This window comes from Tachypleus tridentatus, unplaced genomic scaffold, assembly GCF_004210375.1.
Source record: "Tachypleus tridentatus isolate NWPU-2018 unplaced genomic scaffold, ASM421037v1 Hic_cluster_2, whole genome shotgun sequence".
NCBI lineage: Eukaryota > Metazoa > Arthropoda > Merostomata > Xiphosura > Limulidae > Tachypleus > Tachypleus tridentatus.
Genome location: NW_027467782.1, coordinates 65712268 through 65780707, shown reverse-complemented (window position 1 = coordinate 65780707; position 68440 = coordinate 65712268). Strand labels below are relative to the sequence as shown.

At 33.7% G+C, this 68440-nt stretch overlaps 2 protein-coding genes across 2 annotated transcripts; both read left to right on the top strand.

The window, feature by feature from the left end:
* Positions 1 to 29864: 29864 nt before the first annotated feature.
* On the top strand, positions 29865 to 50324 carry LOC143242366 (cadherin-86C-like). Its single transcript, XM_076485722.1, has 8 exons — positions 29865 to 29877; positions 34006 to 34084; positions 39365 to 39486; positions 39717 to 39911; positions 41049 to 41207; positions 41598 to 41648; positions 46919 to 46992; positions 50240 to 50324. Exons 3-8 carry the CDS (start codon positions 39367 to 39369, stop codon positions 50322 to 50324), a joined length of 684 nt encoding a protein of 227 aa, XP_076341837.1. The 5' UTR covers positions 29865 to 29877; positions 34006 to 34084; positions 39365 to 39366.
* Positions 50325 to 50362: 38 nt separating this feature from the next.
* On the top strand, positions 50363 to 64581 carry LOC143242365 (uncharacterized). The gene is made up of 9 exons (XM_076485721.1): positions 50363 to 50488; positions 52664 to 52903; positions 53498 to 53577; positions 54756 to 54827; positions 55990 to 56064; positions 58579 to 58621; positions 60485 to 60612; positions 60887 to 60985; positions 61647 to 64581. The coding sequence occupies exons 1-9, from the start codon at positions 50390 to 50392 to the stop codon at positions 64579 to 64581; spliced, it is 3771 nt and encodes a 1256-aa protein (XP_076341836.1). The 5' UTR covers positions 50363 to 50389.
* The last annotated feature ends 3859 nt before the right edge of the window (positions 64582 to 68440 follow it).

The window sequence follows — 68440 nt, the reverse complement described above, 5'->3', positions numbered from 1 at the left end:
CAGTATCATGTACAGTGTACAGATATTAGAACTGATGTGTTGAGCAAAGTGTACACTATACAGATACTAGGACTGGTTTGTTCAGTAACGTGTACAGTCTACAGATACAAGAACTGATGTGTTCAGTAACGTGTACATTATACGGAGACACACTTCAAACTGGTGTGTTCAGTCGCCATGTACAGTCTATAGATATTAGAACTGATGTGTTCAGTAGCGTGTACAGTATACAGATAATAGAACTGGTGTGTTCAGTAACGTGTACAGTATACAGATACTACAACTGATGAGTTTAGTAACGTGTACAGATCTACAACACTAGAATTAATGAGTTTAGTAACGTGTACAGTTTACAGACACTAGAACCAATGAATTTAGTAACGGTTACAGTTTTACAGACATTCAGAACTAAATGAGTTTAGTAACGTGTACAGTTTACAGACACTAGAACTGATGAGTTTAGTAACGTGTACAGTTTACAGACACTTAGAACTAATGAGTTTAGTAACGTGTACAGTTTACAGACACCAGAACTAATGAGTTTAGTAACGTGTACAGTCTACAGACACTAGAGAACTGGTGTGTTCAGTAACGTGTACAGCATTACAGATACTAGAACTGGTGTGTTCAGTAACGTGTACAGTATACAGATACTAGAACTGGTGTGTTCAGTAACATGTACAGTCTACAGATACTAGAACTGATGTGTTCAGTAACGTGTACAGTATACAGATACTAGAACTGGATGTGTTCAGTAACATGTACAGTATACAGATAGTAGAACTGGATGTGTTCAGTAACGTGTACAGTATACAGATACTAGAAGTGATGTGTTCAGTAACGTGTACAGTCTACAGATACCAGAACTGGTGTGTTCAGTAACGTGTACAGTCTACAGACACTAGAACTGGTGTGTTCAGTAACGTGCTACAGAATACAGATACTAGAACTGATGTGTTCAGTAAACGTGTACAGTATACAGATACTAGAACTGGTGTGTTTCCAGTAACGTCTGTACAGTATACAGATATTAGAACTGGTGTGTTCAGTAACGTGTACAGTCTACAGATAGAACCGGTGTGTCAGTAACGTGTACAGAATACAGATGCTAGAACTGATTATTTCAGTATCATGTACAGTATACAGATGTTAGAACTGATTATTTCAGTATCATATAAGAGTATACAGATATTAGAACTGGTGTGTTCAGTAACGTGTACAGTATCTACAGATAGTAGAACCGATGTGTTCAGTAACGTGTACAGTCTACAGATACTAGAACTGGTGTGTTTCAGTAACGTACAGCATACAGATACTTAGAACTGATGTGTTCAGTAACGTGTACAGCATACAGATACTAGAACTGATGTGTTCAGTAACGTGTACAGTGTATACAGATATTAGAACTGGTGTGTTCAGTAACGTGTACAGTCTACAGATACCAGAACTGGTGTGTTCAGTAACGTGTACAGCATACAGATATTAGAACTGATTATTTCAGTATCGTGTACAGTATACAGATAGCTAGAACCTGTATGTGTTCAGTAACGTGTACAGTGCATACAGATACTAGAACTGATGTGTTGTAAGTAACGTGTACAGTATACAGACACTAGAATTGGTGTGTTCAGTATCATGTACCCAGTATACAGATATTAGAACTGATGTGTTCATTAACGTGTAAAGTATACAGATACTAGAACTGGTGTGTTCAGTTACATGTACAGTCTACAGATACTATCACTAGTGCGTTTAGTAATGTTTACCGTCTGTAGATGCTAGACTTGTGAATGTAGTAATGTTTACCGTCTGTAGATACCAGAACTGATGTGTTCAGTATCATGTACCATCTACAGATACTAGCATTGGTGAGTTCAGTATCATGTACCATCTACAGACACTAACATTTTTGAGTTCAGTATCATGTACCATCTACAGATACTAGCACTGGTGAGTTCAGTATCATGTACCATCTACAGACACTAGCATTTTGAGTTCAATAACATGTACCATCTACAGATACTACCAATGGTGAGTTCAGTAAAGTGTACAATATACAGATACTAGCATTCTTGGGTTCAGTAAAGTGTACAGTCTGCAGATACTAGCATTGATGAGTTCAGTAACGTGTACAGTCTACAGATACCAGCATTGATGAGTTCAGTAACGTGTACAGTCTACAGATACTAGTACTTGTGTGTTCACTAACGTGTACAGTATACAGATATTAGAACTGATTATTTGAGTATCATGTATAGTATACAGATATTAGAAATGATGTGTTCAGTAACATGTACAGTTTACTGATACTAGAACTGGTTTGTGTTCAGTAACGTGTACAGTATACAGATATTAGAACTGATGTGTTCAGTAACATGTAGTAGTATACAGATACTAGAACTGGTGTGTTCAGTAACGTGTACAGTATACAGATACTCGAACTCATGTGTTCAGTAACGTGTACATTATACAGATACTTAAACTGGTGTGTTCGAGTACCATGTACAGTCTATAGATATTAGAACTGATGTGTTCAGTAACGTGTACAGTATACAGATACTAGAGCTGGTGTGTTCAGTATCATGTACAGCATACAGATACTACAACTGATAAGTTTAGTAACGTGTACAGTATACAGATACTAGAACTCGTGTGTTCAGTAACGTGTTGTACAGTATATAGATATTATAACTGGTGTTGAATTTCAGTAACGTGTACAGTCTACAGATACTAGTACTTGTGTGTTCACTAACGTACAGTATACAGATATTAGAACTGATTATTTGAGTATCATGTATAGTATACAGATATTAGAAATGTGTGTTCAGTAACATGTACAGTTTACTGATACTAGAACTGGTGTGTTCAGTAACGTGTACAGTATACAGATATTAGAACTGATGTGTTCAGTAACGTGTACAGTATACAGATACTAGAACTGGTGTGTTCAGTAACGTGTACAGTATACAGATACCAGAACTCATGTGTTCAGTAACGTGTACATTATACAGACATTTAAACTGGTGTGTTCAGTACCATGTACAGTCTATAGATATTAGAACTGATGTGTTCAGTAACGTGTACAGTATACAGATACTAGAGCTGGTGTGTTCAGTATCATGTACAGCATACAGATACTACAACTGATAAGTTTAGTAACGTGTACAGTATACAGATACTAGAACTCATGTGTTCAGTAACGTGTACAGTATACAGATATTATAACTGGTGTGTTCAGTAACGTGTACAGTCTACAGATACTAGAACTGGTGTGTTCAGTAACGTGTACAGTATACAGATACTAAAACTGGTGTGTTCAGTAACGTGTACAGTATACAGATATTAGAACTGATTATTTCAGTTTCATGTACAGTGTACAGATATTAGAACTGATGTGTTGAGTAACGTGTACACTATACAGATACTAGGACTGGTTTGTTCAGTAACATGTACAGTCTATAGATATTAGAACTGATGTGTTCAGTAACGTGTACAGTATACAGATACTAGAACTGGTGTGTTCAGTAACGTCTACAGTATACAGATACTAGAGCTGGTGTGTTCAGTATCATGTACAGTATACAGATACTACAACTGATGAGTTTAGTAACGTGTACAGTCTACAGACACTAGAATTAATGAGTTTAGTAACGTGTACAGTTTACAGACACTAGAACTAATGAATTTAGTAACGGTTACAGTTTACAGACACTAGAACTAATGAGTTTAGTAACGTGTACAGTTTGCAGACACTAGAACTGATGAGTTTGGTAACGTGTACAGTTTACAGACACTAGAACTAATGAGTTTAGTAACGTGTACAGTTTACAGACACTAGAACTAATGAGTTTAGTAACGTGTACAGTCTACAGACACTAGAACTGGTGTGTGTCAGTAACGTGTAGTTTACAGACACTAGAAGAGATGAGAGTGTAGTAACGTGTACAGTTTACAGACACTAGAACTAATGAGTTTAGTAACGTGTACAGTTTACAGGCACTAGAACTAATGAGTTTAGTAACGTGTACAGTTTACAGACACTAGAACTAACGAGTTTAGTAACGGTTACAGTTTATAGACACTAGAACTGATGAATTTAGTAATTTTTGCCGTCTGAAGATACTATGAGTAATGAGTATAGTAAGTGTATACAGTCTACTGATACTATAAATAGTGCGTTTAGTAATGCTAACCGTCTGTAGATACTAGGACTGGTGAATTTAGTAACGTTTACCGTCTGTAGATACCAGAACTGATATGTTCAGTAACATGTACAATATACAGATACTAGCATTGGTAAGTTCAGTAAAGTGTACAGTGTACAGATACCAGCATTGGTGAGTTCAGCAACGTGTACAGTATACAGATACCAGCATTGGTGAGTTCAGTATCATGTACCATCTACAGACACTAACATTTTTGAGTTCAGTAACGTGTACAGTATACAGATGTTAGAACTGATTATTTCAGTATCATGTAGAGTATACAGATATTAGAACTGGTGTGTTCAGTAACGTGTACAGTCTACAGATAGTAGAACTGATGTTTAGCAATTCAGTAACGTGTACAGTCTACAGATACTAGAACTGGTGTGTTCAGTAACGTGTACAGTATACAGATACTAGAACTGATGTGTTCAGTAACGTGTACAGTATACAGATACTAGAACTGGTGTGTTCAGTAACGTGTACAGTATACAGATATTAGAACTGGTGTTGTTCAGTAACGTGTACAGTCTACAGATACTAGAACTGGTGTGTTCAGTAACGTGTACAGCATACAGATATTAGAACTGATTATTTCAGTATCATGTACAGTATACAGATATTAGAACTGATGTGTTCAGTAACGTGTACAGTATACAGATACTAGAACTGATGTGTTAAGTAACGTGTACAGTATACAGACACTAGAATTGGTGTGTTCAGTATCATGTACAGTATACAGATATTAGAACTGATGTGTTCATTAACGTGTAAAGTATACAGATACTAGAACTGGTGTGTTCAGTTACGTGTACAGTCTACAGATACTATCACTAGTGCGTTTAGTAATGTTTACCGTCTGTAGATACTAGGACTTGTGAATGTAGTAATGTTTACCGTCTGTAGATACCAGAACTGATGTGTTCAGTATCATGTACCATCTACAGATACTAGCATTGGTGAGTTCAGTATCATGTACCATCTACAGACACTAACATTTTTGAGTTCAGTATCATGTACCATCTACAGATACTACCAATGGTGAGTTCAGTAAAGTGTACAATATACAGATACTAGCATTCTTTGGTTCAGTAAAGTGTACAGTCTGCAGATACCAGCATTGATGAGTTCAGTAACGTGTACAGTCTGCAGATACCAGCATTGATGAGTTCAGTAACGTGTACAGTCTACAGATACTAGTACTGGTGTGTTCACTAACGTGTACAGTATACAGATATTAGAACTGATTATTTGAGTATCATGTATAGTATACAGATATTAGAAATGATGTGTTCAGTAACATGTACAGTTTACTGATACTAGAACTGGTGTGTTCAGTAACGTGTACAGTATACAGATATTAGAACTGATGTGTTCAGTAACGTGTATAGTATACAGATACTAGAACTGGTGTGTTCAGTAACGTGTACAGTATACAGATACCAGAACTCATGTGTTCAGTAACGTGTACATTATACAGACACTTAAACTGGTGTGTTCAGTACCATGTACAGTCTATAGATATTAGAACTAATGTGTTCAGTAACGTGTACAGTATACAGATACTAGAGCTGATGTGTTCAGTATCATGTACAGCATACAGATACTACAACTGATAAGTTTAGTAACGTGTACAGTATACAGATACTAGAACTCATGTGTTCAGTAACGTGTACAGTCTACAGATATTATAACTGGTGTGTTCAGTAACGTGTACAGTCTACAGATACTAGAACTGGTGTGTTCAGTAACGTGTACAGTATACAGATACTAAAACTGGTGTGTTCAGTAACGTGTACAGTATACAGATATTAGAACTGATTATTTCAGTATCATGTACAGTGTACAGATATTAGAACTGATGTGTTGAGTAAAGTGTACACTATACAGATACTAGGACTGGTTTGTTCAGTACCATGTACAGTCTATAGATATTAGAACTGATGTGTTCAGTAACGTGTACAGTATACAGATACTAGAACTGGTGTGTTCAGTAACGTCTACAGTATACAGATACTAGAGCTGGTGTGTTCAGTATCATGTACAGTATACAGATACTACAACTGATGAGTTTAGTAACGTGTACAGTCTACAGACACTAGAATTAATGAGTTTAGTAACGTGTACAGTTTACAGACACTAGAACTAATGAATTTAGTAACGGTTACAGTTTACAGACACTAGAACTAATGAGTTTAGTAACGTGTACAGTTTACAGACACAGAACTGATGAGTTTGGTAACGTGTACAGTTTACAGACACTAGAACTAATGAGTGTAGTAACGTGTACAGTTTACAGACACTAGAACTAATGAGTTTAGTAACGTGTACAGTCTACAGACACTAGAACTGGTGTACAGTAACGTGTACAGTTTACAGACACTAGAAGAGATGAGTGTAGTAACGTGTACAGTTTACAGACACTAGAACTAATGAGTTTAGTAACGTACAGTTTACAGGCACTAGAACTAATGAGTTTAGTAACGTGTACAGTTTACAGACACTAGAACTAACGAGTTTAGTAACGGTTACAGTTTATAGACACTAGAACTGATGAATTTAGTAATTTTGCCGTCTGAAGATACTATGAGTAATGAGTATAGTAAGTGTATACAGTCTACTGATACTATAAATAGTGCGTTTAGTAATGCTAACCGTCTGTAGATACTAGGACTGGTGAATTTAGTAACGTTTACCGTCTGTAGATACCAGAACTGATATGTTCAGTAACATGTACAATATACAGATACTAGCATTGGTAAGTTCAGTAAAGTGTACAGTGTACAGATACCAGCATTGGTGAGTTCAGCAACGTGTACAGTATACAGATACCAGCATTGGTGAGTTCAGTATCATGTACCATCTACAGACACTAACATTTTTGAGTTCAGTAACGTGTACAGTATACAGATGTTAGAACTGATTATTTCAGTATCATGTAGAGTATACAGATATTAGAACTGGTGTGTTCAGTAACGTGTACAGTCTACAGATAGTAGAACTGATGTGTTCAGTAACGTGTACAGTCTACAGATACTAGAACTGGTGTGTTCAGTAACGTGTACAGTATACAGATACTAGAACTGATGTGTTCAGTAACGTGTACAGTATACAGATACCAGAACTGGTGTGTTCAGTAACGTGTACAGTATACAGATATTAGAACTGGTGTGTTCAGTAACGTGTACAGTCTACAGATACTAGAACTGGTGTGTTCAGTAACGTGTACAGCATACAGATATTAGAACTGATTATTTCAGTATCATGTACAGTATACAGATATTAGAACTGATGTGTTCAGTAACGTGTACAGTATACAGATACTAGAACTGATGTGTTAAGTAACGTGTACAGTATACAGACACTAGAATTGGTGTGTTCAGTATCATGTACAGTATACAGATATTAGAACTGATGTGTTCATTAACGTGTAAAGTATACAGATACTAGAACTGGTGTGTTCAGTTACGTGTACAGTCTACAGATACTATCACTAGTGCGTTTAGTAATGTTTACCGTCTGTAGATACTAGGACTTGTGAATGTAGTAATGTTTACCGTCTGTAGATACCAGAACTGATGTGTTCAGTATCATGTACCATCTACAGATACTAGCATTGGTGAGTTCAGTATCATGTACCATCTACAGACACTAACATTTTTGAGTTCAGTATCATGTACCATCTACAGATACTACCAATGGTGAGTTCAGTAAAGTGTTCAATATATAGATACTAGCATTCTTTGGTTCAGTAAAGTGTACAGTCTGCAGATACCAGCATTGATGAGTTCAGTAACGTGTACAGTCTGCAGATACCAGCATTGATGAGTTCAGTAACGTGTACAGTCTGCAGATACCAGCATTGATGAGTTCAGTAACGTGTACAGTCTACAGATACTAGTACTGGTGTGTTCACTAACGTGTACAGTATACAGATATTAGAACTGATTATTTGAGTATCATGTATAGTATACAGATATTAGAAATGATGTGTTCAGTAACATGTACAGTTTACTGATACTAGAACTGGTGTGTTCAGTAACGTGTACAGTATACAGATATTAGAACTGATGTGTTCAGTAACGTGTATAGTATACAGATACTAGAACTGGTGTGTTCAGTAACGTGTACAGTATACAGATACTAGAACTCATGTGTTCAGTAACGTGTACATTATACAGACACTTAAACTGGTGTGTTCAGTACCATGTACAGTCTATAGATATTAGAACTGATATGTTCAGTAACGTGTACAGTATACAGATACTAGAGCTGGTGTGTTCAGTATCATGTACAGTATACAGATACTACAACTGATAAGTTTAGTAACGTGTACAGTATACAGATACTAGAACTCATGTGTTCAGTAACGTGTACAGTATACAGATACTAAAACTGGTGTGTTCAGTAACGTGTACAGTATACAGATATTAGAACTGATTATTTCAGTATCATGTACAGTATACAGATATTAGAACTGATGTGTTGAGTAAAGTGTACACTATACAGATACTAGGACTGGTTTGTTCAGTACCATGTACAGTCTATAGATATTAGAACTGATGTGTTCAGTAACGTGTACAGTATACAGATACTAAAACTGATGAGTTTAGTAACGTGTACAGTCTACAGACACTAGAATTAATGAGTTTAGTAACGTGTACAGTTTACAGACACTAGAACTAATGAATTTAGTAACGGTTACAGTTTACAGACACTAGAACTAATGAGTTTAGTAACGTGTACAGTTTGCAGACACTAGAACTGATGAGTTTGGTAACGTGTACAGTTTACAGACACTAGAACTAATGAGTTTAGTAACGTGTACAGTTTACAGACACTAGAACTAATGAGTTTAGTAACGTGTACAGTCTACAGACACTAGAACTGGTGTGTACAGTAACGTGTATAGTTTACAGACACTAGAAGAGATGAGTGTAGTAACGTGTACAGTTTACAGACACTTGAACTAATGAGTTTAGTAACGTGTACAGTTTACAGGCACTAGAACTAATGAGTTTAGTAACGTGTACAGTTTACAGACACTAGAACTAACGAGTTTAGTAACGGTTACAGTTTATAGACACTAGAACTGATGAATTTAGTAATTTTGCCGTCTGAAGATACTATGAGTAATGAGTATAGTAAGTGTATACAGTCTACTGATACTATAAATAGTGCGTTTACTAATGCTAACTGTCTGTAGATACTAGGACTGGTGAATTTAGTAACGTTTACCGTCTGTTGATACCAGAACTGATATGTTCAGTAAAATGTACAATATACAGATACTAGCATTGGTAAGTTCAGTAAAGTGTACAGTGTACAGATACCAGCATTGGTGAGTTCAGCAACGTGTACAGTATACAGATACCAGCATTGGTGAGTTCAGTATCATGTACCATCTACAGACACTAACATTTTTGAGTTCAGTAACGTGTACAGTATACAGATATTAGAACTGATTATTTCAGTATCATGTACAGTATACAGATATTAGAACTGATGTGTTCAGTAACATGTACAGTCTACAGATAGTAGAACTGGTGTGTTCAGTAACGTGTACAGTATACAGATACTAGAAGTGATGTGTTCAGTAACGTGTACAGTCTGCAGATACTAGAACTGGTGTGTTCAGTAACGTGTACAGTCTACAGACACTAGAACTGGTGTGTTCAGTAACGTGTACAGAATACAGATACTAGAACTGATGTGTTCAGTAAGGTGTACAGTATACAGATACTAGAACTGGTGTGTTCAGTAACGTGTACAGTATACAGATATTAGAACTGGTGTGTTCAGTAACGTGTACAGTCTACAGATACTAGAACTGGTGTGTTCAGTAACGTGTACAGTATACAGATGTTAGAACTGATTATTTCAGTATCATGTACAGTATACAGATGTTAGAACTGATTATTTCAGTATCATGTAGAGTATACAGATATTAGAACTGGTGTGTTCAGTAACGTGTACAGTCTACAGATAGTAGAACTGATGTGTTCAGTAACGTGTACAGTCTACAGATACTAGAACTGGTGTGTTCAGTAACGTGTACAGTATACAGATACTAGAACTGATGTGTTCAGTAACGTGTACAGTATACAGATACTAGAACTGGTGTGTTCAGTAACGTGTACAGTATACAGATATTAGAACTGGTGTGTTCAGTAACGTGTACAGTCTACAGATACTAGAACTGGTGTGTTCAGTAACGTGTACAGCATATAGATATTAGAACTGATGTGTTAAGTAACGTGTACAGTATACAGACACTAGAATTGGTGTGTTCAGTATCATGTACAGTATACAGATATTAGAACTGATGTGTTCATTAACGTGTAAAGTATACAGATACTAGAACTGGTGTGTTCAGTTACGTGTACAGTCTACAGATACTATCACTAGTGCGTTTAGTAATGTTTACCGTCTGTAGATACTAGGACTTGTGAATGTAGTAATGTTTACCGTCTGTAGATACCAGAACTGATGTGTTCAGTATCATGTACCATCTACAGATACTAGCATTGGTGAGTTCAGTATCATGTACCATCTACAGACACTAACATTTTTGAGTTCAGTATCATGTACCATCTACAGATACTACCAATGGTGAGTTCAGTAAAGTGTACAATATACAGATACTAGCATTCTTTGGTTCAGTAAAGTGTACAGTCTGCAGATACCAGCATTGATGAGTTCAGTAACGTGTACAGTCTGCAGATACCAGCATTGATGAGTTCAGTAACGTGTACAGTCTACAGATACTAGTACTGGTGTGTTCACTAACGTGTACAGTATACAGATATTAGAACTGATTATTTGAGTATCATGTATAGTATACAGATATTAGAAATGATGTGTTCAGTAACATGTACAGTTTACTGATACTAGAACTGGTGTGTTCAGTAACGTGTACAGTATACAGATATTAGAACTGATGTGTTCAGTAACGTGTATAGTATACAGATACTAGAACTGGTGTGTTCAGTAACGTGTACAGTATACAGATACTAGAACTCATGTGTTCAGTAACGTGTACATTATACAGACACTTAAACTGGTGTGTTCAGTACCATGTACAGTCTATAGATATTAGAACTGATATGTTCAGTAACGTGTACAGTATACAGATACTAGAGCTGGTGTGTTCAGTATCATGTACAGTATACAGATACTACAACTGATAAGTTTAGTAACGTGTACAGTATACAGATACTAGAACTCATGTGTTCAGTAACGTGTACAGTATACAGATATTATAACTGGCGTGTTCAGTAACGTGTACAGTCTACAGATACTAGAACTGGTGTGTTTAGTAACGTGTACAGTATACAGATACTAAAACTGGTGTGTTCAGTAACGTGTACAGTATACAGATATTAGAACTGATTATTTCAGTATCATGTACAGTGTACAGATATTAGAACTGATGTGTTGAGTAAAGTGTACACTATACAGATACTAGGACTGGTTTGTTCAGTACCATGTACAGTCTATAGATATTAGAACTGATGTGTTCAGTAACGTGTACAGTATACAGATACTAGAACTGGTGTGTTCAGTAACGTGTACAGTATACAGATACTAGAGCTGGTGTGTTCAGTATCATATACAGTATACAGATACTACAACTGATGAGTTTAGTAACGTGTACAGTCTACAGACACTAGAATTAATGAGTTTAGTAACGTGTACAGTTTACAGACACTAGAACTAATGAATTTAGTAACGGTTACAGTTTACAGACACTAGAACTAATGAGTTTAGTAACGTGTACAGTTTGCAGACACTAGAACTGATGAGTTTGGTAACGTGTACAGTTTACAGACACTAGAACTAATGAGTTTAGTAACGTGTACGGTTTACAGACACTAGAACTAATGAGTTTAGTAACGTGTACAGTCTACAGACACTAGAACTGGTGTGTACAGCAACGTGTATAGTTTACAGACACTAGAAGAGATGAGTGTAGTAACGTGTACAGTTTACAGACACTAGAACTAATGAGTTTAGTAACGTGTACAGTTTACAGGCACTAGAACTAATGAGTTTAGTAACGTGTACAGTTTACAGACACTAGAACTAACGAGTTTAGTAACGGTTACAGTTTATAGACACTAGAACTGATGAATTTAGTAATTTTGCCGTCTGAAGATACTATGAGTAATGAGTATAGTAAGTGTATACAGTCTACTGATACTATAAATAGTGCGTTTAGTAATGCTAACCGTCTGTAGATACTAGGACTGGTGAATTTAGTAACGTTTACCGTCTGTAGATACCAGAACTGATATGTTCAGTAACATGTACAATATACAGATACTAGCATTGGTAAGTTCAGTAAAGTGTACAGTGTACAGATACCAGCATTGGTGAGTTCAGCAACGTGTACAGTATACAGATACCAGCATTGGTGAGTTCAGTATCATGTACCATCTACAGACACTAACATTTTGAGTTCAGTAACCTGTACAGTATACAGATATTAGAACTGATTATTTCAGTATCATGTACAGTATACAGATATTAGAACTGATGTGTTCAGTAACATGTACAGTCTACAGATAGTAGAACTGGTGTGTTCAGTAACGTGTACAGTATACAGATACTAGAAGTGATGTGTTCAGTAACGTGTACAGTCTGCAGATATTAGAACTGGTGTGTTCAGTAACGTGTACAGTCTACAGACACTAGAACTGGTGTGTTCAGTAACGTGTACAGAATACAGATACTAGAACTGATGTGTTCAGTAAGGTGTACAGTATACAGATACTAGAACTGGTGTGTTCAGTAACGTGTACAGTATACAGATATTAGAACTGGTGTGTTCAGTAACGTGTACCGTCTACAGATACTAGAACTGGTGTGTTAAGTAACGTGTACAGTGTACAGATGTTAGAACTGATTATTTCAGTATCATGCACAGTATACAGATGTTAGAACTGATTATTTCAGTATCATGTAGAGTATACAGATATTAGAACTGGTGTGTTCAGTAACGTGTACAGTCTACAGATACTAGAACTGGTGTGTTCAGTAACGTGTACAGTATACAGATACTAGAACTGATGTGTTCAGTAACGTGTAAAGTATACAGATACTAAAACTGGTGTGTTCAGTAACATTTACAGTCTACAGATACTAGAACTGGTGTGTTCAGTAACGTGTACAGTCTACAGATACTAGAACTGGTGTGTTCAGTAACGTGTACAGTATACAGATACTAGAACTGATGTGTTCAGTAACGTAAAGTATACAGATACTAAAACTGGTGTGTTCAGTAACATGTACAGTCTACAGATACTAGAACTGGTGTGTTCAGTAACGTGTACAGTCTACAGATACTAGAACTGGTGTGTTCAGTAACGTGTACAGTATACAGATACTAGAACTGATGTGTTCAGTAACGTGTACAGTATACAGATACTAGAACTGGTGTGTTCAGTAACGTGTACAGTATACAGATATTCGAACTGGTGTGTTCAGTAACGTGTACAGTCTACAGATACTAGAACTGGTGTGTTCAGTATCATGTAGAGTATACAGATATTAGAACTGATGTGTTCATTAACGTATAAAGTATACAGATACTAGAACTGGTGTGTTCAGTTACATGTACAGTCTACAGATACTATCACTAGTGCGTTTAGTAATGTTTACCGTCTGTAGATACTAGACTTGTGAATGTAGTAATGTTTACCGTCTGTAGATACCAGAACTGATGTGTTCAGTATCATGTACCATCTACAGATACTAGCATTGGTGAGTTCAGTATCATGTACCATCTACAGACACTAACATTTTTGAGTTCAGTATCATGTACCATCTACAGATACTGGCACTGGTGAGTTCAGTATCATGTACCATCTACAGACACTAGCATTTTTGAGTTCAATAACATGTACCATCTACAGATACTACCAATGGTGAGTTCAGTAAAGTGTACAATATACAGATACTAGCATTCTTGGGTTCAGTAAAGTGTACAGTCTGCAGATACCAGCATTGATGAGTTCAGTAACGTGTACAGTCTGCAGATACCAGCATTGATGAGTTCAGTAACGTGTACAGTCTACAGATACTAGTACTGGTGTGTTCACTAACGTGTACACTATACAGATATTAGAACTGATTATTTGAGTATCATGTATAGTATACAGATATTAGAAATGATGTGTTCAGTAACATGTACAGTTTACTGATACTAGAACTGGTGTGTTCAGTAACGTGTACAGTATACAGATATTAGAACTGATGTGTTCAGTAACGTGTATAGTATACAGATACTAGAACTGGTGTGTTCAGTAACGTGTACAGTATACAGATACTAGAACTCATGTGTTCAGTAACGTGTACATTATACAGACACTTAAACTGGTGTGTTCAGTACCATGTACAGTCTATAGATATTAGAACTGATGTGTTCAGTAACGTGTACAGTCTACAGATAGTAGAACTGATGTGTTCAGTAACGTGTACAGTCTACTGATACTAGAACTGGTGTGTTCAGTAACGTGTACAGTATACAGATACTAGAACTGATGTGTTCAGTAACGTGTACAGTATACAGATACTAGAACTGGTGTGTTCAGTAACGTGTACAGTATACAGATATTAGAACTGGTGTTTTCAGTAACGTGTACAGTCTACAGATACTAGAACTGGTGTGTTCAGTAACGTGTACAGCATACAGATATTAGAACTGATTATTTCAGTATCATGTACAGTATACAGATATTAGAACTGATGTGTTCAGTAACGTGTACAGTATACAGATACTAGAACTGATGTGTTAAGTAACGTGTACAGTATACAGACACTAGAATTGGTGTGTTCAGTATCATGTACAGTATACAGATATTAGAACTGATGTGTTCATTAACGTGTAAAGTATACAGATACTAGAACTGGTGTGTTCAGTTACGTGTACAGTCTACAGATACTATCACTAGTGCGTTTAGTAATGTTTACCGTCTGTAGATACTAGGACTTGTGAATGTAGTAATGTTTACCGTCTGTAGATACCAGAACTGATGTGTTCAGTATCATGTACCATCTACAGATACTAGCATTGGTGAGTTCAGTATCATGTACCATCTACAGACACTAACATTTTTGAGTTCAGTATCATGTACCATCTACAGATACTACCAATGGTGAGTTCAGTAAAGTGTACAATATACAGATACTAGCATTCTTTGGTTCAGTAAAGTGTACAGTCTGCAGATACCAGCATTGATGAGTTCAGTAACGTGTATAGTCTGCAGATACCAGCATTGATGAGTTCAGTAACGTGTACAGTCTACAGATACTAGTACTGGTGTGTTCACTAACGTGTACAGTATACAGATATTAGAACTGATTATTTGAGTATCATGTATAGTATACAGATATTAGAAATGATGTGTTCAGTAACATGTACAGTTTACTGATACTAGAACTGGTGTGTTCAGTAACGTGTACAGTATACAGATATTAGAACTGATGTGTTCAGTAACGTGTATAGTATACAGATACTGGAACTGGTGTGTTCAGTAACGTGTACAGTATACAGATACCAGAACTCATGTGTTCAGTAACGTGTACATTATACAGACACTTAAACTGGTGTGTTCAGTACCATGTACAGTCTATAGATATTAGAACTGATGTGTTCAGTAACGTGTACAGTATACAGATACTAGAGCTGATGTGTTCAGTATCATGTACAGCATACAGATACTACAACTGATAAGTTTAGTAACGTGTACAGTATACAGATACTAGAACTCATGTGTTCAGTAACGTGTACAGTATACAGATATTATAACTGGTGTGTTCAGTAACGTGTACAGTCTACAGATACTAGAACTGGTGTGTTCAGTAACGTGTACAGTATACAGATACTAAAACTGGTGTGTTCAGTAACGTGTACAGTATACAGATATTAGAACTGATTATTTCAGTATCATGTACAGTGTACAGATATTAGAACTGATGTGTTGAGTAAAGTGTACACTATACAGATACTAGGACTGATTTGTTCAGTACCATGTACAGTCTATAGATATTAGAACTGATGTGTTCAGTAACGTGTACAGTATACAGATACTAGAACTGGTGTGTTCAGTAACGTCTACAGTATACAGATACTAGAGCTGGTGTGTTCAGTATCATGTACAGTATACAGATACTACAACTGATAAGTTTAGTAACGTGTACAGTATACAGATACTAGAACTCATGTGTTCAGTAACGTGTACAGTATACAGATACTAAAACTGGTGTGTTCAGTAACGTGTACAGTATACAGATATTAGAACTGATTATTTCAGTATCATGTACAGTATACAGATATTAGAACTGATGTGTTGAGTAAAGTGTACACTATACAGATACTAGGACTGGTTTGTTCAGTACCATGTACAGTCTATAGATATTAGAACTGATGTGTTCAGTAACGTGTACAGTATACAGATACTAGAACTGGTGTGTTCAGTAACGTGTACAGTATACAGATACTAGAGCTGGTGTGTTCAGTATCATGTACAGTATACAGATACTAAAACTGATGAGTTTAGTAACGTGTACAGTCTACAGACACTAGAATTAATGAGTTTAGTAACGTGTACAGTTTACAGACACTAGAACTAATGAATTTAGTAACGGTTACAGTTTACAGACACTAGAACTAATGAGTTTAGTAACGTGTACAGTTTGCAGACACTAGAACTGATGAGTTTGGTAACGTGTACAGTTTACAGACACTAGAACTAATGAGTTTAGTAACGTGTACAGTTTACAGACACTAGAACTAATGAGTTTAGTAACGTACAGTCTACAGACACTAGAACTGGTGTGTACAGTAACGTGTATAGTTTACAGACACTAGAAGAGATGAGTGTAGTAACGTGTACAGTTTACAGACACTTGAACTAATGAGTTTAGTAACGTGTACAGTTTACAGGCACTAGAACTAATGAGTTTAGTAACGTGTACAGTTTACAGACACTAGAACTGATGAATTTAGTAATTTTTGCCGTCTGAAGATACTATGAGTAATGAGTATAGTAAGTGTATACAGTCTACTGATACTATAAATAGTGCGTTTAGTAATGCTAACCGTCTGTAGATACTAGGACTGGTGAATTTAGTAACGTTTACCGTCTGTAGATACCAGAACTGATATGTTCAGTAACATGTACAATATACAGATACTAGCATTGGTAAGTTCAGTAAAGTGTACAGTGTACAGATACCAGCATTGGTGAGTTCAGCAACGTGTACAGTATACAGATACCAGCATTGGTGAGTTCAGTATCATGTACCATCTACAGACACTAACATTTTTGAGTTCAGTAACGTGTACAGTATACAGATGTTAGAACTAATTATTTCAGTATCATGTAGAGTATACAGATATTAGAACTGGTGTGTTCAGTAACGTGTACAGTCTACAGATAGTAGAACTGATGTGTTCAGTAACGTGTACAGTCTACAGATACTAGAACTGGTGTGTTCAGTAACGTGTACAGTATACAGATACTAGAACTGATGTGTTCAGTAACGTGTACAGTATACAGATATTAGAACTCATGTGTTCAGTAACGTGTACAGTATACAGATACTAGAACTGATGTGTTAAGTAACGTGTACAGTATACAGACACTAGAATTGGTGTGTTCAGTATCATGTACAGTATACAGATATTAGAACTGATGTGTTCATTAACGTGTAAAGTATACAGATACTAGAACTGGTGTGTTCAGTTACATGTACAGTCTACAGATACTATCACTAGTGCGTTTAGTAATGTTTACCGTCTGTAGATACTAGGACTTGTGAATGTAGTAATGTTTACCGTCTGTAGATACCAGAACTGATGTGTTCAGTATCATGTACCATCTACAGATACTAGCATTGGTGAGTTCAGTATCATGTACCATCTACAGACACTAACATTTTGAGTTCAGTATCATGTACCATCTACAGATACTAGCACTGGTGAGTTCAGTATCATGTACCATCTACAGACACTAGCATTTTTGAGTTCAATAACATGTACCATCTACAGATACTACCAATGGTGAGTTCAGTAAAGTGTACAATATACAGATACTAGCATTCTTGGGTTCAGTAAAGTGTACAGTCTGCAGATACTAGCATTGATGAGTTCAGTAACGTGTACAGTCTGCAGATACCAGCATTGATGAGTTCAGTAACGTGTACAGTCTACAGATACTAGTACTTGTGTGTTCACTAACGTGTACAGTATACAGATATTAGAACTGATTATTTGAGTATCATGTATAGTATACAGATATTAGAAATGATGTGTTCAGTAACATGTACAGTTTACTGATACTAGAACTGGTGTGTTCAGTAACGTGTACAGTATACAGATATTAGAACTGATGTGTTCAGTAACGTGTATAGTATACAGATACTAGAACTGGTGTGTTCAGTAACGTGTACAGTATACAGATACTCGAACTCATGTGTTCAGTAACGTGTACATTATACAGACACTTAAACTGGTGTGTTCAGTACCATGTACAGTCTATAGATATTAGAACTGATGTGTTCAGTAACGTGTACAGTATACAGATACTAGAGCTGGTGTGTTCAGTATCATGTACAGCATACAGATACTACAACTGATAAGTTTAGTAACGTGTACAGTATACAGATACTAGAACTCATGTGTTCAGTAACGTGTACAGTATATAGATATTATAACTGGTGTGTTCAGTAACGTGTACAGTCTACAGATACTAGTACTTGTGTGTTCACTAACGTGTACAGTATACAGATATTAGAACTGATTATTTGAGTATCATGTATAGTATACAGATATTAGAAATGATGTGTTCAGTAACATGTACAGTTTACTGATACTAGAACTGGTGTGTTCAGTAACGTGTACAGTATACAGATATTAGAACTGATGTGTTCAGTAACGTGTATAGTATACAGATACTAGAACTGGTGTGTTCAGTAACGTGTACAGTATACAGATACCAGAACTCATGTGTTCAGTAACGTGTACATATACAGACACTTAAACTGGTGTGTTCAGTACCATGTACAGTCTATAGATATTAGAACTGATGTGTTCAGTAACGTGTACAGTATACAGATACTAGAGCTGGTGTGTTCAGTATCATGTACAGCATACAGATACTACAACTGATAAGTTTAGTAACGTGTACAGTATACAGATACTAGAACTCATGTGTTCAGTAACGTGTACAGTATACAGATATTATAACTGGTGTGTTCAGTAACGTGTACAGTCTACAGATACTAGAACTGGTGTGTTCAGTAACGTACAGTATACAGATACTAAAACTGGTGTGTTCAGTAACGTGTACAGTATACAGATATTAGAACTGATTATTTCAGTTTCATGTACAGTGTACAGATATTAGAACTGATGTGTTGAGTAAAGTGTACACTATACAGATACTAGGACTGGTTTGTTCAGTACCATGTACAGTCTATAGATATTAGAACTGATGTGTTCAGTAACGTGTACAGTATACAGATACTAGAACTGGTGTGTTCAGTAACGTCTACAGTATACAGATACTAGAGCTGGTGTGTTCAGTATCATGTACAGTATACAGATACTACAACTGATGAGTTTAGTAACGTGTACAGTCTATAGACACTAGAATTAATGAGTTTAGTAACGTGTACAGTTTACAGACACTAGAACTAATGAATTTAGTAACGGTTACAGTTTACAGACACTAGAACTAATGAGTTTAGTAACGTGTACAGTTTGCAGACACTAGAACTGATGAGTTTGGTAACGTGTACAGTTTACAGACACTAGAACTAATGAGTTTAGTAACGTGTACAGTTTACAGACACTAGAACTAATGAGTTTAGTAACGTGTACAGTCTACAGACACTAGAACTGGTGTGTACAGTAACGTGTATAGTTTACAGACACTAGAAGAGATGAGTGTAGTAACGTGTACAGTTTACAGACACTAGAACTAATGAGTTTAGTAACGTGTACAGTTTACAGGCACTAGAACTAATGAGTTTAGTAACGTACAGTTTACAGACACTAGAACTAACGAGTTTAGTAACGGTTACAGTTTATAGACACTAGAACTGATGAATTTAGTAATTTTTGCCGTCTGAAGATACTATGAGTAATGAGTATAGTAAGTGTATACAGTCTACTGATACTATAAATAGTGCGTTTAGTAATGCTAACCGTCTGTAGATACTAGGACTGGTGAATTTAGTAACGTTTACCGTCTGTAGATACCAGAACTGATATGTTCAGTAACATGTACAATATACAGATACTAGCATTGGTAAGTTCAGTAAAGTGTACAGTGTACAGATACCAGCATTGGTGAGTTCAGCAACGTGTACAGTATACAGATACCAGCATTGGTGAGTTCAGTATCATGTACCATCTACAGACACTAACATTTTTGAGTTCAGTAACGTGTACAGTATACAGATGTTAGAACTGATTATTTCAGTATCATGTAGAGTATACAGATATTAGAACTGGTGTGTTCAGTAACGTGTACAGTCTACAGATAGTAGAACTGATGTGTTCAGTAACGTGTACAGTCTACTGATACTAGAACTGGTGTGTTCAGTAACGTGTACAGTATACAGATACTAGAACTGATGTGTTCAGTAACGTGTACAGTATACAGATACTAGAACTGGTGTGTTCAGTAACGTGTACAGTATACAGATATTAGAACTGGTGTGTTCAGTAACGTGTACAGTCTACAGATACTAGAACTGGTGTGTTCAGTAACGTACAGCATACAGATATTAGAACTGATTATTTCAGTATCATGTACAGTATACAGATATTAGAACTGATGTGTTCAGTAACGTGTACAGTATACAGATACTAGAACTGATGTGTTAAGTAACGTGTACAGTATACAGACACTAGAATTGGTGTGTTCAGTATCATGTACAGTATACAGATATTAGAACTGACGTGTTCATTAACGTGTAAAGTATACAGATACTAGAACTGGTGTGTTCAGTTACGTGTACAGTCTACAGATACTATCACTAGTGCGTTTAGTAATGTTTACCGTCTGTAGATACTAGGACTTGTGAATGTAGTAATGTTTACCGTCTGTAGATACCAGAACTGATGTGTTCAGTATCATGTACCATCTACAGATACTAGCATTGGTGAGTTCAGTATCATGTACCATCTACAGACACTAACATTTTTGAGTTCAGTATCATGTACCATCTACAGATACTACCAATGGTGAGTTCAGTAAAGTGTACAATATACAGATACTAGCATTCTTTGGTTCAGTAAAGTGTACAGTCTGCAGATACCAGCATTGATGAGTTCAGTAACGTGTACAGTCTGCAGATACCAGCATTGATGAGTTCAGTAACGTGTACAGTCTACAGATACTAGTACTGGTGTGTTCACTAACGTGTACAGTATACAGATATTAGAACTGATTATTTGAGTATCATGTATAGTATACAGATATTAGAAATGATGTGTTCAGTAACATGTACAGTTTACTGATACTAGAACTGGTGTGTTCAGTAACGTGTACAGTATACAGATATTAGAACTGATGTGTTCAGTAACGTGTATAGTATACAGATACTGGAACTGGTGTGTTCAGTAACGTGTACAGTATACAGATACCAGAACTCATGTGTTCAGTAACGTGTACATTATACAGACACTTAAACTGGTGTGTTCAGTACCATGTACAGTCTATAGATATTAGAACTGATGTGTTCAGTAACGTGTACAGTATACAGATACTAGAGCTGATGTGTTCAGTATCATGTACAGCATACAGATACTACAACTGATAAGTTTAGTAACGTGTACAGTATACAGATACTAGAACTCATGTGTTCAGTAACGTGTACAGTCTACAGATATTATAACTGATTATTTCAGTATCATGTACAGTGTACAGATATTAGAACTGATGTGTTGAGTAAAGTGTACACTATACAGATACTAGGACTGGTTTGTTCAGTACCATGTACAGTCTATAGATATTAGAACTGATGTGTTCAGTAACGTGTACAGTATACAGATACTAGAACTGGTGTGTTCAGTAACGTCTACAGTATACAGATACTAGAGCTGGTGTGTTCAGTATCATGTACAGTATACAGATACTACAACTGATGAGTTTAGTAACGTGTACAGTCTACAGACACTAGAATTAATGAGTTTAGTAACGTGTACAGTTTACAGACACTAGAACTAATGAATTTAGTAACGGTTACAGTTTACAGACACTAGAACTAATGAGTTTAGTAACGTGTACAGTTTGCAGACACAAGAACTGATGAGTTTGGTAACGTGTACAGTTTACAGACACTAGAACTAATGAGTGTAGTAACGTGTACAGTTTACAGACACTAGAACTAATGAGTTTAGTAACGTGTACAGTCTACAGACACTAGAACTGGTGTGTACAGTAACGTGTATAGTTTACAGACACTAGAAGAGATGAGTGTAGTAACGTGTACAGTTTACAGACACTAGAACTAATGAGTTTAGTAACGTGTACAGTTTACAGGCACTAGAACTAATGAGTTTAGTAACGTGTACAGTTTACAGACACTAGAACTAACGAGTTTAGTAACGGTTACAGTTTATAGACACTAGAACTGATGAATTTAGTAATTTTGCCGTCTGAAGATACTATGAGTAATGAGTATAGTAAGTGTATACAGTCTACTGATACTATAAATAGTGCGTTTAGTAATGCTAACCGTCTGTAGATACTAGGACTGGTGAATTTAGTAACGTTTACCGTCTGTAGATACCAGAACTGATATGTTCAGTAACATGTACAATATACAGATACTAGCATTGGTAAGTTCAGTAAAGTGTACAGTGTACAGATACCAGCATTGGTGAGTTCAGCAACGTGTACAGTATACAGATACCAGCATTGGTGAGTTCAGTATCATGTACCATCTACAGACACTAACATTTTTTGAGTTCAGTAACGTGTACAGTATACAGATATTAGAACTGATTATTTCAGTATCATGTACAGTATACAGATATTAGAACTGATGTGTTCAGTAACATGTACAGTCTACAGATAGTAGAACTGGTGTGTTCAGTAACGTGTACAGTATACAGATACTAGAAGTGATGTGTTCAGTAACGTGTACAGTCTGCAGATACTAGAACTGGTGTGTTCAGTAACGTGTACAGTCTACAGACACTAGAACTGGTGTGTTCAGTAACGTGTACAGAATACAGATACTAGAACTGATGTGTTCAGTAAGGTGTACAGTATACAGATACTAGAACTGGTGTGTTCAGTAACGTGTACAGTATACAGATATTAGAACTGGTGTGTTCAGTAACGTGTACCGTCTACAGATACTAGAACTGGTGTGTTAAGTAACGTGTACAGTATACAGATGTTAGAACTGATTATTTCAGTATCATGCACAGTATACAGATGTTAGAACTGATTATTTCAGTATCATGTAGAGTATACAGATATTAGAACTTGTGTGTTCAGTAACGTGTACAGTCTACAGATACTAGAACTGGTGTGTTCAGTAACGTGTACAGTATACAGATACTAGAACTGATGTGTTCAGTAACGTGTAAAGTATACAGATACTAAAACTGGTGTGTTCAGTAACATTTACAGTCTACAGATACTAGAACTGGTGTGTTCAGTAACGTGTACAGTCTACAGATACTAGAACTGGTGTGTTCAGTAACGTGTACAGTATACAGATACTAGAACTGATGTGTTCAGTAACGTGTACAGTATACAGATACTAGAACTGGTGTGTTCAGTAACGTGTACAGTATACAGATATTCGAACTGGTGTGTTCAGTAACGTGTACAGTCTACAGATACTAGAACTGGTGTGTTCAGTTACGTGTACAGCATACAGATATTAGAACTGATGTGTTAAGTAACGTACAGTATACAGACACTAGAATTGGTGTGTTCAGTATCATGTACAGTATACAGATATTAGAACTGATGTGTTCATTAACGTATAAAGTATACAGATACTAGAACTGGTGTGTTCAGTTACATGTACAGTCTACAGATACTATCACTAGTGCGTTTAGTAATGTTTACCGTCTGTAGATACTAGGACTTGTGAATGTAGTAATGTTTACCGTCTGTAGATACCAGAACTGATGTGTTCAGTATCATGTACCATCTACAGATACTAGCATTGGTGAGTTCAGTATCATGTACCATCTACAGACACTAACATTTTTGAGTTCAGTATCATGTACCATCTACAGATACTAGCACTGGTGAGTTCAGTATCATGTACCATCTACAGACACTAGCATTTTTGAGTTCAATAACATGTACCATCTACAGATACTACCAATGGTGAGTTCAGTAAAGTGTACAATATACAGATACTAGCATTCTTGGGTTCAGTAAAGTGTACAGTCTGCAGATACCAGCATTGATGAGTTCAGTAACGTGTACAGTCTGCAGATACCAGTATTGATGAGTTCAGTAACGTGTACAGTCTACAGATACTAGTACTGGTGTGTTCACTAACGTGTACACTATACAGATATTAGAACTGATTATTTGAGTATCATGTATAGTATACAGATATTAGAAATGATGTGTTCAGTAACATGTACAGTTTACTGATACTAGAACTGGTGTGTTCAGTAACGTGTACAGTATACAGATACTAGAACTGGTGTGTTCAGTAACGTGTACAGTATACAGATACTAGAGCTGGTGTGTTCAGTATCATGTACAGTATACAGATACTACAACTGATAAGTTTAGTAACGTGTACAGTATACAGATACTAGAACTCATGTGTTCAGTAACGTGTACAGTATACAGATATTATAACTGGTGTGTTCAGTAACGTGTACAGTCTACAGATACTAGAACTGGTGTGTTCAGTAACGTGTACAGTATACAGATACTAAAACTGGTGTGTTCAGTAACGTGTACAGTATACAGATATTAGAACTGATTATTTCAGTATCATGTACAGTGTACAGATATTAGAACTGATGTGTTGAGTAAAGTGTACACTATACAGATACTAGGACTGGTTTGTTCAGTACCATGTACAGTCTACAGATATTAGAACTGATGTGTTCAGTAACGTGTACAGTATACAGATACTAGAACTGGTGTGTTCAGTAACGTGTACAGTATACATACTAGAGCTGGTGTGTTCAGTATCATGTACAGTATACAGATACTACAACTGATGAGTTTAGTAACGTGTACAGTCTACAGACACTAGAATTAATGAGTTTAGTAACGTGTACAGTTTACAGACACTAGAACCAATGAATTTAGTAACGGTTACAGTTTACAGACACTAGAACTAATGAGTTTAGTAACGTGTACAGTTTGCAGACACTAGAACTGATGAGTTTGGTAACGTGTACAGTTTACAGACACTAGAACTAATGAGTTTAGTAACGTGTACAGTTTACAGACACTAGAACTAATGAGTTTAGTAACGTGTACAGTCTACAGACACTAGAACTGGTGTGTACAGTAACGTGTATAGATTACAGACACTAGAAGAGATGAGTGTAGTAACGTGTACAGTTTAGAGACACTAGAACTAATGAGTTTAGTAACGTACAGTTTACAGACACTAGAACTAATGAGTTTAGTAACGGTTACAGTTTACAGACACTAGAACTGATGAATTTAGTAATTTTTGCCGTCTGAAGATACTATGAGCAATGAGTATAGTAAGTGTATACAGTCTACTGATACTATAAATAGTGCGTTTAGTAATGGTAACCGTCTGTAGATACTAGGACTGGTGAATTTAGTAACGTTTACCGTCTTTAGATACGAGAACTGATATGTTCAGTAACATGTACAATATACAGATACTAGCATTGGTAAGTTCAGTAAAGTGTACAGTGTACAGATACCAGCATTGGTGAGTTCAGCAACGTGTACAGTATACAGATACCAGCATTGGTGAGTTCAGTATCATGTACCATCTACAGACACTAACATTTTTGAGTTCAGTAACGTACAGTATACAGATATTAGAACTGATTATTTCAGTATCATGTACAGTATACAGATATTAGAACTGATTATTTCAGTATCATGTACAGTATACAGATGTTAGAACTGATTATTTCAGTATCATGTAGAGTATACAGATATTAGAACTGTTGTGTTCAGTAACGTGTACAGTCTACAGATAGTAGAACTGATGTGTTCAGTAACGTGTACAGTCTACAGATAGTAGAACTGGTGTGTTCAGTAACGTGTACAGTATACAGATACTAGAAGTGATGTGTTGAGTAACGTGTACAGTATACAGATACTAGAACTGATGTGTTAAGTAACGTGTACAGTATACAGACACTAGAATTGGTGTGTTCAGTATCATGTACAGTATACAGATATTAGAATTGATGTGTTCAGTAACGTGTACAGTATACAGATATTAGAACTGATGTGTTCATTAACGTGTAAAGTATACAGATACTAAAACTGGTGTGTTCAGTAACATTTACAGTCTACAGATACTAGAACTGGTGTGTTCAGTAACGTGTTCAGTATACAGACACTAGAACTTATGTGTTCAGTATCGTGTACAGTCTGCAGATACTAAAACTGGTGTTTTCAGTAACGTGTACAGTCTACAGATACTAGGACTGGTGTGTTTAGTAACGTGTAAATTATACAGATATTAGAACTGGTGTGTTTTGTAACGTGTACAGTCTACAGACACTAGCATTTTTGAGTTCAGTGTCATGTACCATCTTCAGACACTAGCATTTTTGAGTTCAGTAACGTGTACAGTATACAGATACTAGCATTGGTGAGTTCAGTATCATGCACCATCTACAGATACCGCATTTTTAGTTCAGTATCATGTACCATCTATAGGTACTAGCATTGGTGAGTTCAGAATCATGTACCATCTACAGATACTAGCATTGGTGAGTTCAGTATCATGTACCATCTACAGAGATTAGCATTTTTGAGTTCAGTAAAGTGTACAATATACAGATACTACCATTGGTGAGTTCAGTAACGTGTACAGTTTACAGATACCAGCATTGGTGAGTCAGTAACGTGTACAGTCTACAGATACTAGTACTGGTGTGTTCACTAACGTGTTCATTATACAGATATTAGAACTGATTATTTCAGTTACGTGTAAAGTATACAGATACTAAAACTGGTGTGTTCAGTAATATTTACAGTCTACAGATACTAGAACTGGTGTGTTCAGTAACGTGTTCAGTATACAGATACTAGAACTGATGTGTTCAGTATCGTGTACAGTCTGCAGATACTAGAACTGGTGTTTTCAGTAACGTGTACAGTTTACAGATACTATAACTGATGTGTTCAGTAACGTGTACAGTATACATATACTAGAACTGGTGTGTTCAGTAACGTGTATAGTATACAGATACTAGAACTGGTGTGTTTAGTAACGTGTACAGTATACAGATATTAGAACTGGTGTGTTTAGTAACGTAGTAACGTGTACAGTCTACAGACACTAGCATTTTGAGTTCAGTATCATATACCATCTACAGACACTAGCATTTTTGAGTTCAGTATCATATACCATCTACAGACACTAGCATTTTTGAGTTCAGTAACGTGTACAGTATACAGATACTAGAACTGGTGTGTTCAGTATCATGTACAGTATACAGATACTAGAACTGATGAGTTTAGTAACGTGTACAGTCTACAGACACTAGAACTGGTGTGTACAGTAACGTGTATAGTTTACAGACACTAGAACTGATGAGTTTAGTAACGTGTACAGTTTACAGACACTAGAACTGATGAGTTGAGTAACGTAGTTTACAGACACTAGAACTAATGAGTTTAGTAACGTAGTTTATAGACACTAGAACTAATGAGTTTAGTAACGTGTACAGTTTACAGACACTAGAACTGATGAGTTTAGTAACGTAGTTTACAGACACTAGAACTAATGAGTTTAGTAACGTAGTTTACAGACACTAGAACTAATGAGTTTAGTAACGTGTACAGTTTACAGACACTAGAATTAATGAGTTTTGTAACGGGTACAGTTTACAGACACTAGAACTAATGAGTTTAGTAACGTGTACAGTTTGTAGACACTAGAACTGATTAGTTTAGTAATTTTTGCCGTCTGAAGATACTATGAGTAATGAGTTTAGTAACGTGTATACATGCTACAGATACTAGAACTAGTGCGTTTAGTAATGTTTACCGTCTGTAGATACTAGGACTGGTGAGTTTAGTAATGTTTACCGTCTGTAGATACTAGGACTGGTGAGTTTAGTAATGTTTACCGTCTGTAGATACTAGGACTGGTGAGTTTAGTATTGTTTACCGTTTGTAGATACTAGGACTGGTGAGTTTAGTAATGTTTATCGTCGGTAGATACTGGGACCGGTGAGTTTAGTTTACGTTAAATGAATAAATTCGAAGCTTATATGGATGCCATGTCTTACAAACAATGATTTCATGGACTTATTACATTTAATTTACTGGGATCATCTAAGATTATTTGATATAAAACTTACATACAGACATTTCTTTTAGGAATATTTTACTGTCGTAGCATATTAAAACATCAAACCTGCTTTCCCAACATACACTTTTCTCTATCAATGTCAAACCCACACATACTCATGTTAATAGTTTTGTTAGTTGTTGAACACTGGGTTGCTCACATAACAGTAACATGGACATTCTCATCACCCCAAAGTTAATAAATTAAGCATCTTTCTACAGCTTGCCTTAAGAAATCTGTTACCTTTTACTAATACGTTCAGTAATATAATTTCCGGGAATTCAGATCATCATATATAAGCTTGTTTAGAGTAAAAGATTAACCCTCACCTTACAGTTAAGTTCAAGGTTCGAGCTGCGATGTACACTGAACACGCTCTTCAGCTCTAGCTTCCGGGCGTGTAAATTAATCCCGTATAATAGCATCAACATAAGTGATTGGTGCTGTTACCTTGTTTTGTGTAATAGCAGCAACATCAGCGATTGGTGCTGTTACCTTGTTTTGTGTAATAGCAGCAATCTAAGCGGTTGGTGCTGTTGCCTTGTTTCATGTAATAGCAGCAACATGAGTGATTGGTGCTGTTACCTTGTTTCGTGTAATAGCAGCAACATAAGCGGTTGGTGCTGTTACCTTGTTTTGTGTTATAGCAGCAACATAAGCGATTGGTGCTATTACCTTGTTTTGTGTAATAGCAGCAACGTAAGCAGCAGGTACTGTTATCTTATTGCCTTTTTTTGTTAGCAGACATAAACTGTAGATAGCTATTTCTGATCTTCGAGGTCTCTTACATAACACCAATAACATGAATTATAAAAAATGGTTTGTATAGAACGTAAGCACAATGAATTATATTAATGGTCTATAAATACTGATAGTGGTTATAAATAAGTTTACACGTGAAGTACAAAAAGGGAGTGACTTGCCGGATTTACCTCTGTAAAGTAAGCATTCAAAAAGTTGGAAACTATCAAAGACTTCTGCTTTCTCTTTCAGAATGCTTGGACGAACGAGACGGTTGATACAAGAAACATAGCCGAGGTAGACATTGTAGTGACAGTAGAGGATGTCCAAGACACTCCCCCATCTTCATGGATCTTCCGTCAGTAGTTAGGTATCAGAAAGCCTCAAGCCGGTGGGTTATTACTACAACCAGTTTTATTGCAAACACCCTGTTGAACTTTGAGTAAAGTCAACTAATCATTACGTTATTTGTTTCTCCACATAGAGATAAATATCTTGAAACCTCGTTGTTTTATTCTGTGTAGAGAGAAGAAAGTTATGAAATTATTGTTTGTTCAGAGCTACGTCAGTTTACATTTGTGGCTTGAAAAAACTAAAGAAACTTATATAAGAAACCTTAAATTCATATAATTTTGTCTGTGCATTAAAACTGCAGTAATTACCATAATATTCAATAGTCCAGTAACCTATCCAAACTAATACAATACTTGACAATACACTAACCTATGGAATGAGTTGTTGTGAATGCAGTGAATTTCAGATACTTTAAAGGAAAGCTCGACAGTGTATCAATGATAAGGGCTGGCTTTTTTTCTCATTCAAGTTATTTATTTAATAGTTTTAGTTTGGCTAATAGGATGGAATAGTCGAGATAAACCAATAGGTCCCCTGTTGTTCCTAATCATTATGTTAATATATGTAATACGGCCCATGCACTAACATAACCTAATCTTTATAATCGTGAAAAGGACACCGTCCTAGTCTAACCAATATAATCTTCAACTGTACATTAACCTAACCTAATCACAATAATATCTTGTACGGTGCACTATGCTAATCCAATCTATATAATCTTGGACTGTACACTAACCTCACTTAATCACTATAATATATTGTGTAATGCACTCTCCTGGTCTAACCAATGTAATCTTGGACTGTACACTAACCTCACTTAATCACTATAGTATATTGTGTAATGCACTATGCTAATCCAATCTATATAATCTTGGACTGTACACTAACCTCACTTAATCACTATAATATATTGTGTAATGCACTCTCCTGGTCTAACCAATATAATCTTGGACTGTACACTAACCTCACTTAATCACTATAGTATATTGTGTAATGCACTCTTCTAGTCTAACCAATATAATCTTGAACTGTACACTAACTTAACCTAATCACTATAATATATTGTGTAGTACACTCTTCTAGTCCAACCAATATATTCTTGAACTGTACACTAACGTAATTTTATCACTATAATATATTTTGCAGTGCACTCTCCTTGTTTAACCAATATAATCACGGACTGTACATTTACCTAACCTAATCACTGTAACATCTTGTACAGTGCACTCTCCAGTTCTAACCAATATAATATTGGACTGTACACTAACTTAACCTAATCACTATAACATCTTGTACAGTGCACTATCCTGGTCTAACCAACATAATCTTGGACCGCACACTAACCTGATGTAATCTATAATATCTTATACAGTGCATTATCCTAGTCTAACCAATATAATATTGGACTGTACACTAACCTAACCTAATCACTATAACATCTTGTACAGTGCACTATCCTGGTCTAACCAACATAATCTTGGACCGCACACTAACCTGATGTAATCTATAATATCTTATACAGTGCATTATCCTAGTCTAACCAATATAATATTGGACTGTACACTAACCTAACCTAATCACTATAATATCTTGTATAGTGCACTATCCTAGTCTATCCAACATAATCTTGGACCGCACACTAACCTGACGTAATCTATAATATCTTATACAGTGCATTATCCTAGTCTAACCAATGTAACCTTGAACTGTACACTAAACTAACCTAATCGCTGTAATGTCTTGTACAGTGCACTCTCATAGTCTAACCAATGTAATCTTCAACTGTACACTAATCTAACCTAATCGCTGTAATGTCTTGTACAGTGCACTCTCATAGTCTAACCAATGTAACCTTGAACTGTACACTAATCTAACCTAATCGCTGTAATGTCTTGTACAGTGCACTCTCATAGTCTAACCAATGTAATCTTGAACTGTACACTAATCTAACCTAATCGCTGTAATGTCTTGTACAGTGCACTCTCACAGTCTAACCAATGTAATCTTGAACTGTACACTAATCCAACCTAATCGCTGTAATGTCTTGTACAGTGCACTCTCACAGTCTAACCAATGTAATCTTGAGCTGTACACTAATCTAACCTAATCGCTGTAATGTCTTGTACAGTGCACTCTCATAGTCTAACCAATGTAATCTTGAGCTGTACACTAAACTAATCTAATCACACTAATATACAATGCTGGCTAAAATTTTAAGGCCAATAAACATAAAGAAAAAATATGCATTTTGTTTTGTTAGACTCAACCACTTGTTTGAGTAGAGCATTGAAAGATGAAAATAAGAAAAGAGAAAATAAAAATAAAAAACACGTTAATCGGTAAACACGTAACGAAATTTAGTCATTTGTGTTCAAGCATTAGCGTTGTCAACATCTCCCACTGACATCTCCTGTGTTACATTTGGTAAAAACATGGCAAAGGCTAAAAAGTTAACAGAGTTTAAACGTGGCAGAATTGTCGAGCTGTAAAAGCAAGGTCTCTCTCAACGTACTATCGCTGGTGAAATTGAGCGTAGTAAAACTGCTGTTACAAATTTCTTAAAAGACCTTGATAAATACATAACGAGAATTTCAAGTGGTCGGCCCAAGAAAATTTTGCCGGCGTTGAGCAGGAGGATTCGATGGGTTGTCCGGCAAGACACCAGCCGATAGTCGAACCAGATTAAGGCCCTACGGATGCAGAATGCAGCTCAAGAACAATAAGATGGCATCTACGAGAAAAAGGCTTTAAAAACCGTAAACGTCTTCAAAAGCCACGCCTCCTTCCACACCACGAAACAGCTCGGTTAAACTTTGCTGAGAAGCACCAAACATGGGACGTAGAAACGTGAATCAATGTTTTGTTCTCTGATGAGAAAAAATTTAACCAGGATGGTACAAATGGCTTCCAACATTACTGGCACGCTAAGGATATCCCACCAGAGACATTTTCTACACGACACAGTGGAGAAAGTTCCATCATGATCTGGGGTGCTTTCTCCTTTCATGGAACAATGGAGCTTCAGGTAATACAGGAGCGTCAAACAGCAGCTGGCTACATTGGCATGTGGAGGGAGCATCCTTATTGACTGAAGGTCCTCACTTGTGTGGAAATGACTGGATCTTTCAGCAGGACAATGCTGCAATCCACGATGCCCGTAGGACAAAGGACTTTTTTCATGGCGAATAACGTGATTCTTTTGGACCATCCAGCGTGTTCGCCCGAACTGAACCCCACTGAAAATGTTTGGGGGTGGATGGCAAAGGAAATTATACAAGTGGACGTCAATTCCAAACAGTGCATGATCTTCGTGAAACCATCTTAACCACTTGGAATAACATTCCAGCCAACCTTCTGTGAACGTTTATGTCGACCATGTCAAAGCGAATGTTTGTAGTTATTCATAATGATGGCCGTGCAACTCACTACTGAGACCTCTTGTTGGGCATTTCCTACCATGTTTAGGACTTCTTTTTGGTATGGTTTTTAACTTTTGACCAGCTAGCATTTAGGCTAATTTCATGGTGTTCACATTTTCCCTATTAAATGTTAAGAAGTTTTTTTTTTCATTTTCCCTTTTCTTATTTTCATCTTTCGAAGTTCTACTCAAATAAATGGTTGAGTCTAACAATGCAAAATGCATATTTTTTTCTTTATGTTCATTGGCCTTAAGATTTTAGCCAGCAGTGTATATTGTATTGCACTCTCCAAGTTTAACCAATATAATCTTGCACTGTACACTATTCTAATCTTGTCTCTTATAATATCTTGTGCAGTATATTGTCCAAGTGTAACCAATATCATTTTGAACCTTAAACGAACCTAACGTAATCACTGTTATATCTTGTACAGTGCATTCTCAAAGTCTAACCTATATAATCTTGGACTGGTCACTAATCTAACTTATTCGTTATAATATGTTGTGTGGTGCTCTCTCTAAGTCTAACCAATATTAACTTGTACACTAACCTAACCTAATACTATATTACCTTATACAGTACACCATTCTAGTCTAACCAATATAATCTTTGAGTGAACACTGACCTATCCTAATCTTTATAATATTTTGTAATGTGCACTATCCTAGTTTAACGAATATATTCTTAGCCTGTGATACACACAGAGAGACTTGGACAGTCATCAAATTACAGTTTTTATTTGACAGGGTAACAACGTCATAAGAGTTCATGCCGAAGATGGAGATTTTGGGGACCAGCGTAACATCTCCTATAGTTTGGTAACAGGTGAAGGATGTTAATTTAATAATGTTACTTTTTAATATTCAAAGGACGAGCTTTTCAGTTTTTACTTTTACTACAATCTCTGATGAAAGAAATTAAATATATAAACTAATATTCTCATTATCAACTATAATAGTAGTTGCAAGATCCTTTCATTTTCACACCACAAAATGACAGTCGTATTTTACACATTCAACCTCTGCAGAACTGAACACAACAACTGTCTCATCTTCACAGTAAACCTATACGGAACTCAACACAACAACTGTGTCATCTTCACAGTAAACCTATACGGAACTCAACCCAACAACTGCGTCATCTTCACAGTAAACCTATACGGAACTCAACCCAACAACTGTGTCATCTTCACAGTAAACCTATACAGAACTCAACACAACCCAACAACTGTCTCATCTTCACAGTAAACCTATACGGAACTCAACCCAACCCAACAACTGTCTCATCTTCACAGTAAACCTATACGGAACTCAACCCAACAACTGTGTCATCTTCACAGTAAACCTATACAGAACTCAACACAACCCAACAACTGTCTCATCTTCACAGTAAACCTATACAGAACTCAACACAACCCAACAACTGTCTCATCTTCACAGTAAACCTATATGGAACTCAACCCAACAACTGTGTTATCTTCACAGTAAACCTATACATAATTGAACATAACACAACAGCTGTCTCATCTTCACAGTAAACCTATACATAATTGAACACAACACAACAACTGTCTCATTTTCACAGTAAACCTATACAGAACTGAACACAACACAACAACTGTCTCATCTTCACAGTAAACCTATACAGAACTGAACACAACACAACAACTGTCTCATTTTCACAGTAAACCTATACATAATTGAACATAACACAACAACTTTTTCATATTAACATTACAAAGGTTCAAGTGTATTAACTGGATGATATTTGAGTACTTTAAATTACTGTATTTTGTAACCATGGCTATCAATATTTAATATAACCACTAATAGAAGTAACAGTTTAAAACATTAGCATAACTGTTAATATGTCACCTAACCATTTCTAGTAGTTGCAGCTTAAATGATAACTAGAGCTATAGATACCTCATGTAACCATTGCTAGAGATTAGAATTTAACTCATAACCATGACTATTATTACCTTAAACAACCACTGCTGGTAATTATGAGTTGAATCATTACTATTAATTAAAAAATGAAATTCACAAATACTAAACAGAGCTGGAACAATATGTAATGCTACATAAACACCTAGATTTAATAATATTATCTGAATCATAAGTGATAATAGGTTCTTACCAGGAATTTTCACAAGCAAACATGCATATTTTATCATAACTCTTCATACGAAATCACGAATGTTTTTTCTCGTCAAAAAACCATGAGGAACTGCTCGTTCCACAACAACAAAACCATCAACTAAGTCTTACACATGTTTTGAAGAAACTGTGTCCCAAATGAAGCTCTTAATTTGTAAGATACATCTGGTGCTATTAACTGCATTACTCTCTATTTATAGTGATTTTCGTTATATCTGAACAAAGACCAATGTATCTATCATACATTCATTCAACACATTGTTCAGAGTGCTGTTTTCTCACATCTGAACAAATACCAGTGTATTCATCATACACATTGTTTATAGTGTTGTTCACCAATAATACATCTCTAACGCTGCTTTATAGAGTGGGTCAATGATACATCTCCCCTTACACTTAATTTAAACAGTGAATCAATAATAAGTCTACTCTAACGCTGTTTTATAAAGTGGATCAATGATACATCTCCCCTTACACTTAGTTTAAACAGTGAATCAATAATAAGTCTACTCTAACGCTGTTTTATAGAGTGGATCAATGATACATCTCTCCCACACTTAGTTTAAACAGTGAATCAATAATAAGTCTACTCTAACGCTGCTTTTATAGAGTGGGTCAATGATACATCTCCCTTACACTTAGTTTAAACAGTGAATCAATAATAAGTCTACTCTAACGTTGTTTTATAGAGTGGATCAATGATACATCTCCCCTTACACTTAGTTTTAACAGTGAATCAATCATAAGTCTACTCTAACGCTGTTTTATAGAGTGGATCAATGATACATCTCCCCTTACACTTAGTTTAAACAGTGAATCAATAATAAGTCTACTCTAACGCTGTTTTATAGAGTGGATCAATGATACATCTCTCCTTACACTTAGTTTAAACAGTGAATCAATAATAAGTCTACTCTAACGCTGTTTTATAGAGTGGATCAATGATACATCTCCCCTTACACTTAGTTTAAACAGTAAATCAATAATAAGTCTACTCTAACGCTGTTTTATAGAGTGGATCAATGATACATCTCCCTTACACTTAGTTTAAACAGTGAATCAATAATAAGTCTACTCTAACGCTGTTTTATAGAGTGGGTCAATGATACATCTCCCCTTACACTTAGTTTAAACAGTGAATCAATAATAAGTCTACTCTAACGCTGTTTTGTAAAGTGGATCAATGATACATCTCTCCTTACACTTAGTTTAAACAGTGAATCAATAATAAGTCTACTCTAACGCTGTTTTATAGAGTGGGTCAATGATACATCTCCCCTTACACTTAGTTTAAACAGTGAATCAATAATAAGTCTACTCTAACGCTGTTTTATAGAGTGGATCAATGATACATCTCCTTACACTTAGTTTAAACAGTAAATCAATAATAAGTCTACTCTAACGCTGTTTTATAAAGTGGATCAATGATACATCTCCCCTTACACTTAGTTTAAACAGTGAATCAATAATAAGTCTACTCTAACGCTGTTTTATAGAGTGGGTCAATGATACATCTCCTTACACTTAGTTTAAACAGTGAATCAATAATAAGTCTACTCTAACGCTGTTTTGTAAAGTGGATCAATGATACATCTCTCCTTACACTTAGTTTAAACAGTGAATCAATAATAAGTCTACTCTAACGCTGTTTTATAGAGTGGGTCAATGATACATCTCCCCTTACACTTAGTTTAAACAGTGAATCAATAATAAGTCTACTCTAACGCTGTTTTATAGAGTGGATCAATGATACATCTCCCCTTACACTTAGTTTAAGCAGTGAATCAATAATAAGTCTACTCTAACGCTGTTTTATAGAGTGGATCAATGATACATCTCTCCCTTACACTTAGTTTAAACAGTGAATCAATAATAAGTCTACTCTAACGCTGTTTTATAGAGTGGATCAATGATACATCTCCCCTTACACTTAGTTTAAACAGTAAATCAATAATAAGTCTACTCTAACGCTGTTTTATAGAGTGGATCAATGATACATCTCCCCTTACACTTAGTTTAAACAGTGAATCAATAATAAGTCTACTCTAACGCTGTTTTATAGAGTGGGTCAATGATACATCTCCCCTTACACTTAGTTTAAACAGTGAATCAATAATAAGTCTACTCTAACGCTGTTTTGTAAAGTGGATCAATGATACATCTCTCCTTACACTTAGTTTAAACAGTGAATCAATAATAAGTCTACTCTAACGCTGTTTTATAGAGTGGGTCAATGATACATCTCCCCTTACACTTAGTTTAAACAGTGAATCAATAATAAGTCTACTCTAACGCTGTTTTATAGAGTGGATCAATGATACATCTCCCCTTACACTTAGTTTAAACAGTGAATCAATAATAAGTCTACTCTAACGCTGTTTTATAGAGTGGATCAATGATACATCTCCCCTTACACTTAGTTTTAAACAGTGAATCAATCATAAGTCTACTCTAACGCTGTTTTATAGAGTGGATCAATGATACATCTCCCCTTACACTTAGTTTAAACAATGAATCAATAATAAGTCTACTCTAACGCTGTTTTATAGAGTGGATCAATGATACATCTCCCTTACACTTAGTTTAAACAGTGAATCAATAATAAGTCTACTCTAACGTTGTTTTATAAAGTGGATCAATGATACATCTCCCTACACTTAGTTTAAACAGTGAATCAATAATAAGTCTACTCTAACGCTGTTTTATAGAGTGGATCAATGATACATTTCCCCTTACACTTAGTTTAAACAGTGAATCAATCATAAGTCTACTCTAACGCTGTTTTATAGAGTGGATCAATGATACATCTCCCCTTACACTTAGTTTAAACAGTGAATCAATAATAAGTCTACTCTAACGCTGTTTTATAGAGTGGATCAATGATACATCTCTCCTTACACTTAGTTTAAACAGTGAATCAATAATAAGTCTACTCTAACGCTGTTTTATAGAGTGGATCAATGATACATCTCCCCTTACACTTAGTTTAAACAGTAAATCAATAATAAGTCTACTCTAACGCTGTTTTATAGAGTGGATCAATGATACATCTCCCCTTACACTTAGTTTAAACAGTGAATCAATAATAAGTCTACTCTAACGCTGTTTTGTAAAGTGGATCAATGATACATCTCCCCTTACACTTAGTTTAAACAGTGAATCAATAATAAGTCTACTCTAACGCTGTTTTATAGAGTGGGTCAATGATACATCTCCCCTTACACTTAGTTTAAACAGTGAATCAATAATAAGTCTACTCTAACGCTGTTTTGTAAAGTGGATCAATGATACATCTCTCCTTACACTTAGTTTAAACAGTGAATCAATAATAAGTCTACTCTAACGCTGTTTTATAGAGTGGATCAATGATACATCTCCCCTTACACTTAGTTTAAACAGTGAATCAATAATAAGTCTACTCTAACGCTGTTTTATAGAGTGGGTCAATGATACATCTCCCCTTACACTTAGTTTAAACAGTAAATCAATAATAAGTCTACTCTAACGCTGTTTTATAGAGTGGGTCAATGATACATCTCCCCTTACACTTAGTTTAAACAGTGAATCAATAATAAGTCTACTCTAACGCTGTTTTATAGAGTGGATCAATGATACATCTCCCCTTACACTTAGTTTAAACAGTGAATCAATAATAAGTCTACTCTAACGCTGTTTTATAGAGTGGATCAATGATACATCTCCCCTTACACTTAGTTTAAACAGTGAATCAATAATAAGTCTACTCTAACGTTGTTTATAAAGTGGATGAATGATACATTTACCATCGCACGTTGTTTTAAACAGTGAATATTTACCTAACAGTGTCTTACATAGTGATCCAATCATACTTGAAGAAATGATTAGAAACATGTTAATAATGAACTTAGTTGAAAATATTATTTTTTATGACGAACATAATTAAATGCTTTTTGTTTTTATGGTGAAGATATGCCCTGGGTGTCGTTTTTTACTATCAACTCTACAAGTGGAGAGATTATATTAGCTCAACCAATCAACGAGTTAAGACGGCAGTACAAAGCTGCCGCTCCACTACTACTTGGTGTGAGGGTTAGTTTATTTTTGTTACATGATGCGTGTGATAAAATTAAGGAAAATAAGTTTAAGATACTCTAGTTGAAGAGTCATGTAAATTGTTGGTACAAAATAAGTTATATGTTGTTTGTAACTGTCGTAAAATCGACATATAAATAAAATATAACAGTGAGAACATTGTTCACAGAGTACATGAAATGGAAGAATAATTGCCGCTAGTGTTAAGAATTTATTTATTTATTTAGGCTAGAGAAATAGCTTCATCAGGAGCTCCACCAATGGACACAACTGCTGAGGTGGCGCTGGTGTTAGTGAACACTGAAAACCATCCCAAGTTCGCTAGTACTCGATATGTAGGAACGATAGAAGAAGGAAGTCCAGCGCTTACCGCAGTTCGATGGGATGGCGCCACTATCTGTCGTGTCACAGATGATGATCAGGTGAGACAGCCTCAATTTCAGAAAGTTTCGATACGCTCTTCTTTAATATAGACTTAAAAGTGTGTACCAATTTTAAAATGTAATTAAATGTTTTTTAAGAAACATAAAACTTCTTATCCAAGTTCTGAATAAAATTATCCATAAAATGTAATAATAGAAAATCATCTAGTTTCTATTCCGAACATGGGACTTGGAAATATATTTCAAGTAAATATACGGTTTTATGAGAAGAAGAAAACCTATTTCGAGGAAACACTATTTTCAGATTATCCAGTGGGAAAAACGATTTTAAAATTGTTTTAAAAAAAGAAAGATCCTTTTCGGTTTACGTAAAATATTATTATTATTAAATTCACATATGATTTACGAATAAATAAACTAAGTGATAGAAATTAATCTGTTCGTGTATTTTAGTTATTGTTTGGATAATAAAAATTTTATCAAAAATAATGCGTCTTGCTTGAATTTGAATTATATTTGGAAGACTGGCATGCTGGCAGTTGTCATCTGTAGCACACACGTTATTCACGTGTCTGTAATTAACTTGTAACATTTGTAGCACACATTTATCTACCTGTAGTGAATTTGTAACATTTGTATAATACATTTATCTACCTGTAGTGAATTTGTAACATTTGTATAACACATTTTATGCATGTTTTACAATTAACTTGTAACATTTGTAATACACATCTTATCTTGGTGTTTATAATGAACTTGTAACATTTGTAATATACATCTTATCCAGGTGTTTATAATGAACTTGTAACATTTGTAGCACATATCTTATCCAGGTGTTTATAATTAACTTGTAACATTTTTAGTACACTTCTTATTCACGTGTTTATAATGAATTTGTAACACCTGTAGTAGTACATATCTTGGTGTTTATAATGAATTTGTAACACCTGTAGTAGTACATATCTTGGTGTTTATAATGAATTTGTAACACCTGTAGTAGTACATATCTTGGTGTTTATAATGAATTTGTAACACCTGTAGCACACATCTTATATGCGTCTGTAATGAAGTTATAGGAATTGTACTACAGCTCTTGCTCTTATAATTTTGTAAAGTAAATATTTGTTATACGTTACAAACAAAGAAAATTGGTAAAGGTAATATACTTCATTTCAGGGTAAAAACGGAACTTTTCGACTATATTTGGAAGGTGATGGAGGAACGTTCGATGTGCAGCCATCTTCAGGGATGAATCAAGTAGATTTCGCCATTTTGGTGAAAAATCCTGCCGCTCTTGACTATGAAAGCAATGATAGGAAATATCTGGATTTTCACGTATGTTTGTTTTGAATCAAGTGGTATGTGAAAAAATAAATTTTAAGACATCGGTTTCTTTTATCGAGGCCAATAACCAACAAGAGAAAGAAATGGTTTGTAAGTAAGACTTGGCTTCTGTTTTCCTTAAACATGAATTTGCTTGGTTAGAATATATTATTTTCTCTGACTATGTCTGCGTAGACAAGCCAACGTTTATATTGTGACATTCTTGGAACATCACTTTATAAATAACAAAGTTTTTTGGCACAAAACAAACCCAGTTTTATAATGTGGGACTTTATGTACATTATATCTAAAACTATGAACCAGACAATATTACCTGTAGTACTACAAAAGTACCTTTTACTATACAACTTCATCGTTTTAGTGTTGTTATGACAACTGTAGGTAGTGGCTCGTGAAATTCAAGCTGTCAGTCCTTTGTCATCAACAACAGAGGTCAGAGTGAACGTCCTGGACGTTAACGACAACATCCCTCAGTTTAAAAAACTTTATGAAGCCCTCACTCTGAAAACGCTGAACCTGGGCATTATTTATTACAAAGATTGAGGTAAGTTAGTACATTATTAATCACAACTATTGAGTTAAGTTAGTTAGTTATTAGCCAAAAATATTGAGATAAGTTAGTTCTTTATCAACAAAAATATTAAGGAAAGTTAGAACGTTATTAATCACAAGTACTGAGATGAATTAGTATGTTATTAATGACAAATATTGATGTCAGTTAGTACGTTATTAATCACAAGTATTTATATCAGTTAGTACGTTATTAATCACAAGTATCGAGATGAATTAGTATGTTATTAATGACAAATATTGATGTCAGTTAGTACGTTATTAATCACAAGTATTTATATGGTGGTAGTACGTTATTAATCACAAGCAATTGAGATGAATTAGTATGTTATTAATGACAAATATTGATGTCAGTTAGTACGTTATTAATCACCAGTATTTATATCAGTTAATACGTTATTAATCAACAAGTACTGAGATGAATTAGTATGTTATTAATGACAAATATTGATGTCAGTTAGTACGTTATTAATCACAAGTATTTATATCAGTTAGTACGTTATTAATCACAAGTATTTATATCAGGTAGTACGTTATTAATCACAAGCAATTGAGATGAATTAGTACGTTATTAATGACAAATATTGATGTCAGTTAGTACGTTATTAATCACAAGCATTTATATCAGGTAGTACGTTATTAATCACAAGTATTGAGATGAATTAGTACGTTATTAATGACAAATATTGATGTCAGTTAGTACGTTATTAATCACAAGTATTTATATCAGTTAGTACGTTATTAATCACAAGCATTTATATCAGTTAGTACGTTATTAATCACAAGTATATTTATATCGGTAGTACGTTATTAATCACAAGTACTGAGTTGAATTAGTGTTATTATTGACGACAAATATTGATGTCAGTTAGCACGCTATTAATCACAAGCATTTATATCAGTTAGTACGTTGTTAAACACAAGCATTTATATCAAGTAGTACGTTATTAATCACAAGTACTGAGATGAATTAGTATGTTATTAATGACAAATATTGATGTCAGTTAGTAGGTTATTAATCACGCGTATTTATTCAGGTAGTACGTTATTAATTACAAGTACTGAGATGAATTGTATGTTATTAATGACAAATATTGATGTCAGTTAGTAGGTTATTAATCACAAGTATTTATATCAGGTAGTACGTTATTAATCACAAGTACTGAGATGAATTAGTATGTTATTAATGACAAATATTGATGTCATTAGTAACGTTATTAATCACAAGCATTTATATCAGGTAGTACGTTATTAATTACAAGTACTGAGATGAATTAGTATGTTATTAATGACAAATATTGATGTCAGTTAGTAGGTTATTAATCACAAGTATTTATATCAGGTAGTACGTTATTAATCACAAGTACTGAGATGAATTAGTATGTTATTAATGACAAATATTGATGTCAGTTAGTACGTTATTAATCACAAGTATTTATATCAGGTAGTACGTTATTAATCACAAGTACTGAGATGAATTAGTATGTTATTAATGACAAATATTGATGTCAGTAACGTTATTAATCACAAATATTTATATAAGTTAGTACGTTATTAATCACAAGTATTTATATCAATTACCTACGTTATTAATCGTAAGTATTTATATTGGGTAGTACGTTATTAATTACAAGTATTGAGATGAATTAGTATGTTATTAATGACAAATATTGATAAGTCAGTTAGTAGGTTATTAATCACAAGTATTTATATCAGTTAGTACGTTATTAATCACAAGTAGTGAGATGAATTAGTATGTTATTAATGACAAATATTGATGTCAGTTAGTAATGTTATTAATCACAAGTATTTATATCAGGTAGTACGTTATTAATCACAAATACTGAGATGAATTAGTACGTTATTAATGACAAATATTGATGTCAGCACGTTATTAATCACAAGTATTTATATCAGTTAGCGTTGTTAATACAAGTATTTATATCAATTAGTATGTTATTAATCACAAGTATTTATATCAGTTAGTACGTTATTAATCACAAGTATTTAGATGAATTAGTATGTTATTAATGACAAATATTGATATCAGTTAGTACGTTATTAATCACAAGTATTTATATCAGTTAGTACGTTATTAATCACAAGTACTTAGATGAATTAGTACGTTATTAATTAGCAATTATATGATATCAGTTAGTACGTTATTAATCACAAGTATTTATATCAGTTAGTACGTTATTAATCACAAATACCTGAGATGAATTAGTACGTTATTAATGACAAATATTGATGTCAGCACGTTATTAATCACAGGTATTTATATCAGTTAGTACGTTATTAATGACAAATATTGATGCCTGTCAGTACGTTATTAATTACAAGTATTCATTTAAGTTGGAACATTATTGATGACAATTATTGATTTAAGTCAGTACTTTACTAGCGACAAATATTCATGTGTTAGTTCGTTATTAAAAACATGTAATGAGTTAACTTAGTACATTATTATCTACAAATATTGAGGTGTGTTAGCACATTATTCATTACAAATATTGAGATGAATTAGTACGCTATTAATCACTAATATTGATTTAAGTTAGTACGTTATTAATAACAGTTATTGATTTTATGTCAGTACATTATTAATCACAAATATTGATGTAAGTTAGAAGTTATCAACATGAGCAAAAAACATCACATTCCTTGGCGTCACTTTCGACACAAAACTAACATGGAAAAAAACACATAAACAATATACACTCATCAATCAGAAAAGGATTTCATATCTAAAGACTATAACCGGTAAACAATCGAAATGTGCACCGAACACCATTATACAAATATACAGGTACTTACATCCGTCCACTAATAGAGTACGGATGTCAAGTAACATACAACATGTCAAACAACACACTCCAGAAAATCCAAGTGCAACAAACAAAATATTAAAATCCGCATTCATTTACTCATCTTTACACCAACAAATTATCTACACCAATTATTAGTAATTTACCAACTATAAGAGATAGAATAACAGAACTTTCTCTGAAATATTATCGAAAAGCAGAAAACAGAAACAAACTAACGGCATCACTACACAAATTATCAAGTGCACCAACAAATACATTATCACCATACAACATCAAGAATCACAATCCACTCAACAAAGAGTTTAAATACATGTTATTAACATTGAATTCCCTTTTTTTCAGGTACAGGGCACATGACAGGCAAAACTTTCGGCGCCTGTCGTGTGAAAGTGGGTTTTCTGGTACTCCCGTTTCCCATCAAAATCTTCAGGTATTGGATTTCTAGATCCCAGCCCAGGCAACCTTTTTGCCAGACCCAGAATCAGGTTGTTTGATTTGATCTGAACTTGAATGAATTACATCTATGTTCACATCTACCCAACTTTTTCTCTTTCGAGACAGGTCCTGACCTTTCCTTTCTTTCCACTGCTACCTTTGCCTCCACCCAAAAGACCATTTAGTGAGACATTCCCCACCCAGAAAGTCAAGAATAATAACGATAATTAATTTATTATTATAATAATAAAAAAAAACCACCACTTAATCCTAATAACAATCCACGTAGGGGACGAAAGGAACTACAAAGTTCCTGAAGACCCCAGTTGGAGAGAGAATTCTTCAGTTTCTCTCTCTCTAAACTGAACCCTACCACGTTAATTTAGTTTAGTTTACCAGCCCCCTTTAGTACAGCGGTATGTCTCCACGACGCTAAAATCAGGGGTTCGATTCCCCTCGGTGGGCTGAGCAGATAGCCCGCTTTGTGGCTGTTGCTATAAGAAAAACACACAAAAAACACACGCTACAAAAAATATATGTGAATTAGATCGTTATACGTTTCAAATATTGATGTAAATTGGTACGTCATCATACAAATATTGATGTAAGTTAGTGCGTTATTATCCACAAATATTGATTTAAATTAATACTAAATTTAGCCAAAAATATTGATGTAAGTTTGTAGTTCATTAGCCATAAAGATTGAGGGAAATTAAAACGTTATTAGCCACAAATATTGAGATAGCTTAGCAATGACTATAATTTTGTAATTCACTCATACCACATGTAGTACAAATAATTGAATAAGTAGTGTCTTAAATATACCCATCTATTGAGTATGCCTATACTCAGGGTATAGAATGTTTACCAGCAATTATTGTAATAAACAGTATGCTATGTTATACCCATCTATTGGGTATGCCTATACTCAGGGTATAGAATGTTTACCAGCAATTATTGTAATAAACAGTATACTAAATATACCCATCTATTGAGTATGTCTATACACAGAGTAAAGAACTTTCACAAGCAAATTCTATAATAATTATTTTGTTCATTCAAACCGTACATAGTACATAAAATCTCAGTAAATATTATCTTTGTATAGAAAGTCAAATTGTTTTATGTTAAAGCTATTTCTACTTATATATAAGAAATTCTTGCTAATTAATCATTTGGTTTTGATAGGTATATTTTTTTTTATGGTATAGTTATTTCAGGTTGTTGGGCTGAAGGTGTTTTGTAGTAGAGTTATTTCAGGTTGTTGGACTGAAGGTGTTTTATAGTATAGTTATTTCAGGTTGTTGGACTGAAGGGTGTTTTATTGTAGAAGTTATTTCAGGTTGTTGGACTGAAGGTGTTTTTATTATAGAGTTATTTCAAGTTGTTGGACTGAAGGTGTTTTTATAAGCATAGTTATTTCAGGTTGTTGGATTTAAGGTGTTTTATAGGTATTTATAGTTTGAGCTTGTTGGACTGAAGGTGTTTTATGGTATAGTTATTTCAGGGTTGTTGGACTGAAGGTGTTTTTATTGTATATAGTTATTTCAGGTTGTTGGACTGAAGGTGTTTTATTGTAGAGTTATTTCAAATTGTTGGACTGAAGGTGTTTTATGGTATAGATTATTTCAGGTTGTTGGACTGAAGGTGTTTTATTGTATAGATTTATTTCCAGGTTGTTGGACTGAAGGTGTTTTATTGTATAGTTATTTCAGGTTGTTGGACTGAAGGTGTTTTATTGTATAGTTATTTCAGGTTGTTGGACTGAAGGTGTTTTATAGTAGAGGATTTCAGGTTGTTGGACTGAAGGTGTTTTATAGTAGCAAGTTGTTGAGCTGAAATTCTTTTAATTCTTATTTTCTTCAGGCTACTGATAAAGATACTGGAGAATTTTGGAAAAGTTCGGTTTCACGTCAATCAATGGACCTATTGCCCAAAAAGTAAGTCAAAGTTAGAGACTAAAAGATTCTTATCATATATGGCTAAAATATTGTTTTAAATCACAGAATGGTGTGAAATATCAGAGGTGACATTGGAACAAATTAACGTTTTCTAGCTATGCAAGTATTTGTACAAATTTTCGAATATTTTGAGTGAGAATGGAGGTGTGCTATCATGTTTACATGTAGATTCAAACTTTCAGTTTTTTCAATGATTGAGCCCCCCAAAACTTTTTTTTTTTTCTCAAATTAAAATACCTGTTTTTGTCTTTATGTACACATGTGTGTGTGTGATTTGATTCTGCAAAATCATAGGGTCTTTAAGTTTGTAATGAGAAATTAGGGATTTATGGTCATGAGCTCTGAAATAACAGGTTTATATATTGGTCAGAAGTTTAACGAGACATTAAAACTATTATTTGTTATGTAATAGGTGTGTGTGTGTGTTTTTTCTTATAGCAAAGCCACATGGGATTGTCTCTAAGTCTACAGAGAAGTATCAATTCCTTGATTTTAGGTCTTATAGATTATGTTTAAAATTTTCTGCCAATATTTTGATGTATGAATCACTCAAAATTTTCTTTTTATCAGATAATTGGTTCAGTAGTTTGGTTTCTAAATCCAAATTTAAAATAGAAGGGCTCATGTTACTTTGATAAGGTTTTACACTTTATGGATATTTAAGTGAAAAGTTGGACAGTTCTATTGTTTTTCATTCCTAAGCTCATAAGCATAATACCCTATGCTGTCAGTTTAAATGTCATGACCCCAACCTGTCACCCTAAAGTCCATGATCACAAACCCTTAACCTATCATCCCAATTTTCGTGGATTAATTTGCAAGAAGTAAAAGAAAACTTGGATAAAAGAGAGAGATGAAAATGTTTCTAGAATGTCAACTTGAGATTAATTAAGTAACAATAAGGTTAAGATAAATAACAGATGTAAAGATGTGGGTAGAATGTCAACTTGTTATTAAAAACAACAACAATATAGGTTAAGATAAATAACAGATGTAAAGATGTATGTAGAATGTCAACCTGGTATTAAAACAACAACAACAAGGTTAAAATAAATAACAGATGTAAAGATGTATGTAGAATGTCAACCTGGTATTAAAACAACAATAAGATTAAGCTAAATAATAGATGTAAAGATGTATGTAGAATGTCAACTTGGTATAAACAATGACAATAATAAAGTTAAGATAAATAACAGATATAAAAGAATGTGTTTAGAATATCAAGTTGTCAATTAATAAAACCACAATAGAGATAATATAAATAATAGATGTAAAAAATATTGTAGAATTTTCAACTCTGTTTTTTTGGCTTAATCTTATTGTTGTTTTAATACCAAGATGACATTCTAAACACATTTTTACATTTGTTGTTTAGATTAATCTTATAGTTGTTGTTTTAAATACAAGTTGAAATTGTAAACACATCTTTATATTTTTTTTAGCTTAATCTTTATTGTTGATTTATTAATTTTAAGTTAACATTGAAGAAACATTTTTACATCTGTTATTTATCTTATTCTTATTTTAGTTGATATTCTAGAAACATCTTTACATATGTTATTCATCTCAACCTTGTTATTGTTTGAATAACAAGTTAACATTCTAAGCGCATCTTTACATTTTTTGCTATTTATATTAACTTTATTGTTGTTTTACTATTTCCAGGTTGATATTTTAAACACATGTTTACATTTGTTATTTATATTAACTTTATTGCTGTTTTACTATTTCCTGGTTGATATTCTAGAGACATCTTTACATTTGTTATTTATATTAACTTTATTGTTGTTTTACTATTTCCAGGTTGATATTCTAGAGACATCTTTACATTTGTTATTTATACTTTATTCTGTTTTGTTGTTTTACTATTTGAGGGTTGATATTTTAGACACATCTTTACATTTGTTATTTATATTAACTTTATTGTTGTTTTACTATTTCAGGTTGATATTCTAGACACATCTTTACATTTGTTATTTATATTAACTTTATTGTTGTTTTACTATTTCAATGTTGATATTCTAGAGACATCTTTACATTTGTTATTTATATTAACTTTATTGTTGTTTTACTATTTCACGCTTGATATTCTAGAGACATCTTTACATTTGTTATTTATATTAACTTTATTGTTGTTTTACTATTTCCAGGTTGATATTCTAGACACATCTTTACATTTGTTATTTATATTAACTTTATTGTTGTTTTACTATTTCAGTTTGATATTCTAGACACATCTTTACATTTTGTTATTTATATTAACTTTATTGTTGTTTTTTACTATTTCACGTTGATATTCTAGAGACATCTTTACATTTGTTATTTATATTAACTTTATTGTTGTTTTACTATTTCCAGGTTGATATTCTGTGACACATCTTTACATTTGTTATTTATATTAACTTTATTGTTGTTTTACTATTTCCAGGTTGATGTTCTAGACACATCTTTACATTTGTTATTTATATTAACTTTATTGTTGTTTTACTATTTTCAGGTTGATATTCTAGACACATCTTTACATTTGTTATTTATATTAATTTTATTGTTGTTTTACTATTTCCAGGTTGATATTCTAGACACATCTTTACATTTGTTATTTATATTAACTTTATTGTTGTTTTTAAACATTTCAGGTTGATATTCTAGACACATCTTTACATTTGTTATTTATATTAACTTTATTGTTGTTTTACTATTTCCAGGTTGATATTCTAGACACATCTTTACATTTGTTATTTATATTAACTTTATTGTTGTTTTACTATTTCCAGGTTGATATTCTAGACACATCTTTACATTTGTTATTTATATTAACTTTATTGTTGTTTTACTATTTCAGGTTGATTTTCTAGACACATCTTTACATTTGTTATTTATATTAACTTTATTGTTGTTTTACTATTTCAGGTTGATGTTCTAGACAACATCTTTACATTTGTTATTTATATTAACTTTTTTGTTGTTTTACTATTTGCAGGTTGATGTTCTAGACACATCTTTACATTTGTTATTTATATTAACTTTTTTTGTTGTTTTACTATTTCCAGGTTGATGTTCTAGACACATCTTAACATTTGTTATTTAGCTGAACCTGATTGTTGATGCTTTGACACCTAGTTGACATTCTAGACACATTTTTTTTGTATTTATTTAACTTAATCATATTGTTGTTGTTTTAATACCTGGTTGATATTCTAGACAAATTTTTATATTTGTTATTTAGCTTAATCTTAAATTCAGAGACTGGAGTTATCACTCTACAGACTCTTGAAGAAATGGATAGAGAACAATTCCAGAGTATACCCTAATTGTGGAAGCTTCGGGACAACCTCGGCAGAGCAATAAGAATGTTGTAGAACTATTGATTCGTTTGATGGATGCCAATGACAATATGCCAATTTTTCTGCAGCCTCGTTATGATGCTGTGTTAAACACTGACATGAGGTCTTTTAATCAGAGATTAATAGTAAAGGTACAGCTATCTCTTTATTAACAATGTGAAGGTATAAATTTTTCCTTAATAACTATGCTACTATTTGTATCTTCTCACTAACATCTTCTGTAACAATCCTTCACTTGGTATCAAGGTCTTCTATAGAGAAGGTAAATTGTAAGGTACAACTGCATTAATGTAATTATTAAAGATATGGAAGTGTTCAGTTAAGAAATTCTATTTATATACTAACTTATCGATTTAAATTTAAATATTATTTTCATTGTACATATAATAATTGCTTTTATGTCTTATTTTGAAATTTATGTAAGTATTTTTATATTCTTTACAAAATGATTTAAAATATTTACATAAGGTTTTTTGATAAAACTATTAAAAATCAATTGCTACTAATATATTCAAATTAGGTATTAAGAATTGTTTATTGGTGCAAATGTTACACTACCTAAGAAGATGTAAAAATATAATACTTTGATAAGGGGAGTTTATATATTTAAAGTGAGAAGAAATTTCTTTCATCAAAAATGTTAATTTTACTAGAGTTATTAGTCATCTTAATATCTAAGTAATAAACTTTATTGTTTGATTTGGAACTATTTTTAATTTGTAAAACTGTTGGGTTTTGTTACCAATATAATTATTAATTTTAAATAAATCTGGTTTATAAAAATTATTTGTGAACTTAATTTGAGTAAGATGATGGCTTGAACACCCACATCTGCTCCTCTGTTATGCTTCTTTTTTATTTTCAAGTATGAGAGAATTTAAGGCTAAACCAGATATTGGAGTACCACCAGTGTAATTTGGGTTTTATTGCTGGCAGTACTTGAGAAACCAGGACATATACCATAATGACCCACCTTATGGTTTATACCTAACATTGGATGCTCACATAAAGAAATTCGTAAATAATTATAATAAAAATCAAAACTGAATAATGCAATGAACAAAAGAAATATAAATTAGGAGAACGAGATGTGGGAGCTCAAACTCACAAAGTCCCACATCTTTATCAACATTTCTTTTGTCTTCTTTACTTTGAAGAACAGAAGTAATAGTAATAATAAGGTAAGTGAGTAAGATAATGCCAACTTTATAAGGTATGTTTATCTTACCTTCCCACAACTGTCTACAGGCAGTGAAGTAATGATAATAAGGTACTATCACTTGGGGATAAGTAAGTGAGATAATGCCAACTTTATAAGGTACGTTTATCTTACCTTCCCACAACTGTCTACAGGCAGTGAAGTAATGATAATAAGGTACTATCACTTGGGGATAAGTAAGTAAGATAATGCCAACTTTATAAGGTACGTTTATCTTACCTTCCCACAACTGTCTACGGGCAGTGAAGAGTGAAATTGATGTGGAACATTGTAGGTTTGAGCAATAATATATCGCTCTCCTAATTACTGTTTCAGTTAATTATTTTATTATTATTATTTATTTTATGAATTTCTTCTTGTGAGACTGGTGAATAGACGTTAAGGCTGATAGACACTGTGTCATGATCACAGTATGGGTTCTATTTCTCGCTTTCACCTCTAAAACATAGGGTGCATTTTATAAAGCTTGTTTGGAATTTGGAATTTCGCACAAAGCTACTCGAGGGCTATCTGTGCTAGCCGTCCCTAATTTAGCAGTGTAAGACTAGAGGGAAGGCAGCTAGTCATCACCACCCACCGCCAACTCTTGGGCTACTCTTTTACCAACGAAAAGTGGGATTGACTGTCACATTATAACGCCCCACGGCTGGGAGGGCGAGCATGTTTATGCCGACTTCGGCGTGAACCCGCGACCCTCAGATTATGAAGTGCACGCCTTAACGCAGCTAGGCCATGTTTATAAAGCACAGTATACTCTATTCCTTGGGGTCCTTTTAATTTGTGCAGTTTTTTATTTTTATTTTGGCTTGTTTCTGTCTACTAGAAAATATCCATATATATATATATACTTATTTAATTACATATGTTTTATTTTGTCATTTTGTCTTGATGTAACCCTTTAATGTTCGTTTATAAATGTGGTTAATAAAAACTACAGTTAGCAATTTGTTTTGGTTGAATTTGGTGTGAAATTATGCATTTTGATTGAAACGATTGAGAATTAATTCATCATAATGGCTTAATTATTATAATTTTATCTTTTATTTTTGTTTTCAGAAAAAATAAGTTTTTATTTTTGTTTCACTAGGCTTTTGATGCAGACGAGATGGGCCCCAATAGTAATGTGACTTATGAAATAATAAGTGGTAATTACCAAGACAAGTTTCAAATAAATCCCATCTCAGGAGAGATAACTTTGAAGGAACCCTTAGCTGATGTAACAAATCAGGAAAGCCACAATTTGCCTCCCATAACCCTAAACGTGAGAGCTCATGATCAGGGCATTCCAGTGCAGTCGTCAAGTGTGGAAGTACAGGTACATAACCAGGTAAGTAATATTTCATTAATGTTTTACACATAGTTATCAAATAAAAAGACACTTAGTCATGTTTCTTCTTCTGTAGTACAAGCTTACTCCATATACACATTGTTATCACACCATCAACAGTAGTGTTTATCACACAGTCATATCCTTATCAGTGTTACTTCTTTCATTTTCATGATGTTCTAAAAACACGTAGGTCCAAGAAGTTTTGAGAAAAGGAAATAGAAACCACGTAACTCGAGTGCTTTCAAAGGTGGATTTTTCTTCTTTGAATGCACTCGAGTTATAAGGTAATGTTTATTCTGTATTTAAAACTTTATCAGTAGTGTTTGTTCCATATTTCTGCTGTTAAAACCTGTGTTTATTTTGTAATTATGCTATTACATGTAATGTTTCTTCCGTATTCATGTTGTTAATGAGAGAAACTATGAGTTTCTTTCATAATATCATTGATAACACTGGCATTTATTTCATATCAATTAATATCTTTCAAATTGTACCTACAAATATTTTTTCAGTATTGATAACAGTAATACTAGTGTTTTTTATTTGCTGCTACTCTTAACAGTTATCTTCAGGTATTTGTATTTTATCTAGGAATATCTTAACCGTACAATAATGTTTATCATTCCACTACCTGCAGAGGAGATACGCCACCGAAAATACGAAATTGAGAGGTGACGTATGTGATTGTTGTACTAAGTAAAGAAATCAGTTGTGTATCTAAGGTATTGTTTGAATGTTGTAAGTGACATTTTTTATTGTTGTACCAAGTAAAGAAACCAGTTGTGTATCTAAGGTATTATTTGAATGTTGTAAGTGACATTTTTTATTGTTGTACTAAGTAAAGAAACCAGTTGTGTATCTAAGGTATTATTTGAATGTTGTAAGTGACATTTTATTTTTTTGTACTAAGTAAAGAAACCAGTTGTATATCTAAGGTATTATTTGAATGTTGTAAGTGACATTTTTTATTTTTGTACTAAGTAAAGAAAACAGTTGTGTATCTAAGGTATTGTTTGAATGTTGTAAGTGACATTTTTTATTGTTGTACTAAGTAAAGAAACAAGTTGTGTATCTAAGGTATTGTTTGAATGTTGTTTGTATGTGATATTTGTGATTGTTGTAGTAACTAAATAAATCAGCATCAATGAACACTATTAAACCAATACTAATTATTGCCTTGAATGCATTCACACATTATATTACACTGTTAAGCACTATATTTATAATAGGTTAAATATATACAATGCTGCCTACAATCAGGGAGCTTGACTCACAACCTGAGGGTTATGGTTTCGATCTTTGTTCTAATAAACATGCTTGAAAGTGTGGGGGACATTATAATGTGACGATCATTCCCGCTCTTCATTGATAAAAGAATAGCCCAAGAGTTGGTGGTAGATGATGATAACTAGCTCCTTACCTCTAGTTTTTTATTGTTAAACTAGAGACAATCAGCACAGATAGCCCCTCAGGTAGGTAGCTGTGTGCTAAATTCAACATAAATCAAACTGTCCTTACCAAGACACGTAATCAATAATGGATACATTTTCAAAGGGAGGAGGAAACATTGTTACTTGTTTTGTGTGTTTTTAAGTACACAGTCGCTCATTAGCTGCCTGCACTAACAGTGTATTAATTTGATGTTTGTTACAAAAGTTATTTTAAATTAAACTTTTCTTGACTGTAAAAAATGTTTTTGCAAGGATGATCTTTGAACACAAATAGATATAATACTGTAGCAAAGGTAAAGAGTGTTAATTAATTATTCAAATAACATTATGAAAACAAAATATAAATATTAATCATATTTAATTAATTTTTTAGACATTTATTTTCTGATCCACTTTAGGTCTTTCAATACTCTCACTGGAGCAAGAGTCAGTATTTACTCTGTTCGTCCTTACAATGGCAGCCAGTCGAGGTAATTAGGCTTTTTGTTGTGTTGCTCTTGAATTCATAAAAGTATTAAACTAATAATGTGTTTGTGTTGATGAAAACTTAATTACCATGACAGCAAAGTCAGTTAATTCAGTCTTGCTGTTTATAGCATTGCTCATGAAGTCATGAAAGTATTTAGCCAATAATATATTTCTGTTGGTTTAGCTTTATTTTAAATGACAGCCAATTCTGGTGATTTGGACAGATTGTTTGTGGTGAAGCTAACAAAGTCATGTAAGTGCTAAACTAATAGTGTGTTTCTGTTGACCTTGATTTTATTACTAGTTAGGTCATATAATGACTATATATATTAATCACAAATTTTTTACCTAAAGATATATTGCAAGATGGTAACAGAACTAGAAAAAAAATAGTTGAAAGGTCAGGGAAAATATAAAAACTGTAGAGAAATATGAAGAAAACTTCAACAAACTCAGAAAACAAAGGCTCAAACACTGACCTGTTAGTGGAAATGGATTCCATTAATAACAGTCATTTCCATTCTCCCCTCCAAAATTTTTTCAATCCAATTACTAGTCTTTTTCCAACCTCAATTAATGTGATTTTTAGCTAATCTTTTGTTTGCATTCTATCAAAAGCTCTACCAAAATCTATGTACACTAAATTTATACCCTATCAGTCATCTAAACAACAAATAATAAAAGTTTATAGATTAATGAATGAAAGTTATTCCTACTTACAAACACACAACATTTTGTTCACTAAACAACCTCCAATATTTATATCTTATCTTCTGTTTCACTTTGAGCTCATCCATTTTTTTCTTGACATTAGAAATAAAACTGTTTATGTATTTCTTCATTATGTTTAAATCTGTTGGTCCTAAATTTTTTCCATTGTTTTAGGTATTCTATCAAGTTTATTATTACTAGTTTCAGGCTTTCTAGTCAGTTATTTTACACATTTTTTTAAAAGAAATACATGAGTCATATTGTTATGAGTAGGTGTCAGTCATGGGTCATATTGTTGTGAATAGACATTAGTCACAAGTCATTGTTATAAGTAGAAATGAGTCACTAGTCATATTTTTACGTCCTTATATCAGTCTTAGTAATGTTGACACATTATTGTTTCATTAATTCGATTGAATTACAATTACTGAACTGAAAATAATTATTTCCTAGCTCTGTGGCTTATGCGTGGGTAGCTTACCCTCTCAACTCTATCATTGATGTCTTCAGCATGGAGGATGCCATCAGGTATGGAAGTATTCAGTATAGTTTTATGTATGAGGCATTAAACGAAAGTAAAGGTTAATATATATATACTACAGTCACTAGTTTTCTTCTATATCCTAGAATACAAGACTAACTTTGTATAACAGAAATACTTGACTAGCTTTGTATAATAGAATTACCAGACTAAGTTAGTATAATAGAAATACCAGACTAACTTTGTATAATAGAAACACCAGACTAACTTTGTATAATAGAAACACCAGACTAACTTTGTATAACAGAAACACCAGACTAACTTTGTATAATAGAAACACCAGACTAACTTTGTATAATAGAAATACCAGACTAACTTTGTATAATAGAAACACCAGACTAACTTTGTATAATAGAAACATCAGACTAACTTTGTATAATAGAAACACCAGACTAACTTTGTATAATATAAACACCAGACTAACTTTGTATAATAGAAATACCAGACTAACTTTGTATAATAGAAACACCAGACTAACTTTGTATAATATAAACACCAGACTAACTTTGTATAACAGAAACACCAGACTAACTTTGTATAACAGAAACCCAGACTAACTTTGTATAATAGAAACACCAGACTAACTTTGTATAATAGAAACACTGGACTAACTTTGTATAATAGAAACACCAGACTAACTTTGTGTAATAGAAACACCAGATTAACTTTGTGTAATAGAAACACCAGATTAACTTTGTGTAATAGAAACACCAGACTAACTTTGTGTAATAGAAACACCAGACTAACTTTGTGTAATAGAAACACCAGACTAACTTTGTATAATAGAAACACCAGACTAACTTTGTATAATAGAAACACCAGACTAGCTTATTATACTAGAAATACTAGACTAACGTAGTATAGTAGAAACACTAGACTCAGTATAACAGAAACACCTGGTTACCTTATTGTATTAAAATCAAAACTCTAGGCTAGTTCAGTAAGTTAGAAACAATAGGCTAGCTCACTGTACTAGAAACACTGTGCTAGTTTGTTATACTGTAAATCCTAGATTAACTCAATATACTAGAAACACCAAACTAACTCACTATGCTGTAAACACCAGATCAGAACAGTATGCTAGAAATACCAGACTAGTTTATTATATTACAAACACCAGACTATCTAAGTGTGCTAGCAATAAGCTATTTGAATATTGAAGAAACAACTAGAAATGCTACACTAATTCTATATGCTAGTATCACTAGGTTAGTTCATTGCCAGGCTAGGTTGGTGCACTAGAAACACTAAACTAGCTCAGTACCAGGCTAGATCAGTGCACTAGAAGCACTAGGTTTGCTCAGAGTCAGTTTAGGTTGAGGTACCAGAAACGTTCATCTAGAATTCTAGATCATTGTCAGTGTGTCATTGTCCTGGAAATGCTAAGCTGGGTCAGCGTTAGGCAAGAGTTTGGCAAACTAAAAACACCAGGCTACCTCAGGGTTATGTTAGCTCATTATACTAGCAAAAGCAGAGAGTTCAATTTAAGGATTGGTCATTGTGCTAGATTTTAACAAATCTGAAAAGAAACTTTTGAAAACAAGTAATTTTAAGATATTAAATTTTTTTTCACCTTAGAAATGAAAAAAAATGTTCCTCTTATGTGCTTTAAAAATGTACCTTATGCACCTTAAAAATGAGATTTGAACTTTCATAAATTTCCTAAGATTGTACTGTTTCTCTCAAGAAGAAAGTGAAAACTTTGTCAATGAAAGAAACAGTAAAAAAGTGGATGATGTTAGTGATGGAAATCATAGAATACAGTCTCGTTATTGGAGACAAATGGACTCTTGGATCATTGCTTTTATGTTGTTGTTTCATATTAAGCATATAGCTGCACAAAGGGCTGTATGTGATATGACCACCACAGTCTTCCACACTGTTCAATACTTGGGAAAAAGTAAGACAAAGGCATATCCTTTATATCACTCCATCAACACTTGACATTCAGTAAACAAAGAAATTTTCTCTACTCCTCTGAAGTAGACAAAGGCTTGTCCTCTACACTTTTCAACATTTGGCAGGGAGTAGACGAAAACATTACCTATATACTGTTCACCCTTGAGCTGCATTAAAATAAAAGCATCTTCCTCAAACTGTTCAGCACTTGACATGAAGTAAAGATAGACATTTCCTCCACGCTGTACAGCAGTTGACATGCAATAAACAAAGGAATTATCTCTGTCTACACTATTTAACACTTGATGTAGAGTAGACAAAGACAACACCATTACACTTTTCAACACTTGAGTTAGAGTAGACAAAGACATCTCTTCCACACTGTTTCAGTCATTGGAAAGGAGTACACAAAGGAATTTCTTTGACAGAGAAACTGAATCAAAACATTGTTGAGTAATTATGGTTACTGTATGTTAAATGCAAATAGAAATTTACTTCTGCTAAGGTACTGTTTCAGAAGAAAAGTCACTGTTGAAGATTCTAGTATTAACAAACTTCAGGCTTCAAACGACAAACATATGTATTACTTATTTCCTTTACAGCACAATCTATGGTCGGCAGTATATTCTACAAGACAAAAGTGAGGTAAGAATTCATGTACCTTTACAATAAGACCATAAAAATAAAACTTCACAATGAAAGTTCAGTTTTAATAGTAGCAGTTTGTTCCTGATGAAAGCCTACTTTTAATAATAACAGTTTGTTCCTGATGAAAGCCTATCTTTAATAATAGCAGTTTGTTTCTGATAAAGCCCTACTTTTAATAATAGCAGTTTGTTCCTGATGAAAACCTACTTTTAATAACAGCAGTTTGTTCCTGATGAAAGCCTACTTTTAATAACAGCAGTTTGTCTCTGATGAAAGCCTACTTTTAATAACAACAGTTTGTCTCTGATGAAAGCCTACTTTTAATAATGGCAATTTGGTCCCTGATGAATAACAGATATGCAGAGCTTAAAATATACTATGTCTGTTTAGTTCATAAACATCAAATACAAACTATACAATTCCTAAACATTAAACATTGTACTAGAACAGAGAATGTGAACACAAGTTGAATGATTCTAACGTGACAGTTTTGCCTTTTTCACATTACTTATAGCAACTAATGAATACATTTAAATACAGTTGGTCTATTTTTTTATTCTGATTGGTGACCTGATGAAAGTCCATCTTTAATAAATCGATCGGGTTATTTGATTTTTTTCAGATCTAACTTTTTTATGTTTATCTTTTGGTGCTGTTGAATATCATAAATAATTAAACACACATCATTCTCAATTTATCTATCATATAATTTGCTTTTATACGATACTGTGTTTGGATTATTTATCTTTTAACGTGATTGTACACCGGTTTCTTAAGAAAGAAAGGTTAAAAGAAGAGCCACCGTTATTGGCTATTATTCTGTTGTTTTTTTTAATAGTGAAGTTACTAAATTAGTATTTATCTGCTGTGAACAAGATGCTGGACTTTTTTCCCAAACTTAAGAGATTGTATAGCACACCAGGTGTATCTGATGTAATCTATTTACAAATTGTCAGTTCTCTTTAAAACTGTCAAACTTTTATGAAAATAAACAGATAAGTTATGAAAGGGCCAGACAAAAGCTAGCGTTCGTAACGTTGTTTTTTGGTTTGATATACTTGTCTTGTTTTTGGTGTTTTTAGATCAGGGAAGTCAGACAGGAAGATTATGAAGCTTGATATACTTGGCTTGTTTTTGGTGTTTTTAGATCAGGGAAGTCAGACAGGAAGATTATGAAGCTTGATATACTTGTCTTGTTTTTGGTGTTTGTGGATCAGGGAAGTCAGACAGGAAGATTATGAAGCTTGATATACTGTATTGTTTTTGGTGTTTTTATATCAGGGAAGTCAGACAGGAAGATTATGAAGCTTGATATACTGTCTTGTTTTTGGTGTTTTTATATCAGGGAAGTCAGACAGGAAGATTATGAAGCTTGATATACTTGTCTTGTTTTTGGTGTTTTTAGATCAGGGAAGTCAGACAGGAAGATTATGAAGCTTGATATACTTGTCTTGTTTTTGGTGTTTTAAGATCAGGGAAGTCAGACAGGAAGATTATGAAGCTTGATACACTTGTCTTGTTTTTGGTATTTTTAGATCAGGGAAGTCAGACAGGAAGATTATGAAGCTTGATATACTTGTCTTGTTTTTGGTGTTTTTAAATCAGGGAAGTCAGACAGGAAGATTATTAAGCTTGATATACTTGTCTTGTTTTTGGTGTTTGTAAATCAGGGAAGTCAGACAGGAAGATTATGAAGCTTGATATACTTGTCTTGTTTTTGGTGGTTTTAGATCAGAGAAGTCAGACAGGAAGATTATGAAGCTTGATATACTTGTCTTGTTTTTGGTGGTTTTAGATCAGAGAAGTCAGACAGGAAGATTATGAAGCTTGATATACTTGTCTTGTTTTTGGTGGTTTTAGATCAGGGAAGTCAGACAGGAAGATTATGACATCGTTTTCTGGTTTCTAATTACAATTGTCATAATTCTACTGTTACTGCTCCTCTTGTTGTTGATGTACTGTTGCTGCTGCTACAGAGGAAAAGTGTGGTAAGATAACATCCTCACCTTTTTAAAATAATTTTATTTCTCTGCATTTAATAATACTTTTTTAAATTTTAGTATCTTTAAGAAATCATCATTTTTATATTTTTAACCAATAGAAATAATTATATTTGGATTAATTTACAGCCTATTAACTTTTGCAATTTTTATTTAAATGTTTAAGTCAAAATGAACGTGTTATACTAAAAACTGTACCATTCATTACTCCATTAGTACTTTTTATTAAGAAACATTTAAAGTTTTCAACATGACATTTCAGGAGAAAAGAATACATGAAAGCAAGCAGTAAAGTTGGACCTGTTGAGCACATTGTTACCATACAAGAGAAGGGGTCAGCAGAGAATAAGGATGGACAAAGGTAACCGTTTTTTAGTCAAATTTGAAGTTTATTAAAATAAATCCTCCATATTTGGATACTACAATGGGGAAATGTAAGAGCAAACAATGTCTACATGTATACTGTAGACAATATAATGCTTCAGTAACATGCTAAAATCAGCTTTAAACAGAATATGTCATACAAAATGTCTATGTCACTGTCAACAATTGTGACCAAAATATATCGTAAAAACGCTTGTTTGTCACTGTTAACAATGATGAAAAAGGATATTTATTTTATACAATGAGAATGAAGGTGTATAATTAGTTGTGCATATCTAATACATTATTAGCACAATTTTCCTCTTAATGTTTTGCTAACACTGATTTCAGTCTATAGTTTAGAACTTTGTATAATATAAAGCTGCATCATTATCATTAAAGGCTCAGCACAGTCAGGTGGTTAAGGCATTCAATTCATAATCCGAGGGTTGCAAGTCTGAATCCCTGTCACACCAAACATTATTATATCTACAAACATGTATAAAATTATTATATTTAATACACTTTGTAACCAGGAAAGTGAACAACTATCTACAAACATAAAAAAATATTATATTTAATAAACCTAATGCATATGAAGATAAAATATTTTTGTGTTGGCTCTTATAAAAAACTTCATTTTTCACATTTTGTGTCAGAAAAGAGCCATGGCATGAAGATGAAGCTCGTGTGTGGAAATACAGCCAGATCTCACCCAATCACAGACGAGGCGGTATGGACAACCATAGGGATTACAGGCATGAACGAGTAGAGAGGGTATATCATGAAAGAAGATTAGTATCACCAGATGACCGGATCAGATATACAGAGTTGCCAAGAGACATAACTGGTGGCCAACAAGTAGGAAATTACTATGTTGTTCACAGAAACATAAAGAATGGTCAGTGGAAAGATGGAGATAGGTACAGGGCTTATCAATTTGATGACAGCAATAAACCAAGAAGAACAGAAATTCTTTATATTAAAAGTCCTATTCATGACCCTGAAGTTCATACTTTAAGGTACAGAGGTGAAGCTGATGAAGAAGAGGTTTTTCGTAGTGTTAGTCAGCAAGAGAGCATCAGAGACAGACAAGAACAAAGAGATTCTCGATCATATGATGCATTACATCAGCCCAGAAAGATTGTATACAGGGATGAGTCAGATCCTAGAGATCAACAGCTTAAGTTTTCTAGATATCACAGAACCAACAGTGATGTCTACATACCCAACGTGGATGGAGATATGTTTAGTCGACCAGTACAATACGGCAGAACTCAAGCAGCTGAGAATGGTAACTTTACTATGCCAGAAGAAAAAGGTAGAAGTCAAATAATACATGGTGAAGACTCTTGCTGGAGAGACAAATTTGAGGTTGAGCAGCGCTTTGTTAAAAGATTTGAAGAAAATGAAAAACCTCAATGTAACTCTGGCATTCAAAACACTTTTCATGTAACAGAACAACGGGAAAACATTCACCAACAGTTGGAGCCACAAGACAGAATTACCCTGGTTTATGGTGAATATAAACAGCAACCACCTGACGTCAATCGTTCCTATCAAAGAATCAACAGTTATCAGATGACATCAAATGATGCCATGCATTGTAATGAGCCATCAACTAACCCTAACATGACTCGAAGAGAGATAATTAGAGAATATAGATATTCTAATAATAAAGTGGACCAATGCTCACAGAACAACCAGAGTTCTGCAGAAAATCAGGAAGACAAAACTAGAACAAGCCAAGATAATGAGACAGTATATGTTGAAAATTATTCTGGTCAACAGAAACTTGAAGATGTTATTCAAGGAAATATGCAAGACACCTCAGTTAATCCTATTCTTATGCAAAAGGAAATAATTACAGAATACAGATATTCTAATAACGAAATGGACCAATGCCCAAAGAATAACAAGAATTCTGCAAAAGATGAGATGAACAAAACAAAAATTGTTAGAATGGATAATGAAAACCACTCCAAACATCAGACAGATGAAAGTATTAACCAAAAGAGTGAACCAAATCCTGTAAGCTCTAGTAATTTATCAAATCAACCTATTACCAGTAGAGAAATACAGAACTCATTTATGAACACTATTCAGCCTCAGGACTCCACTAGTGAGATGCACGTTGTTAAAGAAAACCATGTTACACATCAAGGTAATAATATCAATTTACATGTTGAACAAAAAGAAAAGAATAGTAATAATTTTTTTAGTGTATCGAGAGGCACCTCTTATCACCCCTGGCCAAACAAACCATCAGGAGGTGCCTCAGTAAATAATTATGATCAATGTCTAGATGATTTAAACCATAAGGGATCCAACGAACACTTTCATGGACATCTGACTTGTTCCAATGAAGAACAATTTGGCAATAAGGAGAGTAAACCACTTCCACAACTTAGATCAAAAAATGAAATGCTAGGTGATAATAAATCACAAAATGGATTGTCTACACATAGCCAAGATGAACATAAAGGACTAGAAAAGCCAGAGGAATATAATTTGTCTATTCAAACTCAGGGACGAAATGTTCAACTACAGACTGATGAAAGAAATAATCCAAAAATAAAAGAACAGGGTAATCGTGAAGAAAGACAAAGAACAGAAACTTATGGTTTGTTTACACATAGCCAAGGTGACCACAAAGAAATAGAGAAGCCAGAGGAAGATAATCTGTCAACTGCAAGAAAAGATGACAGTGAACAGGTTCAAAATGCAGAAACAAATGGTATCTCTATCCATCACCAAGATGACCATGATCAACTAGAAAACAAAAAAATTAATAAATCATCTACATGGAGAGAAGATCATGGTGAACAGGTTCAAAATACTGAAACAAATGGTATCCCTATCCATCACCAAGATGGCCATGATCAACTAGAAAACAAAAAAATTAATAATTCATCTACATGGAGAGAAGATCATGGTAAACAGGTTCAAAATACTGAAACAAATGGTATCTCTATCCATCACCAAGATGGCCATGATCAACTAGAAAACAAAAAAATTAATAAATCATCTACATGCAGAGAAGATCATGGTGAACAGGTTCAAAATGTGGAAACAAATGGCATCTCTATCCATCACCAAGATGGCCATGATCAACTAGAAAACAAAAAAATTAATAAATCATCTACATGCAGAGAAGATCATGGTGAACAGGTTCAAAATACTGAAACAAATGGTATCTCTATTCATCACCAAGATGGCCATGATCAACTAGAAAACAAAAAAATTAATAAATCATCTACATGCAGAGAAGATCATGGTGAACAGGTTCAAAATACTGAAACAAATGGTATCTCTATCCATCACCAAGATGACCATGATCAACTAGAAAACAAAAAAATTAATAAATCATCTACATGGAGAGAAGATCATGATGAACAGGTTCAAAATACTGAAACAAATGGTATCTCTATCCATCACCAAGATGACCATGATCAACTAGAAAACAAAAAAAAATTAATAATTCATCTATATGGAGAGAAGATGATGGCTAACAGGTTCAAAATACTGAAACAAATTGTATCTCTATCCATCACCAAGATGACCATAATCACAACTACAGAATACAAAAATTGATAATTCATTTACATGGAGAGAAGATGATGGCGAACAAAGGCAAAATACAGAAAGAAATGGTATCTCTGTCCATCACCAAGATGACCATAATCAACTAGAGAATACAAAAATTGATAATTCATCTACATGGAGAGAAGATGATGGAGAACAAAGGCAAAACACAGAAAGAAATGGTATATCTTCACATCACCAAGATGACCATGATCAACTACAAAACACAAATTAATAATTCGTTTACATGGAGGGATATCATGATGAAGAGGTTCAAAGAGAGAAACAAATAGCATGTCAACCTATTGTGAAGATCACCACCATCAACTAATAAACACAAAAATAATATTTCTACGTGATCAACATTCAAATCGTGATGAACAGATTCAAAACACAGACAGACCATGGTAAAAAGACTCATCACCTAGATGACCATCATCAAAGAGATGACTGAAAAATGATTGAAGCTTTGAAGCAAACAAATGATGATGGTGAACAGGTTGATAGTACTGAAACAAATGCTATGCCAACACATCACCAAATAGAAAAACACAAAAATTAATAACTCATTTATATGGAGAGAAGATGATGGTGAAAAGGTTCAAAATACTGAAACAAATGGAGTTTTTATTCATACTAATATGACCATGATCATGATAGAAAACACAAAAATTATTAATTCACCTACATAGAAGAACATCATGGTGGACAGGTCCAAAATAAATCAAAAAACAGTTTTTTAGCTCATCACCAGGATGACCATGATCAAATGATGAGACAACACAAAAAATTAATAATTCGTCTACATGGAGAGAAAGTGATGGTGAACAGGTTTAAAGTACTGGAAACAAATCGTATGTCTTTGCATCACGAAGATGACCATGATCAACTAGGAAACACAAAAATTGATAATTCATGTACATGGAGAGAAGATGATAGTGATCAGGTTTAAATATAGAAACAAGTGGTTTCAGTACCTATAACCAAGATGACCACGATCAACTAGAAGACACAAATATTAATAATTTATCTATATGGAGAGAAGATGGTGGAATACAATGGAAGAATAACAGAAACAAATGGTATGTCTACCCATCACCAATATGACCATGATGAACTAGAAAACACAAATTAAAAACTCAACTACACAGAGAGAAGATGATGGTGAACAGGTTCAAAACAGAGAAACAAATAGTATGTCTACCTTTCACCAAATTGACCATGATAAACTAGAAAACATAAAAATTAATTATTAATCTACATAGAGAGAAGATAATGGTGAAGAGGTTCAAAATACTAAAACAAATGGTTTGTCTACCTATTGGCAAGATGACCATGATCAACTAGAAAACACAAATATTTGTAATTCATCTACATGGAGAGAGAGATGATGGTGGACAGGCTCAAAATAGAGAAACAAATGGTATGTTTATTCATTACAAAGATAAACATCATCAACTAGAAAACACAAAAATTGTTAATTCATCTACATGGAATGAGATGATGGTGAACAAAAGCAAAATAAAAATGGTATGTCTTCACATCACCAAGATGACCATGATCAACTACAAAACACATAAATTAATAATTCATCTACATGGAGAGAAGATGTTAGTGACCAGGGTTAAATACAGAAGTGGTTTCTTTACCTGTAACCAAGATGACCATGATCAACTAGAAAACATAAAATTTATGAATTCATCTATGATTATGTTGTAATATTTATGTAGTGGTTTATTCCAGCCAGCCTATTTAAACTTTCAACGTGAAGTTATGTTGTAATATTTATCAGTGGTTTATTCCAAGAACCTTTAATTAAACTTTCACCTTAAAGTTACGTTGTAATATTTGTCTAGTGTTTATACTGGTATCAACTTAAAGCTATAATATTATTACTTTTAAGATTGTTGTATGAGTGTTTTTCTTATAACAAAGCCACATGGGGCTATCTTCTGTGTCCACCAAGGAGAATTGAATTCCTGATGTTAGAGTTGTATATCTGTAGACTTACCACTCTATCAGGGGACAAGATTATGTTGTAATATTTACCTAATGGTTTATTCTGGCCAGTCTTTTGTAGAACTCTCACCTTACGATTATGTTGTAATACATTCATAATGGTTTATAATGGCCAACCAGTGATATACATGCCTGCTAAGTGTGTAAATTTTGAGCATGTATGTATTTGTTTTTTGCTTGATGTCCTATTAGAACTGTTACCTGTTTAGTTGTAGATCTGTGATTAAGATAAACTGAATATATATATATTTTTTGAAGTGGTAATATAAGATAAACAGAACCTCTATATTTAATTGAAGTGGTAATACAAGATAAAACTGAACATATTTATTTTATAGAAATAGTAATACGAGATAAACTGAACATATATTTAGTTGAATACTGGTAACTGAAGTCAATGTTTAAGTGGTCTTTTGATATGGAATTACGTTCTTGTGATGTACATATCATAAATAATTCATTTTATGAAATAAGTTAATTCTCTAAACTTACTTCAAATTAATGTTGGTTGTTTTGTTATCTTAAAATAATAATAAGATACCTATTTCTTGAATTATCGATGCAATGGGTTGAATAATTTAGCTTGTAAAGGAAAAGTTTATAAGTAGCTATTGTAGGGAAGGTGTGGAATTGACATTTTGTGTCGTTTTATATAGAGTGAAAAACTGAAAAATTAACATGTGCCTTGTATATAGAAATATAAGTAATTAATTTATGGTTTGCTTAACATTCTCAATGGTCTTTAGAAATGAAGGTGAAAATTATACCTGAGACAGACATTACATGAAATAGAAAAATTATATTGAGTTTGAATTTTCTAGTTTGTTCACTAAACTGATTTGTTGTTTTCATATAATATTTTTGTGATTTATTTAAATACTTACATTGTCAGTATTTCTCTTACATTTGAAGAATGCAAGTTATATTCTTTTTATTTTGAGACACGTTTTACATACTAAACTGAACTATAGTATGTCTGTTTATTGTTATTTCATTATAGAAACGTTTTTAACGAATATGCTTTGTCAAGATTTTTTGTGGACAAAAACGTACTTTCCATTTTGTAAAAACAAATTTCTCTGTAATGTGGACCCTGGGAGAAACATGTATTATGTTCTTTTCAAGACTGATAGTCCTGTGTTTATCAACTTTGTACAAGACTGATAGTCCTGTGTTTATCAACTTTGTACAAGACTGATAGTCTTGTGTTTATCAACTTTGTACAAGACTGATAGTCTTGTGTTTATCACTTTGTACAAGACTGATAGTCTTGTGTTTATCAACTTTGTACAAGACTGATAGTCCTGTGTTTATCAACTTTGTACAAGACTGATAGTCCTGTGTTTATCAACTTTGTACAAGACTGATAGTCCTGTGTTTATTAACTTTGTACAAGACTGAATGTCTTATGTTTGTCAACTTTATACAAGACTGATAGTCTTGTGTTTATCAACTTTGTACACTCGTTTCTGTTAAACATTTGGCTGTAGCATTTATTTATTTTTCAATGTAAGCAATTATTTCCTGTTAACCGTGATAATGTGTCCATGGTGGCTACATTAAAGTGAAGATCCTGTCAGTAAAACATCTTAAATGTCAGTGTTCATAGAACCTACTTCATTGTTAATTACTTACGTGGGATCTCAACAGAGAGGCATTTACAATGCACATCTATTAAATGAGTAAACTTACTTTCAACATACACAAGTTCTGTAGAGGTCCTTTTCATGGTATTCCAATTCAGGTGGACAATTTTGTTCACTATCTCCTAATTATATAGATAAATTAGAGGCATTATCAACCTTGTAATATTTCATCTTTATTAACATTTCTTACAAACATCAACTGG

Bases quoted from the DNA above. Each gene is read 5' to 3' on its own strand.
- LOC143242366 (XM_076485722.1), top strand. From the start codon at position 39,367: ATGCCCTGGGTGTCGTTTTTTACTATCAACTCTACAAGTGGAGAGATT. The intron at 41,208-41,597 runs GTATGTTTGTTT...TGACAACTGTAG, and splicing joins GGAAATATCTGGATTTTCAC to GTAGTGGCTCGTGAAATTCA. The intron at 41,649-46,918 runs GTCAGAGTGAAC...TATTTTCTTCAG, and splicing joins CTTTGTCATCAACAACAGAG to GCTACTGATAAAGATACTGG.
- LOC143242365 (XM_076485721.1), top strand. From the start codon at position 50,390: ATGGATGCCAATGACAATATGCCAATTTTTCTGCAGCCTCGTTATGAT. The intron at 50,489-52,663 runs GTACAGCTATCT...TTGTTTCACTAG, and splicing joins ATCAGAGATTAATAGTAAAG to GCTTTTGATGCAGACGAGAT. The intron at 60,613-60,886 runs GTAAGATAACAT...ATGACATTTCAG, and splicing joins TGCTACAGAGGAAAAGTGTG to GAGAAAAGAATACATGAAAG.